Source organism: Euleptes europaea, chromosome 4 (genome assembly GCF_029931775.1).
Source record: "Euleptes europaea isolate rEulEur1 chromosome 4, rEulEur1.hap1, whole genome shotgun sequence".
Taxonomy (NCBI): Eukaryota; Metazoa; Chordata; class Lepidosauria; order Squamata; family Sphaerodactylidae; genus Euleptes; species Euleptes europaea.
The window spans coordinates 12,061,538-12,132,974 of NC_079315.1; the positions used below are offsets into that span (position 1 = coordinate 12,061,538).

General features: G+C 45.2%; 5 protein-coding genes across 5 annotated transcripts; all 5 read right to left on the reverse strand.

The window, feature by feature from the left end:
* Positions 1–5,962: 5,962 nt before the first annotated feature.
* On the reverse strand, positions 5,963–6,907 carry LOC130476495 (taste receptor type 2 member 39-like). Its single transcript, XM_056848440.1, has one exon. The coding sequence runs from the start codon at positions 6,905–6,907 to the stop codon at positions 5,963–5,965; it is 945 nt and encodes a 314-aa protein (XP_056704418.1).
* A 7,721-nt stretch (positions 6,908–14,628) lies between these two features.
* On the reverse strand, positions 14,629–15,465 carry LOC130476496 (taste receptor type 2 member 39-like). The gene has a single exon (XM_056848441.1). It carries the CDS (start codon positions 15,463–15,465, stop codon positions 14,629–14,631), a length of 837 nt encoding a protein of 278 aa, XP_056704419.1.
* A 6,017-nt stretch (positions 15,466–21,482) lies between these two features.
* LOC130476499 (taste receptor type 2 member 7-like) lies at positions 21,483–24,579 on the reverse strand. Its single transcript, XM_056848442.1, has 3 exons — positions 24,374–24,579; positions 23,045–23,694; positions 21,483–21,724 (listed from the first exon to the last, which is right to left on the reverse strand). The coding sequence occupies exons 1-3, from the start codon at positions 24,577–24,579 to the stop codon at positions 21,483–21,485; spliced, it is 1,098 nt and encodes a 365-aa protein (XP_056704420.1).
* Positions 24,580–30,390: 5,811 nt separating this feature from the next.
* Positions 30,391–31,162, reverse strand: LOC130476500 (taste receptor type 2 member 7-like). Its single transcript, XM_056848443.1, has 3 exons — positions 30,982–31,162; positions 30,677–30,864; positions 30,391–30,471 (listed from the first exon to the last, which is right to left on the reverse strand). The coding sequence occupies exons 1-3, from the start codon at positions 31,160–31,162 to the stop codon at positions 30,391–30,393; spliced, it is 450 nt and encodes a 149-aa protein (XP_056704421.1).
* A 6,617-nt stretch (positions 31,163–37,779) lies between these two features.
* LOC130476501 (taste receptor type 2 member 39-like) lies at positions 37,780–38,727 on the reverse strand. Its single transcript, XM_056848444.1, has one exon. It carries the CDS (start codon positions 38,725–38,727, stop codon positions 37,780–37,782), a length of 948 nt encoding a protein of 315 aa, XP_056704422.1.
* Positions 38,728–71,437: the final 32,710 nt, after the last annotated feature.

Genomic DNA, 71,437 nt, shown 5'->3' on the forward strand with positions numbered 1-71,437 from the left:
TGCATCTCAACCGAATCAACACTAGAAAATAGTTCCTGACTCTCCAGATTATTTTCAGCTCCTAAACTGAAGGCCCCAGGGTTATGCTCTGACAAGGTAATATCAGTGAAAGGACAGCACGGGAAAATGTGTCAACATCAAAGCAGAGGAATTATGGTTCTTTTGTGCTCAGAAAGATGACAGCTATCTTATCCACGGTTATCAGCTTCACGCTTGTTATAGAAATCCTTGTTGGAATGGTAGCAGATGGGTTTAGGTTCTTCATCGATTCCTTTGACTGGTACAGAGGGGAAAAACTTTCCTCAACTGACCGGATCCTGATCTGTCTTGGGTTATCTCAACATATCTGGCAGGCAATTGGGATTCTCAATGCAGTTATATTTTTCTTTTTTCTGGGTCCCTATCAATTGAAGTGTCTTGGTCTGTACGACCCACGATAGCCCAACCTTGTCAGATATCAGAAGCTAAGCAAGGTTGGCCCTGATTAGTATTTGGATGGGAGACCACCAAGGAATACCAGGGTCACTATGCGGAGGCAGGCAATAGCCAACCATCTGTGAAATCTCTTGCCTTGAACACCTTATGGGATCACCATAATTCAGCTGCGACTTGATGGCACAATAAAATAAAAATCCATTGATTCCGAACCCATTGACCTGGGGTACTCTAGTGCCTGCCAGTGTGTTTTATAGCTCCCACCTGGGTGAAATACCTCTACTATGAGGTGCCCCCTTTGCCTGCCCGGGCTCCCTACCATCTGTCGTGATCCTGGGAAGTTTCGCCTGGCCTCAGAATGGGGGATGGCCTCACCAGCAAGAGGTCCTGGCTCCCCTGGCTCTCAGGTTTAGCCTTGCCTGGCTGACCCTTCTGCCTTCTTCTTCCCCTGCCATCTGGTGTTTCCTCCTTTTTATGCTTTCCCCCCACCCTACCTTGTCCAATTTCCACTCCACTGCTGATCCATCTCAACTGGCAGGAGCCCTGTCCTCTCCCTCCAAACAGCCCTCTCTCCCGGTCCCGGGATCTCCCAGGCCTGTCGTGGGCCAGCTCCCACCTCCCCTCTTCCCTCTCTTCTGGCCTCGCTGAAAAAGAGGACACCTGTGCAACAGCCTCCTCAGGTTGAGCCAGGTGGCAAACCAAACATTGGCGGTGTTCGTAAATATTCAGGTGATGGGAATCATATAGGCAATTCCAAACATGAGTGCTCAGAGAAAAAAAAGACATAGTTTGATCCAGAAACACGACTGCCTGAAATGCAAGTCTGGACAAGCCAAGGCAGGTCAGGATCAGATCAGCTGGGGATAGTTTCCTGTTTTTGAACCAGTCAATGTAATTCATGAAGACAATAAATCCATTTGCTACTATTCCAACAAGTGTTTCAATAACCAGCAGTGTAAAACTGATGATCATGACTAAGGAAGCCACTATCTTTCTGAACACAAAAGGAAAGTGTTTCTTCTGCTGTGATGTTCAAACTTTCCCCAGTGCTGTCTTTTTAGTGTTTAGTCCCAACAGAGCACAACACTCAGGCCTTCAATTTATAGCACTGAAGAACATCTGGAGAGGCAGGAATTATTTTCTAGTGTCTTTAGTGTGTTTCTAGTTGCACTTCTTGAACCGCGCCTCCTGGCACTTTGCCCCAGGTGCCTCCCAGGTTGCGGCTGGATATTTCCCATCTGTAGGGTTGCCAACCTCCAGGTGCGGAATCAAAATAATGCACTTGTACAGCTAAAAATAAAAGCACAGACTCAAACTGAAATGCAATTAGGTCTATTCAAAAGAACAACCTCAATAATAAGAATAAATACGTGCTCAAGGAGCAAAAGACAAAAACCAATCAAAATTCACAGTTACAGTATCCCAAAGGTAAGTGTAAGTATACAATTTCTCTAAAAGGTAAATAGAGGTATAAGAGGCAAAAAGTCCAAGCATCCAACTGGTAAGTATGCACAGGCAACGGAGTAGTTATAAACCGCAATGGGCTTCCGGTAAAGTCCCCATTTCATATATATTTTTCAAGCTTCAAATGTATCCGTGTGCCAATAACCTAAAAGCCAAAAGAGAAAATGCAAAACCACCAATAATATATACTAAAATTACTGTTAAAGTCAATTGATTCATATTGTATACATACCCTTATGGGAAAAGAAGCTTATAAGCTTGCAATTAAATATGGACAGCTTTGGTAAAGCGTCTAAAGTGACTTATGCTGAGTTACATTAATATAACATTCTCTTAATTCCACAGGTGTCATCAGTTTGCAGTCAAGCTGGAGGTTACCGTATATACAGAAAAATAAGCACCATAACATTTTACAGAAAGCTAGAAAGGTCCATAAAGGAGTTTAAACCATTTGGAATAATAGTATCAAATAAAAAGATAAAGCGAGACTCTTGTTGTGACAATATTCTATCCATATCCTGGTTCTGAAAAGGTCTACCATGGTACTGCCATATCACAAAAAACTGCATTTCTGAGTCAGAATGTTTGAGATCCCTATAGTGCTCCGTGAGTGGAGCCTCTAAATTTAAATTTCTAATTCTAGACCTATGCTCCCCGATACGGAGTTTAATAGCCCTCTTCATTTTCCCCATGTACAAAAGACCACATGGGCAACGGATCAAATAAATAACACACTTACTATTGCAATTACTAAAATGTCTTAATGTAAAAGTAAAGCCTGTCCTGATATCCCTGAATTCCTTTACTGGTAGCGCCTGCGCACAAGCGCTGCAGTTGCCACATTTAAAATGGCCGACGGGCTGTGTGTGCTGTGGAGGGGGGGGGAAGACAATCAGATTTAACTAGTCTGTCTCTAAGGGAAGCTGTTCTTCTTAAACCAAATCTGGGTGGCTCATTACAGCCAGGAATGTCAGCTACTAAGTGCCAGTGTCGTTTTATTATATTTTGTATTTCTCTAGTTTTGCAGTTAAATTGTAATGCAGAGGTAATGGCGGAAGTGGTGTTCTTTTTTCTAGCTGCCAGAAGTTCAGATCTCGGGCGCCTGTCTGCGCGAGATTTAGAAGTACAAATGACATCAGGAGGGAAACCTCGATCTACCAAAGTATCGGTAAGAGAGAGAGGCTATTTCATAGTCATTGGCATCTGAAGCATTCCGTTTTAAACGTAAAAACTGACCGTATGGCAGATTCTTTTTGAGATGGTGAGGGTGAAATGAAGAGTAATGTAATAATGCACCCCGATCAGTACTTTTCTTAAAAGGTCTTACTGCTAAAGTCTGGGTTTCCTGTTGCAAAAAAACGGAAACATCCAAAAAGTTCACCATGAAGGGGCTATGTGAAGCAGTGAATTGTAAATGAGGATCCCTACTATTTAACCAAAATAAAAAGTCAGGAAACAAGTCAGCAGGTTGAAAAATACAAAAAATATCATCAATAAAACGGGTAAATGCAATGATAGTTTCGAAGAGGGCTATTAAACTCCGTATCGGGGAGCATAGGTCTAGAATTAGAAATTTAAATTTAGAGGCTCCACTCATGGAGCACTATAGGGATCTCAAACATTCTGACTCAGAAATGCAGTTTTTTGTGATATGGCAGTACCATGGTAGACCTTTTCAGAACCAGGATATGGATAGAATATTGTCACAACAAGAGTCCCGCTTTATCTTTTTATTTGATACTATTATTCCAAATGGTTTAAACTCCTTTATGGACCTTTCTAACTTTCTGTAAAATGTTATGGTGCTTATTTTTCTGTATATACGGTAACCTCCAGCTTGACTGCAAACTGATGACACCTGTGGAATTAAGAGAATGTTATATTAATGTAACTCAGCATAAGTCACTTTAGACGCTTTACCAAAGCTGTCCATATTTAATTGCAAGCTTATAAGCTTCTTTTCCCATAAGGGTATGTATATAATATGAATCAATTGACTTTAACAGTAATTTTAGTATATATTATTGGTGGTTTTGCATTTTCTCTTTTGGCTTTTAGGTTATTGGCACACAGATACATTTGAAGCTTGAAAAAAGAATATGAAATGGGGACTTTACCGGAAGCCCATTGCGGTTTATAACTACTCCGTTGCCTGTGCATACTTAACAGTTGGATGTTTGGACTTTTTGCCTCTTATACCTCTATTTACCTTTTAGAGAAATTGTATACTTACACTTACCTTTGGGATACTGTAACTGTGAATTTTGATTGGTTTTTGTCTTTTGCTCCTTGAGCACGTATTTATTCTTATTATTGAGGTTGTTCTTTTGAATAGACCTAATTGCATTTCAGTTTGAGTCTGTGCTTTTATTGTTAGCTGTACAAGTGCATTATTTTGATTCCTTGCCTTCCTTGTGCACTTGGAGCCAGTTTTTGATTACTCAACCTCCAGATACTAGCTGGAGAGCTCCTGCTTTTACAACTGATCTCCAGCCGATAGAGATCAGTTACCCTGGAGAAAATGGCCACTTTGGCAATTGGATACCATGGCATTGGAGTCCCTCCCCTCCCCAAACCCTGCCCTTCTCAGGCCCCGCCTCCAAATCTCCCGCTGGTGGCAAAGAGCAACCTGGCAACACTACCCCCATCTGGGTGGTGGTGAGGCAGCTCCTGGAGAGGCTGGTGGCAGCTGTGTGGTCACATGAGCACATGAAGCTGCCTTATACTGAATCAGACCCTTGGTCCATCAGAGTCAGTACTTTGCCACTGTGGCTTTGCAGCTCCCCTCCATCAGCATACTCCTGGAAAGCCCCACACAGTGCAGCCCTGCTGTTTGGTAAGTGTCGGGGCGCCACAAAACTGCCCTAGTACCATGACTTCCCTGCTTTGGGCCTCAGCCCAGGGGATGGGCGGCGCATGCAGCAGCAGGAAGGGCAGCTGCGCTTACAGCCTCTGACCAGGGCAGCTGCCTCTTCCCCCTAGATCTGCCCCCCTAACCGAACCAAAAATCCAAAGGAGTTTAAAGGCCTTTTAAAAACAATTTATTAGCTTTACAATTAAATACATTTACAAGTATCATCAGTTACAAGTACAATATTGATCGCCCCCCTCTGTCCGCTGCCCAGGGCAGCGATCCCCTCCCCCCTAGTTCCAGCCCTGCAATCTCTGAGCCATAGATACGCCCTCACGGATAGGCTAGTTCCCATATCTTCTCTGCTCACTCTTTTGTGACTGGAATTATCCACAATATCTCATATGCAAAAACTATGCCAATTAATATCATATAAACATCTTCCATAATTTCCTAGAACCGACAACTTGATTCTTTTAAATGGAGACACTGGGGATTGAACCAGGGACTTTCTACACACAAAGCAAATACTCAACCACTAAGTTACAGACCCTCTCGAAATTAAGGTTTCGCGTTATGCTGAGTCAGAAACAAACTCAAAGATCAGGTCCTCAGTAACCCCAACTAAACCAAAAATCTAATAGAACTAAATGGACTTTTAAAGAGAATTTAGTAACCTTAAAATTAAATATAGTTACAACTATCACTAGTTGCAACACAACTACAATATCGATTGCATATGTAGGTGTAATATAATTGACAATATGATGTATTGATAAGAACCCAGATAGATACTTATTTTGTGTATTATTATTAGAACATTATAAAATATAATGTAAGTAATAAAGACTACAATGTACATGTTTTCTTCAAACCTTTGTACTAAAACTTGCAGATGATAACAACCTCAGTATATTAAATGTGGGAAACTTTTGCATTTCCAAAGAAATGTATAATATTACATATCTATCATTATTTATATATTACCCTCTGCCCTTGTATCAAAATCAAAAGGAACATATCTAACCAAAGTGGATACATTTCTTTGACTGAAATAGTTAGTGGAAGAGAAAATTCACCATTAGCAAAATACATACATTCGTGCGAAAGGGGAAGCATAGCGCATATACTAATGAAGAACTTCCTGTATGGTTGTGTCCCGAGAGTTTTTCAGGAAGAGAACATCCTCTTCTTAGAGTCTTTTGGTTAGTTTTAAGATGACATTTCATTCAAAGAGCATTGCAAGTGATGTAGCATCCTGACCCATGTCTGTTTTAGTTTGGGATTAATTAATATCAGAATAATAGCATGTCCAGAGGGATAAGCCGCAATAACACTATTAGTCAGCATCCCTTGCCAAGTGTGATTCATGTTATTCAAGATCAGTATTGCCTGTGCAGTGAATCCTAGGAAACTGGACAGGTACAGAGCAGAGAAGGAAGCCAGAGCTTTCATGGCCGTCAAGTGAGCTTGAGTGTTGAGATCCCTGACTCCGACTCCATTGCGTTGTAAATGTCTTGTGTGCTTCCACAGAGAGGTTATTAACAAGATGGATGATGACAAAAATATCAGAAGGGGAATAACCTTTGGGACAGTGGCTAGAATAACAAAATACCTACTTGAGTCAAATGTTTTCATTTCTGAACCATTAATGCTCAAATGCCATGAGTAGCAATTGAGTGTGGAGAAACCATCGATCCAGGTTTTGACTACAGAAATAGTCGTAATAGCAGAGAGACCAACAGAGCCCAGAAGCAACCACGGCACCAGTCCAGAGATTCTTTGCTTCACTTGGAGGAAAATGGGGTGGGAGAAGATGGCGATCTTTGCAAAGTAGAAAACACTGAGCCAGGTGGCAAACCAAACATTGGCAGTGTTAGCAAAAATCCAGGTGATGGGAATCATTAGATATAGGCAATTCCAAACATGAGTGCTCAGAGAAAAGAAAGACATAGTTTGATCCAGAAACACTACTGCCTGAAATGCAAGTCTGGACAAGCCAAGGCAGGTCAGGATCAGGTCAGCTGGGGATAGTTTCCTGTTTTTGAACCAGTCAATGTAATTCATGAAGACAATAAATCCATTTGCTACTGTTCCAACAAGTGTTTCAATAACCAGCAGTGTAAAACCGATTGTCATGATTAAGGAAGCCACCATCTTTCTGAACACAAAAGGAAAGTGTTTCTTCTGCTGTGATGTTCACACTTTCCCCAGTGCTGTCTTTTTAGTGTTTAGTCCCAATAGAGCCTTCAATTTATAGCACTGAAGAACATCTGGAGAGGCAGGAGCTGTTTTTTAGTGTTGACTCTGTCGAGATGCAAATCCTACCGGAAAGGATTGGGTTACCATCAGTATCCTATTCTAATATTTCATATTTGCACATTCTGGAGAGATGTTAAATACGATCTTTGCACCTGTCTTCTCAAAGGACAATATGATACTCTTTTGGGAGCTGTTCACTTAAAACTAATATTTTCCATCCCCACTTATTATTAATAATACACTAATTTGTTTACATTATGCACCAATAGCCATCCAGGATACAAAACCATGGATTATTGTGGCAAAGTCAAGGAAAGGATGAAATTGGTGATCCAAATGCATCTGATAGAAACAAACAGCAAAATTGGGTTGATGAGCACTTCAGCTCTTAACCTGTTCTGCGTTTGCCACCAGAAGGTGATCCAGACACTAGACCAGTGGAATAGTTTTTATCGCCACCAAATAGTAACAGAGCTGGGAAAGAATGATGCTGTAGTTGTCTCCCATTCACCTTCATATCTCTCAGCTCTCAGGAAAAACTGGGTGAGTCATGCAAGTTGAATGGTAGAAAGTTTCCCAGTGGTTGCTTCCAGGCCTGGTCCCAATGAGTCCTCCCTCAAAAGCCAAAGCCACCCTGGAAAGGGCCTTGCAGCTCTCCCCTGCCTATTCTTGACAGAAGGATGGCAATATTGATGTGGTTGCTTGGCAATGGCCACATTGGGTATTAGATATATTGTTAATGTGTGCGATGATAACAGGAGCCCCGTGGCGCAGAGTGTTAAGCTGCAGTACTGCAGTCAAAAGCTCTGCTCACGACCTGAGTTCGATCCTGATGGAAGTCGGTTTCAGGTAGCCGGCTCAAGGTTGACTCCGCCTTCCATCCTTCCGAGTACCCAGCTTGCTGGGGGTAAAGGGAAGATGACTGGGGAAGGCACTGGCAAACTACCCCACAAACAAAGTCTGCCTTGGAAACGTCAGGATGTGACGTCACCCCATGGGTCAGGAATGACCCAGTGCTTGCTCAGGGGACCTTTACCTTTTTTTTACGATGATAATACGCCATTGAAGAATGCAGTGTTTCCAAACTGAATGATTTAACTCATTGTGAGTATTGTCCGTTGTGACTCTCCGGGAGTGTTTCAGTCCAAATACCAAATGTGAAGGAGAAATGGGCCAGCGGGTGATCTGGGTGAATGAGCCACTGTGGTGCGGTGGTTAGAGCAATAGACTAGGATCCAGGAGCCTCAGGTTCCAGTCCCCCACTTGTGCCATGGAAGTTAGCTGTGTGGCCTTGGGACAGTCACTGAGAGGGTTGGTGTGAGGATGAAATGGAGAAGAGGAGAACGATGTATGCCACTTCGTATCCCCATTGGGGAGAAAGGTGGGATATGAATACAGGAAACAAATGAAGTAAATAAAGATGCACCTACTATAGGAAGGAGGGGAGCTGTAAAACCCAGAGGAGGAGGAAGAAGAAGAAGAGTAGTAGTAGTAGTAGTAGTAGTAGTTGGTTTTTATATGCCAGCTTTCTCTACCACTTAAGAAAGAATCAAATCAGCTTACAATCTGCTTCCCTTCCTCTCCCCACAATGGACGCTTGTGAGATACTGTAAAGAAACTGGGTTCCCCAATTTCTTTCTGTTACAATTCTTTGGTTCAGGCAAACGCCTGCTATGATTTGATATTAAACTCAGGAGGCCTAAAAGAGGCAAATAGTTCACTCAGCAATTTACAACCATGAGAACACTTTCGTTTTAAGGAATGTGCTTTGAAGGAAGGGGGCAGAGTAAACCAGATGTAGGCTATCTCGCCTCCCTTCCTCCCTAAACTGAAGGTCATCACCATGGTTACAAATCTGCCAAGCTGTGTCTTATTTTCGGGTTGAGTATCTCCAGGTGCAGGGAGTTCTGCAGGCTCCAAGTACCTGTGACATATTCTGATGCAATTGAGGGTCAAATGATTTGACACGTCTATCAATTATTGGTTTATGGACCTCTTCGCAATCTATGTGGGCCCAGGCCGTTGGGATTGTGACGATAAAAGTAGACCAGCTTTATTCCAAAAGCTATGAACGTTAGGTTATGGCTGATCCATGCCTGACTTCATCACCAACTTGTTTTTGATTTGCCCTTTCGCAGGGAGAACTCTTGTCTGACTGAACTGTTGGAACTTGCATGCTGAAACCAAGACGCATGAACCTTTGGAGAACTGGTAACTTGTAACCAAACCTCTTGAAACATCTATTCCAGAAATGAAATCAGAAGGGCCATTAAACCAAACAAAATCAGAAAACTTAGGAAAAACAGTCTCCCATAGGAAAGGTATTCTTGCCATTTATTAAAGGAGTCACTGATACTTGGAGAAACTTTTGAAAAAACAACCTACAAACAGTGTTTAAACCCACCAAGAAAATACAACAGATGTTACAATCAGGCCCGTGAACACACCAGCAACTTACCTCGCTATTTACACGCGTCCAGCACGAAAGTATCCAAAACGAGTTTAAATTTCTGTTCCCACCGCACTGCCTTTGTCCGCTACTTTTGATAAGCCCAGACCGGCACGCATGCCCAGTCGGCTTCTCCAAGCAAGGACGGCAATTGGTCCAGCGTGAGTAAGGGAGGCAGGGGGAGTGCGGGGGTTGGCTGCCAGCAGGAAGTGGGCTGGCAGCAGGAAATGGATCGAACCCAGTTTGCATGTTCCCACTGTAAGGAACTGGGTGTGGAGGACGTTTTATTTTTTTAATGCGCCGTATAAGCGGATGCCCTTAACACGGCGAAATTGTGCTCCGGAGACGTCCTCAGAATCCTTTGGGTGAGTTGCAGTGGGAACATGCAAGGAAAGCCCGCGGAAGCCGGCACCGCAAATGGTAAGTGCGGACATGGATCAGCAAAAGACAAAAGAGACCCCCTCATCTCTGCAGGAGTATATCGTATACCTTGCAGTTGTGGACAAGTTTACATTGGGACCACACAACGCAGCATACAAACAAGGATAAAAGAACATGAAAGATACTGCAGACTTGGCCAACCTGAGAAATCAGCAGTGGCTGAACATGGACTGACACAAACAGGGCACAGGGTCTTATTCCAAGACACTGAAAGACTGGACAATCCTACCAACTATTTTGTCAGATTGCACAGAGAAGCCATTGAAATTCATAAACATCAGCACAACTTTAACAAAAAAGAAGAGAGTTTAAGAATGAATAAGGCTTGGCTTCCTGTCCTGAAAACCTCCAGACTAACTATAGTCCACAATAGCCATGCGGATTACCTTTGGATTCCACATGTTAACAGATAACTTCAGGATACAATGGTTCCATATTAACATACCACACCCTCATTAGCACATTATCTTGATACTTACAGGACAATGACTCAGCTCAAACCCAACCCCTTTCTGACTATATATTATTCTTCCTTCACACTTGACACTGAGAGACACTGTCCTTCAGTGTTACTCCTCTGAACATGCCTGCCACAGCTGCTGGCGAAACGTCAGGAAAGAAAATACCAAGACCACGGTCACACAGCCCGGATAACCTACAAGAACCAAACCTCTTGAAACTTGCCTTAAACTTTGCCAAACTTTTGAACCTAAGAACCTGACTGTGTAGCTAGATATATTAAGCTTTGTTATTTTGTGCTTTAATCCTTCATGACTTTTCCTTTCTGTAACGAGCACAAATCTTGATAATAAATCTTTAACCTATATTTGGCTGTGTTTCTTGACTCTGTGGGTCCCAAGGCTAAATCTGAAGTGCCTTTTTGTTTGTGTGACCACCTACTAAGGCTTAAAACCTTTTGTTAGCATAACCCTCGCCTGCTGGGCATCCTACCTTGCAGGAGAGGCACTGTGCTTTAATTTGGAAACAGCCAGCAGAGGCTGCCCCTATCCTCTGCCGGGGCTGACTGATTGCATAGGGGTTGGTGGCAGCTACCCGCTGAGTGCAGGGAGGCTCCTTGGCTCAGTGCTTTGTTTTGGGAATTCTTTGGACCACCCTTAACAGAGGAAGTTGTCCTGTGGAGGCAGGGCATCCCCTTTTCCTCCACAGATACATGGGGCTGAGAGAACTCGAAGAGAACTGTGGCTAGCCCAAGGTCACCCAGCTGGCTTCACATGTAGGAGTGGCGAAACCAACCTGGTTCACCAGATTGGCCTCCGCCGCTCATGTGTAGGAGTGGGGAATCAAACCCAGTTCTCCAGATTAGAGTCCACCGAACTTAACCACTACACCACGCTGGTAACATCCAAGCTAGATTACTGTAACACACTCCCCCTGGGGCTGCCCCTGAAACAGTACAGAAACGCCATTTGGTACAAAACACGGTAGCAAGGGTATTGACAGATATGCACCGTGATGTGTACATCTTGTCAGTTCTGTACCAGAAGTATCAGCTGCTAATTTGTTTCTGGGCTGAATTCAGGCTGCCGGTTTTGGAGAGAACCGTGACTAGCCCAAAGTCACCCACAGGCTGCATGTGGAGGAGTGTGGAAACCAACCTGGCTCACCAAATTAGAGTCCCCCACTCCAAACCCACGTTCTTAACCACCACACCACGCTGGAAGACATATGGGGAGTCAACGGCTATGAGAGAGGCAAGCAGTGGGCAGACTTGGGTCAATTATTCACTCAAAAAATTGCTGCTCTCTTGAGGTGGAGCAACCCCCCCCCCGAACTTAAAAGGTTATTCATGGATGCGAATCTAATTCATAAAGCCCGATGTAGCTAGGATTACTCATGAGAAAAAGGTCGCAGCATTTGACAGCGGTTGTGTCTGCCCCTGGCATTTCAGCCCTCCCCCTGCCAACAAGCTCACTGTTGAGGCCTGCCCCCACCTCCGTCACAACTCCGCCCATCACAGTTCCGTAGAGGGGAGGCATCCGAAGGAGAGGGAGAAGGAGAAGTCCTATCGGGCTACAAACTGCTCGACTCCACTTTCAGGCAACCGAATGCATGGGGAGTTCTGCCTTGGATTTGCCGCTCACTCTAGATGTACATTTTCCCCATCCGAATTCTCAAAACTCAACAATAAGCCCCCAATACAGAGTTTTGAGAGTTTTGAGAATTTGGATGGGGGAAATGTGCATCTAGAGAGAGCAGCAAATCCAAGGCAAAACCTCCCCTGTGTAAACAGCCCTTGTCTCCCTTTCTGCTTTGACTCGGCATGGTATTCCCCCCACTTCCCTTTCAGCTTTGGATTCATTTTCCCATTGACTTCTGTTTTCTGCTTCTGTCCACTTTCCTTGTTTCTCTTTTAGTCCCCCCCCCCCACTTTTTGATGGTGTGTCCTGACTTGTTGCTTCGTCCCCCTTTGGAATAGTTCTCTTTTCACTACTTCCCTCATGATTTACACTTGCGCACCCTTTTTTTCTTCACCCTCCCTATTCGTTTCCCCCTTATTTTTGCTTTCTTCATTAGGGCAGAAGCCAAAGCGCCCAGGGCCATTTATGCATGGGAGGTTTTGCCTTGGGTTTGCAACTCTTTTGATGCACATTTACCCCCTCCAAATGAGCCACACATCTCTTGTAATCTTGCCGTAGAGATTTGGATTTGGTATGGCACTCAAGCACGGATCTTGTGTGACCCCTCCGCGCCATCTCTGTAGCAATCCTCTCAAAGAGATCGATATTCCGGTGAGTTGGCCAATAGCCGCCCCTGTGGTGGGGAGATGTAGGAGAGGGAGGAGACATTTGCCAGGATGGGCAGGGAGAAGAAATCAGACTCCAGGGAGTTTGGGGCAAAGTGAAAGATCATGGCTACACAGGTTTGAGTTGCTGCGGGGATGCTGCGAATTTTGTGTGCCAATCCGCGGCAGCTGTGAAAAATCAAAAATTAGCTGTGGAGCAACAAAGCATGGAAACCGCAGCAAACAGCCATGAATAAATGACCTTGATGTCATTGGAGGGGGCGGGCAATGGTAGGGAAGGTAGGTAGCTGACTCAGGTCCTGGATGCTGTAGCAAAGGACTCAGAGCCCTTGCTGGGGCTCTGGGTGGTAACTGAGCGGGAGTGGCTGGAGAGCTGCCATGGGGGAGGGATGCCTTCTCCTGGGGCGTGGAGGGGTTGGCTGGGTAAGTGGCAGCAACTGCCAGGCACCTGGAGGATCCGCTACAAGTCTCAAGGGACATCTGGGACAGCCAGTTGGGCACTGAGAGGGGTGTCCTAAAACTGTAGTATCGTGAACACAGGACACATCAGCTTTGCTTAACTTAAGAAGAGTTTTATTAAGGTCTCTGACTGTTACTGTTGGTAGTGGTTTCAGGGATTGGTCCCAACTTACTTGGGCCAAATTTTACAATTTGCACAGACCACAAACCTCAAAGTTCATCATTTAATGAAATGAAAGCAGTACCACAGATGGGAGGGGGTGTGTCTCAGTGGCAGAGCATCTGCTTGGCATGCAGAAGGTCCCAGGTTCAATCCCCAGCATCTCCAGTTAAAGGGACTAGGCAGGTAGGTGATGTAAAAGACCCCTGCCTGAGACCCTGGGGAGCTGCTGCCGGTCTGAGTAGACCTTGATGGACCTTGATGGTCTGATTCAGTATAAGGCAGCTTCATGTGTTCATGTGGCTTTACCAAGGATCCAGAGATGGGCTGTCACCTTGCGAGCTATGAGTATAATATTTTGTATAGAGCTGGAAAAGAACTGGGGAATCAAACCCAGTCCTCCAGATTAGAGTCCACCGCTCTTAACCACTACACCACACAGGTAAAATCCAAACTAGGTTACTGTAACACACTCCCCCGGGGGCTGCCCCTGTTACTGTAATTGGTTGACAGATTTCACCCAAAGAGTGCTTGTTAATGGTTCCTCATCCACTTGGAGAGGAGTGACTATGGAGGGCCTCAGGGATCTGTCCTGGGCCCTGTGTTGTTCAATATCTTTATGAATGATTTGGATGAAGGAATAGAGGGGATACTTATTAAATGTGCAAATGATATTAAATTGGGAGGGGTAGCAAATGTGGTAGAAGACAGAGCCAGGATACAGGATGATCTTGACAGGCTGGAGAATTGGGCTAAAACCAATAAAATGCATTTCATCAGAGATAAGTGTAAAGTTCTGCATTTAGGTAGGAAAAATCAAATGCATAATTATAGGATGGGGGAGACTTGTCTTAGCAGTAGTGTGTGCGAAAAGGATCTTGGGGTCTTAGTAGACCAAACACTGAACATGAGTCAGCAGTGTGATGCAGTAGCTTAAAAGGCAAATGCGATCTTGGGCTGTATCAACAGAAGCATAGTGTCCAGATCACTTGAAGTGATGGTATTGCTTTATTCTGCTCTGGTTAGACCTCACCTAGAGTATTGTTTTCAGTTTTGGGCACCTCAATTTAAGAAAGATGTAGACAAGCTGGAACATGTCCAGAGGAGGGCAACAAAAATGGTGAGGGGTCTGGAGACCAAGTCATATGAGGAAAGGTTGAAGGAGCTGGGTATATTTAGCCTGAAGAGGAGAAGACTGAGAGGGGATATGATAACTATCTTCAAGTACTTGAAGGGCTGTAACATAGAGGGCTGTAACAGCATTGTAAGTGATGTAGCATCCTGACCCATGTCTGTTTTAGTTTGGGATTAATTAATATCAGGATAATAGCATGACCACAGGGTTAAGCAGCAATAATATTACTAATCAGCATCACTGACCAAGGGCGATCCACATTATTCAAGATCAGTATTGCCCGTGCAATGAATGCTAGAAAACTGGACAGGTACAGAACAGAGAAGGAAGCCAGAGCTTTAATGGCGGTCAAGTGAGCCTGGGTGTTGAGATCCCTTACTCCGATTCCATTGAGTTGTAAACGTCTTGTGTGCTTCCTCAGAGAGGTTATTAACAAAATGGCTGATGACAAAAATATTAGAATGGGAATAACATTTGGGGCGGTCACTAGAATCTCAAAGTACCTACAGGAGTCAGCAATTTTAATTTCTGAACCATTGGTGCTCAAACGTGATGAGTAGAAATTGCACATGGACAAATCACTGCTTAAGCTCGTGACTATAGTAATAGTCATAGTAACAGAGAGAACAACGGAGGCCAGAAGCAACCACGGCACCAGTCCAGAGATTCTTTGCTTCACTTGGAGGAAAATGGGGTGGGAGAAGATGGCGATCTTTGCAAAGTAGAAAACACTGAGCCAGGTGGCAAACCAAACATTGGCGGTGTTCATAAATGTCCATGTGATGGGCATCATCAGATATAGGTAATTCCAAATATGAGTGCCCAAAGAAAAGAAATACATAGTTTGATCCACAATCACTACCGCCTGAAATGCAAGTCTGGACAAGCCAAGGCAGGTCAGGATCAGGTCAGCTGAGGGTAGTTTCCTGTTTTTCAACCAGTTGATGTAATTCATGAAGACAATAAATCCATTTGCTACTATTCCAATGATGGTTTCAATAACCACCAGCATAAAACTGATTGTCAGGATTAAGAAAATTGCCATCTTTCTGAGCACAAAAGGAAAGTGTATCTTCTGCTTTGATGTTTATGCTTTCCCCAATGCTGTCCTTTCAGTGATGTTAACCCAAGCGAGCACAATTCTCGGGCCTTCAATTGAGGCACTGAAAAAGATCTGGAGAGGCAGGAGCTATTTTCTCTTGTTGACTCTGTCGAGATGCAAATCTTACCAGAAAGGTTACCATTTATATCCTATTCTAATATTTCATATTTGCACATCCTGCAGAGATGTTAAATATGATCTTTGTGTCAGATAGGCTCTCCGCCGGCCCCGGATAGAAACAAGATGGTTTCCCCCATGGACAAAATGGAGTCCTTTTGCACTCCGTCCCTCCCCGTTTGCACCTGGTCTGCTGCCCAAGATCTGCAGCTCAATGGAGACCCGCCCCAGTAATGGCTGATCTGATACCGGGTCCCGCAGAACAATACTGGGAGCTTGGGAAGATCAGCCACTTAACGCAGGCATTTAACTCTGAATACTTTTGCTCAAGTCTTTACCAGTAGTTAGCTTCGGTATTGTGTCTTTGTTTCCAATATTCCAATCAACCCCATTGTATCCACCCTATATATGTTTTAATATTCCCCCATTCCTGTATGCTAGCCTTAAGTCTTTTGACCTGCTGAAATCGCTGCTCTTCTGAAATAAACTTTTAACTCGCTGCATCGTCTGGAGGAAAGTTATTGCCAGGAACGCATCGACTTGCTGAGGCCTGACACTTTGCACCTGTCTTCACAAAGGACAATATCATACTCTTTTGAAATCTGTTCAAAAGATCTGTTTTGAGATCTGTTTTCCATACCCACTTATTATCAATAATGACTAATTTCACTGCATTCTGCACCCGTAGCCATTTCCTAAGGGTCTTCTAGGGCAGCCCAACATAGAGTGCATTATAGAAAACTAACCAGGATACAAAACCATGGATTATTTTGGCAAAGTCTAGGAAAGGATCAAATTGGTGGTCCAAATTTAGTTGACGGAAGCAAACAGCAAAACTGGGTTTGATGAGCACCCCCAAGCTCTTAACCTGTTCTGTATTTGCCTCCTGAAGATGATCCAGACAGGGATTGGTCCCAACTTACTTGAGCCAAATTTTACAATTTGCACAGACCACAAAACTCAAAGTTCATCATTTAATGAAATGAAAGCAGTACCACAGATGGGAGGGGATGTGTCTCAGTGGCAGAGCATCTGCTTGGCATGCAGAAGGTCCCAGGTTCAATCCCCAGCATCTCCAGTTAAAGGGACTAGGCAGGTAGGTGATGTAAAAGACCCCTGCCTGAGACCCTGGGGAGCTGCTGCCGGTCTGAGTAGACAATACTTTGATGGACCTTGATGGTCTGATTCAGTATAAGGCAGCTTCATGTGTTCATGTGGCTTTACCAAGGATCCAGAGATGGGCTGTCACCTTGCGAGCTATGAGTATAATATTTTGTATAGAGCTAGAAAAGAACTGGGGAATCAAACCCAGTCCTCCAGATTAGAGTCCACCCTCTTAACCACTACACCACACAGGTAAAATCCAAACTAGGTTACTGTAACACACTCCCCCGGGGGCTGCCCCTGTTACTGTAATTGGTTGACAGATTTCACCCAAAGAGTGCTTGTTAATGGTTCCTCATCCACTTGGAGAGGAGTGACTAGTGGAGGGCCTCAGGGATCTGTCCTGGGCCCTGTGTTGTTCAATATCTTTATGAATGATTTGGATGAAGGAACAGAGGGGATACTTATTAAATGTGCAAATGATATTAAATTGGGAGGGGTAGCAAATGTGGTAGAAGACAGAGCCAGGATACAGGATGATCTTGACAGGCTGGAGAATTGGGCTAAAACCAATAAAATGCATTTCATCAGAGATAAGTGTAAAGTTCTGTATTTAGGTAGGAAAAATCAAATGCATAATTATAGGATGGGGGAGATTTGTCTTAGCAGTAGTGTGTGCGAAAAGGATCTTGGGGTCTTAGTAGACCAAACACTGAACATGAGTCAGCAGTGTGATGCAGTAGCTTAAAAGGCAAATGCGATCTTGGGCTGTATCAACAGAAGCATAGTGTCCAGATCACTTGAAGTGATGGTATTGCTTTATTCTGCTCTGGTTAGACCTCACCTAGAGTATTGTTTTCAGTTTTTGGGCACCTCAATGTAGACAAGCTGGAACATGTCCAGAGGAGGGCAACAAAAATGGTGAGGGGTCTGGAGACCAAGTCATATGAGGAAAGGTTGAAGGAGCTGGGTATATTTAGCCTGAAGAGGAGAAGACTGAGAGGGGATATGATAACTATCTTCAAGTACTTGAAGGGCTGTCACATAGAGGAGGGTGCCGAGTTGTTTTCTGTTGCCCCAGAAGGTCGGACCAGAGCCAACAGGTTAAAATTAAATCAAAAGGGTTGCTATCCAAACATTAGGAAGACTTTTCTAACAGAGCGGTTCCTCAGTGGAGCAGGCTTCCTTGGGAGGTGGTAAGTGCTCCCTGGTTTTTAAGCCGAGGCTAGATGTCAGCAATGTTGACTCTATGACCTTAGACAGTTCATGAGAGGGAGGGCATCTTGGCCATCTTCTGGGCTTGGAGTAGGGGTCACTATGTGTGTATGTAGGAAATAGTTGTGAAATTCCTGCATTGTGCAGGGGGTTGGACTAGATGACCCTGGTGGTCCCTTCCAACTTTTTGATTCTATGGACCATGCAGGTGCCTTGCGCTGTCTACCATTACCCAAAACTGGGTTTGATGAGCACCCCCAAGCTCTTAACCTGTTCTGTATTTGCCTCCTGAAGATGATCCAGACACTAGACAAGTGAGAAAGCTTTTATCAGCACTAGATAATAACAACTCACGAAGTTGGATGATTAGCACAGGACTCTGTCGGATAGTTCCCTGCCAGGTGGACTTAGAACGAATGGGGGAGGAACATAGGTGGTGGGAAAACCACAGAAAGGGCACTTAGCTCTACCCGGCAAGCACTTTGAACTAACACCCAAAGGGGGGGGGCAAAGTCCACACTCTGTGGCTGACGTCTCTCATTTTAGAACCCTAACAGATACCCCTGGGAAGCCCCGTGGCACAGAGTGGTAAGCTGCAGTACTGGAGTCAAAATCTCTGCTCACGATCTGAGTTCGATCTCGACGGAAGTTGGTTTCAGGTAGCTGGCTCAAGGTTGACTCCGCCTTCCATCCTTCCGAGGTCGGTAAAATGAGTACCCAGCTTACTGGGGGTAAAGTGTAGACAACTGGGGAAGGCACTGGCAAACCACCCTGTGAACATTGTCTGCCTAGTAACCATTGGGATGTGATGTCACCCCATGAGTCAGTAATGACCCAGTGCTTGCACAGGGGACTACCTTTACCTTTTTTTTAACAGAAAACCCATTTCTGGAGGCTTGATCCAAAGGGGCGGCCGCACACTAACAGTTAAGCAGGGCCCTGTATCCCAAACCTCCTTCTCCCTTGCTTGTGGCTAGGGAGCCACCCTGGTGATGCTGCCTCCCACTCCCCAGTCCAGCAACGTTGCAGCTGAGCGGGGGCAGCTGGAGCCGTGGCCTTCTGGCACCATGACCCCTCGTACACAATTATTTTATTTTATTCAATTTATACCCCGCCCTCCCCAGGCAAAAAACCCTGGCTTCCAACAATAAATACCATCATAAGCATAACTTGCAGACTTCAATTTCAACATTACTCTACATATTAGAAGAAGAAAAAGAACAGTTGGTTTTTACATGCCGACTTTCTCTACCACTTAAGGGAGACTTAAACCGGCTTACGATCACCTTTCTCTTCCCCTCCCCACAACAGACACCCTGTGAGGTAGGTCGGTCTGAGAGAGCTCTGAGAGAACTGTCACTGGCCCAAGGTCACCCAAGACTTCATGTGTTGCAGTGGGGAAACCAACCCAGTTCACCAGGTTAGAGTCCGCTGCCCATGTGGAGGATCAGGGAATCAAACCCGGTTCTCCAGATCAGACTTCACTGCTCCAAACCACTGCTGTTAACCACTACACCACGCTGGCTATTAGAATGATAAAATCACTTCTAATTAAGTGTAAAATGGCCCCAGGTAAGCAGCCACTCGAGTCATCAGACCATGCCACGCTTTGCAGTTCAATAAAGTCTAGCTTGTGTCACACCCGTGTCTCTGTTTGACTGCCTGGCAGGAGCTCTATGCCCAATTCTACCCCACTCCCTCCCAACACCATCTGTGACTCCCCCGAGGGCTGCCTGATGACACATCCAAGAGGGAGGGTTTGTGGGTGGCTGAGGATGGTTGTGCGGGGGCCCCTGGTGCTCTGTTGTGGTCATCTGCCCAACATCGGGGGGCCCCCGGCAGTGGCTCCAAGGCTGGCCTCACACCTGGTTCCCCTCCACTCACCACTCTGGTGGCTATGTGAACAAGGAATGGGCCAGGAGGTGGTCTGGGTGAAAGAGCCACTGCGGTATGGCTCTTAGATCATCAGACTAGGATCTGGGGGCTTTAGGTTTAAATCCCCACTCGTGCCATGGAAGCTAGCTGTGCTGCCTTTTTAAAAAAATATATTTTTTATTTTTTTCATTTAACATATCAACATAAAAACAATATCCAATACTAAAAATAATAGTAATAATAAAAAAACAACTAATATCACTAATTTAACAATAAAATGACTTCCCCCTCTCCCTCTTCCATCTAAAAATAAATTGTATAAACTTTTGCTAACTGAGCTAATCCCAATATTACTTTAATTAACCTGTTCTTATCCTATCTAACATTATTGAATCAGTACCTAATATAAGATTAATACAAAGTATATTTTAATTAATATATTCTTGTCCTATCTAACATTATTAGATCATTACCTAATATAAAATTAATAAAAAGTGTAGATATGGAATTAGATCAAAGAGTATTCTTTAAATGGTCCCATTAAGAATTAATTTTTTCCAAAAATATTAAACGCATAGTTTAACAATTGACATAAACAGTAAAAAATAAAAACAGATAGGAACCATTATTGAAGATATTTATGTATAATCAAAGATATATTAACTTCCCCTACACCTCCCTCCATTTCCATTAAAGATTAATTATTTTGTAAGTCTTCCATTTCTCCCTAAATTCATTTAAAACATATGGTTGTAGTAAATTAATATCATATATGGTTCTATTTCCATTAAAGCCAATCCTTTTAACCAGTTCCTTTTAATCTTTTCCACAAGAGGAACTAAACTCTTTTAAATTAGTCCCTTAGCTCAGAATTTCCAACATTTCCTTCTTTTCCCCATTAACAGTAAGCATCGAAGAGAGTCCTTGGAGGTTGTTGGTATAGTCTCTTCTGCAGATAGATGATCTTCATAGTATATCCACGTTGCAATATCTTCCATCCCAAAATCAAAGAAAAGGATCCTGACATCTCCAGTTTCTCTACTAATTAAGTCCTCCAAGCAGGTATTGAAAAGTTCATCAGGCAGATTGAAGAGACAGAGGTCTAAGTCACTCACTTTCAGATCCATTGTTGCCAGCTGGGTTATTGCAATTTGTTTGTTGTAGATCTCCATTTCCTCTGCAAAATTCTTCTGTTCTTCATCTCTCTTGTCAGCTAGAGGGACATCTTTAAGGTCTTCTATTATCTCATTCATTTTTTGTAACTGACTGAGTAAAAGTGTTCAGCATGGCAGTCATTTGTTCCATCTGTTTTGACATCTGCTCTTGTTGTTTTGACAGCTGTTCATGTTGTTTTGCAGTTGTCTCATTTTGTTTGGCAAACATATCTTGGATTTTCTTTTCCATATTTACTTCTTGCGAGAGTCTTTAAATTTAAACAATTTTGGCAGGTCTTAAAAAGTGTGTGGGTAGTTTAAAATCTTATGCTGAACAAAATTGCTTGGATATTTAAGCACAACTCCTCCAAATCAGCATAAAAAAAGACTTATAAAATTTGAAGTACCATCGGGTTTTCTGGACACTCTAGGTCGACAAGCAGACAGGAAGTAGGAAGTCGATCAATAGAGTCGCGGACCTTCCGTTGTCCCCTTTCAGTAGTTCTTAGTGTCAAACCTTTTAGTTGGTACACCGAGGGGAATCTCTTCCGGTCCTGCGCACCTCAGTCCTTCCCGTCTCTCTGTTATGTCTTGCAATGCAATGGTGCTGGTTCTAGAGATCTTCCGGTACTTCAAAATGAATCTTGAAGCTGGAGGACCTTCCCGATCCAGAAAAGGCAGCATGACCAAGGGGTAGGAGGGTTTTGTTTCTTTTCCCCCCTCAAACTTCACGGAATCTGATTGGTAATTGCCCCGTCTTTCAGAAAACTCAGTTGTTTAGTCTACCCACAGATCTACTTGAGAAAGTCCTTGCCATTTTATCTGATATCTTATCCAAATAAGAAAGTTATTGTACGATGGGTGTGGGGGGGGGAGAATGCGGAGTCCCAGTTAATTCTATCAATCGATTCAGCTTTCCTTTCCCGGTAAGATCAAAAGAGTTCTTGTTACGCACTTAGATTTCAGAGGGTGAGGTTTTTCTTCTTTAAACAGTTCATAAGTTGGTTATAGGTAATGGAGGTCTGAGCCTAAAGCCAAAGAGACGCTTGTGGCGATGCTTTCTCCCCTCGATGCCAGCGGGACAAACATCCACACCTGCTGGGGGACTTAAAAAAGCTCCCTCGGAGAGTATGGGAGTCACACCGCTTTCTTTGGGCTGCAGAGGAATTCCTGCGTCCCGGTCCACTATTTAGAACCGGGTTGGTGTGCTAAAAGCACTCCAAATCAAAGTGTTTCTTGGATTCCCTTGGGAGCTCTCCCAAGGGATGTGTGCTGGGACCAGCTCAGTTACCGGAAGTCCTAGCTGTGCGGCCTTGAGGCAGTCTCACTGACTCCGCCTAACCTCCCTCAAGGAGTTGGTGTGAGGATAAAATGGAGGAGAGGAGGACAATGTAAGCCACTTTGTATCCCCATTGTAATATAATTGACAATATGATATATTGATGAGAGCCCTGGTAGATGTTTATTTTATATATTATCATTCGAATGTTATAAAATAAATTGTAAGTAATAAAGACTTCAATGTACATGTTTTCTTCACACTTCTATACTAAAATTTGTAGATGACCTCAGTATATAAAAAAGTGGGAAATATTTGCAATTCCATAGAAATTTATAATATTAAATATATCTCATTATTTATATGTTACCCTCTACCCCTGTATCCAAATCGAAAGGAATATATCTAATCTGAACAGTTCTGAAGCAAAGAATGATTCCATTGGTATATCATCATTGTGGATACATTTCTTCTACTGAAATAGTTAATGGAAGAGAAAGTCCACCATTAGTAAAATACATACATTTGTGTGCAGGGGGAAGCATAGCGCATGCACTAAGGAAGAACTTCCTGTAGGTTGTGCCCTGAGCAATTTTCAGGGACCTCCTTGCAGAAGAGAAAGTCCTCTCCTTAACGTCTGTTGGTCAGTTTTAAGGTGACATTTATCTCGAACAACATTGTAAGTGATGTAGCATCCTGACCCATGTCTGTTTTAGTTTCGGATTAATTAATATCAGGATAATAGCATGACAAGGGGAATAAGCGGCAATAATGTTACCGATCAGCATCATTGACCGAGGGCGATCCATCTTACTCCAGAGCAGTATTCCCAGTGCAGTGTATGCGAGAAAACTGGACAGGTACAGAACAGAGAAGGAGGTCAGAGCTTTAATGGCAGTCAAGTGAGCTTGGGTGTTGAGATCCCTGACTCCGATTCCATTGTGCCGTAAATGTCTTGTGTGCTTCCACAGAGAGGTTATTAACAAGATGGATGATGACAAAAATATCTGAAGGGGAATAAAATTTGGGGCGGTCGCTACAATAATAAAGTACCTACATGAGCCAGGAATTTTAATTTCTGAACCATTGATGTTCAAAAACGATGAGTAAAAATCGCACATGGACAAATTGTCCCTCAAGCTTGTGACTACAGTAAGAGTCGTAATAGCAGAGACAACAATGGAGCCCAGAAGCAACCATGGCACCAGTCCAGAGATTCTTTGCTTCACTTGGAGGAAAACAGGGTGGGAGAAGTTGGCGATCTTTGCAAAGTAGAAAACACTGAGCCAGGTGGCAAACCATACATTGGCGGTGTTTGTAAATGTCCAGGTGATGGGAATCATCAGATATAGGTAACGCCAAATATGAGTACCCAAAGAAAAGAAATACATAGTTTGAGCCAGAAGCCCTACTGCCTGAAATGCAAGTCTGGACAAGCCAAGGCAGGTCAGGATCAGGTCAGCTGAGGGTAGTTTCCTGTTTTTCAACCAGTTGATGTAATTCATGAAGACAATAAATCCATTTGCTATTGTTCCAACGAGGGTTTCAATAATCAGCAGTGTATAACTGATTATCATGATTAAGGAAGCTGCCATCTTTCTGAGCACAAAAGGAAAGTGTTTCTTCTGTCGTGATGTTCACGCTTTCCCCAATGCTGTCCTTTCAGTGATGTTAACCCAACCAAGCACAACCCTCGGGCCTTCAGTTGAGGCACTGAAAAACATCTGGAGAGGCAGGAGCTATTTTCTCTTGTTGACTATGTTGAGATGCAAATCTTACCAGAAAGGACTGGGTTACCATCTATATCCTATTCTAATATTTCACATTTGCACATCCTGCAGGGATGTTAAATATGATCTTTGCACCTGTCTTCGTAAAGGACAGTATCATACTCTTTTGAGATCTGTTCACTTAAAACTACTGTAATATTTTCCATGCCCACTTATTATAAATAATGACTAATTTCACTGCATTCTGCACCAGGGATCTTTGCAAAGTAGAAAACACTGATCCAGGTGGTAAACCAAACATATTCGAAAATATCCAAGTGATGGGAGTCATTAGATATACGTAATTCCAAGTACAAGTGCTCAGAGAAAAGAAATACATGGTTTCATCCAGAATCACCACTGCCTGCCATGCAAGTCTGGACAAGCCAAGGCAGGTCAGGATCAAGTCAGCTGGGGATAGTTTCCTGTTTTTGAACCAGTCAATGTAATTCATGAGGACAATAAATCCATTTGCTACTATTCCGATGAGGCTTTCAATAACCAGCAATGTAAAACCGATGATCTTGATTAAGGAAGCCGCCATCTTTCTGAGCACAAAAGGAAAGTGTTTCTTCTGTTGCGATGTCCACGCTTTCCCCGATGCTGCCTTTTCAGTGATATTAACCCAACAAAGCACAACACTCCGGCCTTCAGTCGAGGCACTGAAAAACCTCTGGAGATGCAGGAGCTATTTTCTTGTGTTGACTCTGTCGAGATGCAAATCCTCCCAGAAAGGACTGGGTTACTGTCTATATCCTATTCTAATATTTCATATTTGCACATCCTGCAGGGAGGTTAAATATGATCTTTGCACCTGTCTTCACAAAGGGCGATGCCATACTCTTTTGAGATTTGATCACTTAAAACTAATTTTTTCCATGCCCACTTATTATTAATAATCACTAATTTGACTGCATTGTGCCCCAGTAGCTGTCCAGGATACAAAATCATGAATTATTGTGGCAAAGTCAAGGAAAGGATGAAATTGGTGATCCAAATGCAGCTGATAGAAACAAACAGCAAAATTGGGTTGATGAGCACCTTAGCTCTTAACCTGTTCTGCATTTGCCACCAGAAGGTGAACCAGATACTAGACAAGTAAAAACATTTCACTGCATTCTGCACCAGTAGCTATTTCCCAAGGATCTTCTAGGGCAGCCCAACATAGAGCGCATTGTATCCAACCAGGATACAAAACCATGGATTATTGTGGTAAAGTCAAGGAAACTATGAAATTGGTGATCCAAATGTAGCTGATAGAAGCAAACAGCGAAACTGGGTTGATGAGCACCCCGAGCTCTTAACTTGTTCTGCGTTTGTCATCAGAAGTCAATCCATACACTAGACAATTGAAAAAGGTTTTAGTGGCACCAGATAATAACAAAGCTAGGAAAGAAAGTAACAACATTCACAGGGTTCAAATGAGATGTTATCAAGTCTCAAACCACTTTGAACATCTGTGGTGGGAAGGGGCTGTGGCTCATCTGCTTGGCATGCAGAGGGTCCCAGGTTCAATCCCCGACATCTCCAGTTAAAGGGACCAGGCAAGTAGATGATGTGAAAGATCTCAGCCTGAGACCCTGGAGAGCCACTGCCAGTCTGAGTAGACAATACTGAGTTTGATGGACCAAGGGTCTGATTCAATAGAAGGCAGCTTCATGTGAGATTCAGATTATAATAATGCTAGTAGTGGGAAAAAATTATTTCACTGGCATGTAAATGGACTTTGTGGTGTCCTTTGTTTGATTTGTCCTGAGTCTCCCATTCCTCTTCAAATTCCTCAGCTGGGTGAGTCATGCAAGTCGTGTGGTAGAAGTTCCCAGTGGTTGCTGCCAGGCCTGGCCCCAATGAGTCCTCCCTCAAAGGCCAAGACCACCCTGGAAGGAGCTTCATGCTGAATTGGTATGCTGAGCTTCATGCATGTCATGTGGTAGCAAGTCTCCCTGTGGTTGATGCTGGCCCTGGCCCAATGTGTCTTCCCTTAAAGGCCAAAACCACCCTGGAAAGGGCTTTGCCCCTCCCACTGCCTATTCCTGACAGAAACCAAGAATTGAAGGGTGGTAATTAAGGCTGCACACCATTTTTTTGGTATTTGGGGTTCAATAAACCCAGAAATTTTTGAAAAAAATCTGAAAAATCTAAATATGATTCGGCTTTTTCAAATAATTGAAAGTTTTCGGGTTTATTAAATGCGAACCCGAAAAATATGCCGCACAGAGCTGATTGCTGAATTTGGCGGAGCCAAGCGTTCAGTTCTGCGCTGTCTGCGGCCTTGGGAGTCCACGTGAACTTCGGAGGTGGCGGGCTGTGGTGATCTGCCTGCCAAGCATTCTGATCACTGCCACCTGCTGCCTCTAAAGGCCGTGTGGACTTCGGAGGTGGCAGACGGCAATGATCTGAATCCTGGGCCACCTCCGAAGTCCATGTGGTCTATGGATGCAGGGGGTATTCAGCCAGCAGGTAAGTATGGGTGGAGGGAGGGGAAGGGAGGGACAGAGGGGGGAATGGCAAGGCCAAAGCAGCCCCAAATAATGCCAAAAAATTGGCATTGCTCAGGATCCGCTTTTTTTTGGGTCCTTTTAATTGCCACCATTTTTTTAAAAAAAACTGATATCACCCCCATCTGAAAAATACTGAAAAGGTATTTTCCAAGTTTTTTTCAGTTAGGCTTTAGCCGATTGCACTCCCTAGTGTTAATACTGATGCGGTTCTCACTTCTCCCTCCCACATGTCTGTCCCCCTCATCCGACCCCTCACCTCAAAGCTATCTGTGAGTGCACTAGCAAGATAATAATGCTGGGTTACCCTGAGGCTGCTTATTTGGTCAATTTCACACCAAGTGTGGTCAGTTTCAGACCTCAGCCTGATCTAACAGTTTTGTTGTTGTTTGCGACTTGTGAGAATGCTAAAATAATCTTGTATGCAGCTGCTTATTTGGTCAGTTTCACAGTGAGTGTCGGTCAGTTTCAGTTCTCAGAAGGATGGAACAGTCCCAGGCTGATTTGCTGCCTTCCCCTTATACGCGTCCTCTTATAGGCATAAAAGCTTGTGTGTGTGTGTGTGTGAGTGCAAGACTATTGATTGAGATAGCCAGAAACCAATTGGTTGTGTGTGTGTGTGTCTGGATCCTTCTCTGCTTTGGCTGTAAAATGGCCACTTGGTTCAGATCAAATGAAAGAATCCCTCTGCAGGGCTGGCGGAGGACTGGTGACATATTTTTAAAAATACACCACAGCCAAGTACAAAGCAGCATTTTCACGGGAGAGGGACTCACGTGGCTCAGAAGCACCACAATTTCATTGGGGATGCATAATTGATCACAATTTCTTGGGGGGGTGTGTGAGACCCTGTGCATAGTGTTTTGAGAATTCGATTGCAAATACTGTGCATTTAGAGAGTAGCAGATCCAGCAGAAATAGACCGTGCATAAAAGGTCCAGGTCTCTGGCAGCAGTCTTGTGTGAATAGATGTTATAAATAGGGATACTTCTAGAATTTCCTCATTCAATATTCACCTGAATCCTGGTGAACTGAATATCTAGTTCTTTTTTCTTAAGTGGAACCAATGAACCAGGAATGCAAGGAGCTGATCGATGCCAGTATTGGTGGGATTTTTGAAAATCTGCTCCATTCCATCATTATGGCATGCAAAGCTGCAGGGCTGTGTTCTTGAAAGATCACAGAAGCACAGGTAATAGAAAGCTGAAGCTGGGGGAAACCTGGAACGTGGATGGTTAGAGAACAGTGTTATATAGATGCTCTGAAAAACAGCATTTCAGCTTGGCAGCAAAGAAAGTGAAAAAGGTCCACATGACAGGGGCCAAAAGCTTGACCAGCAGTCAAAGACTGTGATCCCAAGAACACTTGACTGGGGTAAGCCCCATTGAATACACTGAGATTCACTTCTAAGTAGACCTCCTTAAGAATGTTTCCTAATTCTCGATATCTTTTGGGTATATGTGTGTATATAATAATATACAATATAGTTACTATCCCATAATGTTTTACAATACTATATAATATACTGTACTATTATGTTATACACACACACACACACACATACATACATACATACATCTATATCTATACATACATACACACATACTCACACACATGCACATATATATACATATAATAAACAGAATTGGTGATCTAATTTTTGGATGTTATAACCAAGAACTCATTCCACTATTTATTTATTTATTTATTTATTTATTTATTTGTTTGTTTGTTTGTTTGTTTGTTTATAACCCGCCCTCCCCGGCCAAAGCCAGGCTCAGGGCAGAGAACAACAGTAAAATCACAAGTACATATAAATATATGTTACACATCATACAGGTTACATATCACAAGTACATATAAATATCCGTTAAACGCATCTAAAACCACAACCCAGTACATAATTCACAGGAAATAGAAACAGATGGCACGCTAATCTCTACAGCTCCCACTGAGATGTTATAGACAGACAGGCAGGTCTCCCCCTATATAACCAGTTATACCAAGGAAGTGGGGGGGGGGAGGTAGAGAGGCCAGCGTTAATAGAGTCACCTGTGGCTACCGTCAATTGTAGGCCTGGTGGAAAAGTGTTGTGTAATTTTTGAGGTTATAGATCATTTGATTGTGGCTACATGAAAGTCAATTAAGGCACACACACACAATAATCAGACCAAGCCCTTTTGTCTTAATAAAACAAACTTTACTCACTATAAAGGGTGGGGAAACTTGGAATGAAAAACAATTAATCCTTGCTACATATCTAGTTTCCTAAACTTGCCAGGCATGAGCTGGCAGGTATCTAACCTTAATCATAGTGCATTTCTAAGAGACAGAAATGCTCCATCCTTTCTGTTTGAATCCCAAAAAGTAACTGCTTCTGCACTCTCTTCTTAGACAAAGAAAGAGCAATAAAATGCAAATTCTAGTACGTGACCAAAAACATGTTGACAACAGATTCTTACTGACCAATAGCTAATTGACACATTGGAGATTACATCACCTTCTTGAACTGGTTAACATCAATACAAATAAGTTAACCCTTGACTGCCTAACAGAAACGAAGCTCGCTATCTATACCCAACAAAAAACTCTGTTTTACAGGCCCTGAGGAACTCTTTTAGGTCCCGCAGGGCCCTGATGTCACTAGGCAGAGCGTTCCACCAGGCTGGGGCCAGGGACGAAAAAGGCCTGGGTCTTGTCGAGGACAGACACACACTCCTGGGGCTGGGGACCACCAATAAGTTCACAAGCTCACAAGGTTGGAAGAGACCACAAGGGCCATCCAATCCAACCCCCTGCCATGCAGGATCCCACAATCAAAGCACTCCTGACAGATGTCCATCCAGCCTCTGCTTAAAGACCTCCAAAGATGGGGACTCCACCACCCTCTGAGGCAGCACATCCCACCGTCGAACAGTCCTCACCGTCAGAAAGTCCTTCCTAATGTTTAGGTGGAATTGCTTTTCTCTTAGTTTAAATCCATTACTCCGTGTCCTAGTGTCTGGAGCAACAGAGAACAAGCTAGTCCCCTCATCAACATGGCATCCCTTCAAATATTTGAACATAGCTATCATGTCACCCCTCAACCTTCTCTTCTCCAGCCTTAACAAACCCAGCTCCTTAAATCTCTCCTCATAGGGCATGGATTCCAGACATTTGACCATTCTGGTCGCCCTCCTCTGGACATGCTCCAACTCGTCAACATCCTTCTTAAATTGTTGAGCCCAAAACTGGACACAGTATTCCAAGTTATTATTTGAAGAACCGTAATGATCTTCGTGGGGTATACTATGATTTCTATTTTCTTCCAATACTGTTTTGCTAGTGGACATGATGACTATCCAAACACTTGGGACTTTTCTTCTTATTTATTTTGTTTTAGAATGTATCACAGAAACCACCACAGCCAGAAGAGACATTATCATTCTTTTTGCTCTAGCCTCCCCCTGTCATCATTCAAAGTGTACTAGCCACAGCAGTACACGAAACAACGATGAAGTAAAGAAGGATATTTGAAAGCGAGAAGGATGCTCAGGCTTCAATACACTGCAATCTTTGAACTTCAATTGCAAAATAATAGTAAACTTAGGTAAGCCATATATAGGATTTTAAGTTACAATTTTTATAAAGATATTGTATACTTCTGTGAATTTATAATTTTAAAATGTTTCTTTTCTCAAAAGTTATTTGATACTGGAAGTCTGAATTATGATATGGATTTTATTTTATTGGTCTTGGACTGTATTAAATAAATGTATTTATTTATAATAGTGAATTAGAACAGTGATTTAAAAATGCAGGATCCAAAAGCTCAATCCATTTGGAAGTTGTCTTCACAGAAACCATTTAAATGTGGCTTAAACACCAAGAGAACTTGTCAACGGATTGTGCCTGAAGGGTTTTTCAGGTTTCTTCCTCCTCAAGAGAATGTCCTCTTCCTAGGTTTTAAGAAGGGGTTTCCCTCAACTGACATTTTAAGTATTGTATCATCCTGACCCATGCCTGTTTCAATTTTGGATTAATTAATATCAAGATAACAGCATGCACAGAGGGATACAGAGCACTCACATTGTGAAGAAACACAGATGTCCAATAGAGATCATTGCTTCTCCAAACCAGCATTGAATCTAAAGTGACTGCTACAAAACTGGACAGGTACAAAATAGCAAAGGAAGCCAGAGCTTTGATGGCAGTCAAGTGAACTTGCGTGTTGAGATCCCTGACTCCAATTCCATTGCGTTGCAAATGTCTTATGTGCTTCCACAGAGAGATTATTAACAAGATCATGGATGACAGACATATCACAGAAGGCACTAAATGTATAGGAATAACTGCACCAGCAAGGAGCCAAGAAAAGTGAGGCCTTTCCATTTCCGAATCGCGGCTATTGTTTAAAAGTAAATTGTAGGTATCACCAACAGCTAAGTCACTTCTCGATTTTGTAATACCAATAGTAGTCATAAAAGCTGAGAAAACCACTGAGCTGAGAAGGAGCCAAGGGACCAGCCCAGAGAATCGTAGCTTCACTCGGCGGAAAATGGGGTGGGAGAAGGTGGCAATCTTTACCAAATACAAAACGCTGAGCCAGGCGGCAAACCAAAGGCTGACGTGGTTTGTAAAGATCCACATGATGACAAGCATTAAACGTCCATGTCCATAATTCAATATATAGATGTGTTGTGAAAAGGAAGCCCTAGTCACATGCAGCATTATTATTGTCTGCCAGATGAGTCTGGACAAGCCAAGACAGGTCAGGACCAGGTCCACCGGGGACACTTTCCTGCTTCAGAACCAGTTGACACCGTTGATGAGGACAATAAATCCATTTGCTACCATTCCAGCAAAGATTTCCATCATGAAAAAGGCAAAGCCAATTATCCACAACAAGGCGACCATCTTTGTCAGCACAAAATGAAAGAGTTTCTTCTGCTGGGAAACTCACACTTTCCTTCTACAGCCCTCAGCACAACAGTGGGGCCCTCCATTTAAGGACACCGAAACATCTGGGAGGCAGGAGCTATTTTCCAGTGTTTACCCTATGAAGATGCAAATCTTCCTAGAAAGGATGGTGGTACTAAAGCTATATCCTGTTCTAAGATGTCGTATTTGCACATTTTACATAGATGCTAAAAATTATGTTTGCATCTGTTTTCACAAATGAGGGCATATTATGCTTGTGGGATTTGTTGACTTTAAAGTATCTAGTTTTAGTCAATTATTAGTTATATTTAAGGAAAGCATTGACTTCTTCAGTAAATGTGTGCAAGCCCCCAACATCACTCCTCCACTCTAGGGCCCCACAGCTGCTGCCCATCTGTACAACTGAGGCATAGGCCTCTGAGCCAGTAGTGTTTCCAGGTCACTCTTCGCCACTGGCGGGAGATTTTTGGGGCGGAGCCAGAGGAGAGCGGGGTTTGGGGAGGGGAGTGACTTCAATGCCATAGAGTTCAATTGCCAAAGCAGCCATTTTTCTCCAGGTGATCTGATCTCTATCGGCTGGAGATCAGTTGAATTAGCAGGAGATCTCCTGCTACTACCTGGCAGTTGGCAACCCTATGCGCCAGAGTGGTTGTGGGAAGTTCTGGGGGCATGGCTCAGGTTAGTTGTCTCCCTGAGCCCTCTCAGCCTGGGAATTCCCCCTGTCGGAGGCAGAAAGTTAGCCAACAAAAAAATATGGCACCTATTGTACTAAAAAATCAAGTGCCCCATGAGGCTGGCCCAAAGCAGCTCAGGATGCCAACTACGGGCATGACTCTATTGGACAGCCCTGCCCTCAGTGATCCCAGAAGGCAGATTTAAGAGATTACCAAGATCAGAATGGATCTGTAAGTCAGGTGAAGCCGAATCTCCTGCACATGTCTTTTTCAGGTGCTCTTTCTACCAGGAAGTCCGATGCAGGGTAATTTCCCCTCTCCTTGATCTAATAAAGGATACCTCCGAGGAAGGGAGACTGAGGAGTCTGCTATGGGATGGATCAGACCAGAGGGCGAAACAAGTAGCGAAATTCTGCGCTGCAATATATAAGATCAGTCAGTCAAAGCTGGGGCTTGGCAATTCAACTTAAAATGGAGAATGTTTTACTCATTCGAGGCCTTTTTATTTTTTTTTAAACTGTCTATGAATTGTATATCCTACAGTTTTAGTTACTGTATACTCTCCAGTTTTAATTCTGTAACCGATACAAATGTTTTTTTAATGGCATTTGCCGTATTAATAAATGATCTCCAGCCGATAGAGATGAGTTCACCTGGAGAAAATGGCCTTTTCAGTCATGGTATGCTGTGCTTCTGACCTCCCCGCTTTCCATAATGTCAAAGCATTCTCTTATTTGTTTGCATAATTTTGTATTAAGTATCCAATTAATAAGAAGACGTTCCCTCACGAACTCAAAAACTGTAATAACGGAATAATTGTAAATCATGTACAATTATTAGGGCTGTCAGGTCCCCTCTCTCCTCTGGCGGGAGGCTATGGGGCTGCGATCAAGATTGGGCATGTGTGCATCACTTCCGGTTTACAGCTGGAAGTGCCGCCTCTCGAGGGGCCTTTTCCTCTTCGTTTGAGTGGTAAAGCGGCCCTTTGTAAACCGGAAGTGCCGTGCATGCGGTGTGTATGTGCGCATGCACATTTGCCCGCCAACCCTCAGGTGGTCGGTGGGCAGAGTGGCCAATTGCCGGGGGTTTGCCCACCACCACCGGACACCTGGAAACCCTAACAATTACAATGAACAGAAACAGAAGTATTGGCAATAGCGCTCAAAACCGCAACAGTGATGGTTTGTCAGCTAATGTCCCGTTCCGATCTGTCTTCAGATTTCGAGCGATAACTTTTGACATAAACACCTTGCAACCTCTGGTGCTGTGCACCTTTTTTTCTTCTTCACCCTTTGTGAGGACAGATGCAAACATATTTAGCATCTCTGTAGAATCTGCAAATATGAAAGATTAAAACAGAATATCAATCTAGTAACCTTTCCGGTTAAGTTTGCATCTCAATAGAGTCAACACTAGAAAATAGTTCCTGCCTCTCTAGATTATTTTTAGTTCCTAATATCGAAGGCCCTAATGTTATGCTCTGAGATGTTAATATCACTGATGATATTAAAAGGAAAGCACGGAAAAGGTATGGACATCACAGCAGAAGAATCATGGTTCTTTTGTGCTCAGAAAGATGACAGCCATCTTATTCATGGTAATCAGCTTCACACTTGTCATGGAAACCCTTGTTGGAATGGTAGTGAATGGGTTTATGTTCCTCATTGATCACTTGGGCTGGTTCAGAAACTTTCCCTAGCTGACTGGATCTGTCTTGGGTTATCTCAATATATCTGGCAGCCACTGGTGATTCTCAATGCAGTTATATTTTTCTTTTTTATGGATACCTATCAATGGAAGTGTCCAGACCTGGATAGCCCACGCTTGCCCTATCTCATCAGATCTCAGAAACCAAGCAGAGTTGGCCCTGATTATATTTGGATTGGAGACCACCAAGGAATACCAGGATTGCGATGCAGAAGTTGTGCTGGTTTTGCTCACCAATACACACACATACCTGTCCCTATTTTCATTTTTGTAACGTTGGGAGGGTGTGATGTCATTTGTTAATTTTGCCAGGTAGTTTAATTCCCATATCTTATCTGCACACCTTATTTCCCATCACCTACAACTTGATTCTTTTAAATGGCGATGTTGGGGACTGGATTTACAGACACACAAAGCAGATGCTCAGCCTCTGAGCCATAGACCCGTCTTTTCAGGTAGGCTAATCATAAGAACATAAGAAAAGCCATGCTGGATCAGACCAAGGCCCATCAAATCCAGCAGTCTCTTCATACAGTGGCCAACCAGGTGCCTCTAGGAAGCCCACAAACAAGACGACTGCAGCACCTTCTTGTCTATCTTTCACAGCACCTAATATAATAGGCCTGCTCTTCTGATACTGTAGAGAATACGTATGCATTATGACTAGTATCCATTTTGACTAATAGCCATGGATGGCCCTCTCCTCCATGAACATGTCCTCTCCCCTGTTAAAGACTTCCAGGTTGGCAGCCATCACCACATCCTGGGGCAGGGAGTTTCAGAATTTAACTATGTGTTGTGTGAAGAAATACTTCCTTTTATCTGTTTTGAACCTCTGGCGCTCCAGCTTCAGCAGATGATCACACATTCTAGTATTCTGAGAGAGGGAGAAAAGCTTCTCCCTGTCCACTCTCTCCATACCATGCATAATTTTATAGACCTCTATCATGTCTTCCCTTAACTGCCGTCTTTCCAAGCTAAAAAGCCCAAGGCTAATCCCCATACCTTCTCCACCCACTCTTTTGTGACTGGAATTGTCTATCTCACATACAAAAACGATAGCAATAGATATCATATAAGCATCTTGCATAGAGATCTTTCGTAGAACTGACAGCTTGATTCTTTTAAGTGGAGACACAGGGGATTGAACTAGGGACCTTCTACACAAAAAGCACATACTCAGCCACTGAGCCACGGATCCTCTCGAAATTAAGGTGTCGGGCTATGTGTGTGTGTGTGAAGTGCCATCAAGTCACAGCCAACTTATGGCGACCCCTTTTGGGGTTTTCATGGCAAGAGACTAACAGAGGTGGTTTGCCAGTGCCTTCCTCTGCACAGCAACCCTGGTTTTCCTTGGTGGTCTCCCATCCAAATACTAACCAGGGCTGACCCTGCTTAGCTTCCAAGATCGGACAAGATCAGGCTAGCCTGGGCCATCCAGGTCAGGGCTATACTGAGTCAGAAACAAACTCAAAGATTAGGTCCTCAGTAACCCTAACCGAACTAAAAATCCAAAGGCACCAAAAGGACTTTAAAAAACAATTTATTAACCGTACAATAAATACAGTTACAATTATCACACAACTACAATATCGATTGCATACATGGGCATAATATAATGGACAATATAATATATTGATGAGAGCCCAGGTAGATGTTTATTTTATGTATTATCACTAGAACATTTTAAAATAAGTTTTAAGTAATAAAGACTTCAATGTACATGTTTTCTTCAAACTTTTGTACTTAAACTTGTAGATAAGTTTTATGCTGACTTTCTCTACCTTTTAAGGAGACTCAAACTGTCTTACAATCACCTTCCCTTCCCCTCCCCACAACAGACAACTTGTGATGTAGGTGGGGCTGAGAGAGCTGTGACTAGCCCAAGGTCACCCAGCTGGCTTCATGTAGAAGAGCGGGGAAACCAACCCGATTCGCCAGATTAGAGTCCACCGCTCTTAATCACTACACCATGAGGGCTAAACAACCTCAGTATATATAAAAAAGTGGGAAACATTTGCATTTCCATAGAAATGTATAATATTAAATATATATCCTTACTTATACGTTATCCTCTACTCCTGTATAATGGAACATATCTAACTGACCAGTTCTGAAGCAGAGAAAAGAATGATTCCATCGGCATATCATCAGCGTGTATGCATTTCTTCTACTGAAAAAGTTGGTGGAAGAGAAAATCCACCATTAGCAAAATACACACATTCGTGTGAAAGGGGAAGCATAGTGTGTGTATTAATGAAGAACTTCCTGTAGAGTTGGGCCCTGAGAGTTTTTCAGGGTCCTGCTTGCAGAAGAGAATATTCTCCACTTAAAGTCTTTTGGTCAGTTTGAGATGACATTTCACTTAAACAGCATTGGAAGAAGAAGAAGAGTTGGTTTTTATATGCTGACTTTCTCTACTACTTAAGGGAGACCCAAACCGGCTTACAATCATCTTCCCTTCTCCTCCCCACAAAAGACAGAGAGAGTGTGACTTGCCCGAGGTCACCCAGCTGGCTTCGGGTTTAGGAGTGGGGAAACAAACCACCAGATTTGCCTCCACGGCTCATTTGGACGAGTGGGGAATCAAACCCAGTTCTCCAGATCAGACTCCTGCGCTTCAAACCACCGCTCTTAACCACTACACCACACTGGTTCTCGTAAGTGATGTAGCATCCTGACCCATGTCTGTTTTAGTTTGGGATTAATTAAGATCAGGATAACAGCATGTCCCGAGGGATAAGCAGCAATAACGTTATCGATCAGCATCATTGGCCAAGGGAGATCCATCTGAGCCCAGAGCAATATTCCCAGTGCAGTGAATGCGAGAAAACTGGACAGGTACAGAACAGAGAAGGAGGCCAGAGCTTTAATGGCAGTCATGTGAACTTGAGTGTTGAGATCCTTGATGCCAATCCCATTGCATTTTAAATTTCTTGTGTGCTTCCACAGAGAGGTTATTAACAAGACGGAGGATGACAGAAAGATCAGAAGGGGAATAAAATTTGGGGTGGTCGCTGCAATATCAAAGTACCTACAGGAGTCAGACTTTTTCATTTCTGAACGATTGGAGCTCAAAAGTGATGAGTTGAAACTGCACATGGACAAACCATTGCCCAAGCTTGTGACTACAGAAATAGTTGTAATAGCAGAGAGACCAACGGAGCCCAGAAGCAACCATGGCACCAGTCCATAGATTCTTTGCTTCACTTGGAGGAAAACATGGTGGGAGAAGATGGCGATCTTTGCACAGTAGAAAACACTGAGCCAGGTGGCAAACCAGACATTGGCGGTGTTCGTAAATATCCATACAACGGCAATCATTAAATGATTCCAAATATGAGTACTCAGAGAAAAGAAATGTATAGTTTCATCCAGAATCAGTACTGCCTGAAATGCAAGTCTGGACAAGCCAAGGCGGGTGAGGATTAGGTCAGGTGAACCAGTCAACGTAATTCATGAGGACAATAAATCCATTTGCAATTACTCCAACGAGGCTTTCAATAACCAGCAGTGTATAAGTGACTATCATGATTAAGGAAGCCTCCATCTTTCTGAACACAAAAGGAAAGAGTTTCTTCTGCTGTAATGTTCAGACTTTCCCCAATGCTGTCCTTTCGGTGATATTAACCCAAAAGAGCACAAGACTTGGGTCTTCAATTGAGGCACTGAAAAACATCTGGAGAGGCAGGAGCTGCTTTCTATTGTTGACTCTGTCGAGATGCAAATCTTACCAGAAAGGACTGGGTTACCATCTATACCCTGTTCTAATATTTCATATTTGCACATTCTACAGAGATGTTAAATACAATCTTTACACCTGTCTTCGCAAAGGACGATATCACACGCTTTTGGGATCTGTTCACTTAAAACTAATATTTTCCATGCCCACTTATTATTAATAATGACTAATTTGACTGCATTCTGCACCAGTAGCCAAATATTCTAGGGCAAATCTTTTGGGATCAAACAGCATTGCAAGTGATGTAGCATCCTGACCCATGTCTGTTTTAGTTTGGGATTAATTAAGATCAGGATAACAGCATGTCCGGAGGGATAAGCAGCAATAACATTATCAGTCAGCATCATTGGCCAAGTGTGATCCATGTTATTCAAGATCAGTATTGCCTGTGCAACGAATGCTAGATAACTGGACAGGTACAGAACAGAGAAGGAAGCCAGAGCTTTAATGGCAGTCAAGTGAACTTGGGTGTTGAGATCCCTGACTCCAGTTCCATTGCGTTGTAAACGTCTTGTGTGCTTCCACAGAGAGGTTATTAACAAGATGGATGATGACAAAAATATCAGAAGGGGAATAACATTTGAGGCATTTGCCACAATATCAAGGTACCTACAAAAGTCAAACCTTTTAATTTCTGAACCATTGGTGCTCAAATGTGATGAGTTGAAATTGAATGTGGACAAACCATCGCTCCAGGCTGTGACTAGAGTAATAGTCTTAATAGCAGAGAAAAAAACGGAGCCCAGGAGCAGCCGCGGCACCAGTCCAGAGATTCTTTGCTTCACTTGGAGGAACACGGGATGGGAGAAGATGGAGATCTTTGCAAAGTAGAAGACACTGAGCCAGGTGGCAAACCAAACATTGGCGGTGTTTGTAAATACCCACACAACACTATTCACTCGATTTAGGTAATTCAAAATATGAGTGCTCAGAGAAAAGGAATAGAGAGTTACATCCAGAAGCACTACTGCCTGAAACGCAAGTCTGGACAAGCCAAGGCAGGTCTGGATCAGGTCAGCTGGGGAGAGTTTCCTGCTTTTGAACCAGTCAATATAATTCATAAGGACAATAAATCCATTTGCTACTATTCCAATGAGGCTTTCAATAACCAGCAATGTAAAACCGATGATCTTGATTAAGGAAGCCGCCATCTTTCTGAGCACAAAAGGAAAGTGTTTTTTCTGTCGTGATGTTCACGCTTTCCCCGATGCTGCCTTTTCAGTGATATTAACCCAACAAAGCACAACAGTCGGACCTTCAACTGAGGCAACTGAAAAACATCTGGAGAGGCAGGAGCTATTTTCTAGTGTTGACTCTGTCGAGATGCAAATCTTACCAGGAAGGACTGGGTTACCATCTATATCCACCTCTATGATATCCTCTTCTAATATTACATATTTGCACATTCTGCAGAGATGTTAAATATTATCTTTGCACCTGCCTTCACAAAAGATTATGTCATACACCTTTGGGATCTGTTCACTTAAAACTGATATTTTCCATGCCCACTTATTATTAATAATGACTAATTTGACTGCATTCTGCACCAGTAGCCAAATCTTCTAGGGCAGCCTAACATAGGTGTTTTATGCATGGTCACTTTACCCTCCTTTATTCCCTGTTTCAGCCAGGATCAAATTGTTCAGTATGCACGTTACCTCTTTCCTTGGAAGCTCAACGCTGTTTCAACGCAAAGTGAACCCGCCTTTTCCTATTCCTCTTCTGGCCCGAATTAAACCATTTATCCTGGCCCATTCTGGAGTCACAGAGCATGCATACTCTGTTCTCGGTTCAAGCTTTGCCCCACCCTTTTCCAAAGCCCTCTTCAAGGCAGCATGCAGATAGCCAAACAGGGGAAGCACAGAAGATTGGCTTCTCTCATAGCCAATCACTAAGCAGTGTGTAAAGAGGCGGGGATTCAAGTGCTTCCTGCTACCTCGGAGCTCTTTCTGAGCAAATCAAAGGCTTTTTTAAAGGCTTGGATTTCTCCTCCCCCCCTTCTTTCAGGTAGCTCCGTTTTGTCCCCCCCCCTTAAAATGCTTTTTTTATACGGCAGTTGGGTTTGGGGGGAAGGAAATCTCTCAGGGTGAGTAGTTCAAAGTGGCCAGCTGCAGTACTGCAGTCCAAGCTCTGCTCACGACCAGAGTTCTATCCCGACGGAAGTCTGTTTCAGGTAGCCGGCTCAAGGTTGACTCAGCCTTCCATCCTTCCGAGGTCAGCATGAGAACTCAGCTTGCTGGGGGTAAAGGGAAGATGACTGTGGAAGGTGATGGCAAACCACCCAGTAAACATAGTCTGCCTAGTAAACATCAGGATATGACATCACCCCATGAGTCAGGAAGAAGAAGAAGAAGAGTTGGTTTATACATGCCTACTTTCTCTACCACTTAAGGGAGAATCAAACCAGCTTACAATCACCTTCCCTTCCCTTCCCCTCCCCACAACACACCCTGGGAGGTAGGTGGGGCTGAGAGAGCTGTGACTAGTCAGAGGTCACCCAGCTGGCTTCGTGTGGAGGAGTGGGGAAACCAACCCGGTTCGCCAGATTAGCCTCCGCTGCTCCAAACCATTGCTCTTAACCACTACACCACGATGGCCGGTGCTTGCGAAGGGGAATACCTTTACCTTTACATTTATCCCAGGCTGGTGTGTCACAGCCATGCACCCCCAACTTGACCATATACAAAAACACATGATTAATCTATTTATTTCCTTTGTTTTAGTTCACTCCAGCATGTCTTAGAAGCCAGGACCGAATAGAACTCTGTCAGAAAAGGGCCTTCAACAATGTGTCACGAGGAGCTGGTCTGAGGTAGTTGTGCTGGTTTTGCTCACCAATACACACACACACACATACCTGTCCCTATTTTCAATTTTGAAATGCTGGGCGAGTGTGATGTCATTTGTTAATTTTGCCAGGTAGTTTAATTCCCATATCTTATCTGCACACCTTATTTCCCATCACCTACAACTTGATTCTTTTAAATGGCGATGTTGGGGACTGGATTTACAGACACACAAAGCAGATGCTCAGCCTCTGAGCCATAGACCCGTCTTTTCAGGTAGGCTAATCATAAGAACATAAGAAAAGCCATGCTGGATCAGACCAAGGCCCATCAAATCCAGCAGTCTCTTCATACAGTGGCCAACCAGGTGCCTCTAGGAAGCCCACAAACAAGACCACTGCAGCACCTTCCTGTCTATCTTTCACAGCACCTAATATAATAGGCCTGCTCTTCTGATACTGTAGAGAATACGTATGCATTATGACTAGTATCCATTTTGACTAGTAGCCATGGATGGCCCTCTCCTCCATGAACATGTCCTCTCCCCTGTTAAAGACTTCCAGGTTGGCAGCCATCACCACATCCTGGGGCAGGGAGTTTCAGAATTTAACTATGTGTTGTGTGAAGAAATATTTCCTTTTATCTGTTTTGAACCTCTGGCGCTCCAGCTTCAGCAGATGATCACGCATACTAGTATTCTGAGAGAGGGAGAAAAGCTTCTCCCTGTCCACTCTCTCCATACCATGCATAATTTTATAGACCTCTATCATGTCTTCCCTTAACTGCCGTCTTTCCAAGCTAAAAAGCCCAAGGCTAATCCCCATACCTTCTCCACCCACTCTTTTGTGACTGGAATTTTCTATCTCACATACAAAAACGATAGCAATAGATATCATATATCTTGCATAGAGATTTTTCCTAGAACTGACAGCTTGATTCTTTTAAGTGGAGACACGGGATTGAACCAGACACACAAAGCACATACTCAGCCACTGAGCCACGGATCCTCTCGAAATTAAGGTGTCGGGCTATACTGAGTCAAAAACAAAACTCAAAGATCAGGTCCTCAGTAACCCTAACCAAACCAAAAATCCAAAGGCGCCAAAAGGACATTAAAAAACAATTTATTAACTGTACAATTAAATACAGTTACAATTATCACCAGTTGCAACACAACTACAATATCGATAGCATATGTAGGCGTAATATAATTGAAAATATGATATATTGATGAGAGCTTAAGTAGAAGTTTATTTTATGTATTATCATTAGAACATTATAAAATAAATCGTAAGTAATAAAGACTTCAGTGTACATGTTTTCTTCAAACCTTTGCACTAAAACTTGTAGAGAAGGAGGAGAGGTGGTTTTTATATCCTGATTTTCTCTACATTTTAAGGAGAATCAAACTGGCTTAAAATCCCCTTCCCTTCCCCTCCCCACAACAGACAACTTGTGAGGTAGGTGGGGCTGAGCGAGTTCGGAGAGAGCTAAGACTAGCCCAAGGTCACCCAGCTGGCTTCATGTGGAAGAGCAGGGAAACCAACCCGGTTCCCCAAACTAGAGTCCACCACTCATGTGGAGGAGTGGGGAATCAAGCCCAGTTCTACAGATTAGAGTCCACTGCTCTTAACCACTACACCACACTGGCTAAACAAACTCAGTATATAAAAAAGTGGAAAACATTTGCATTTCCATAGAAATGTATATTACAGTGTTATTTCCTGTTGTTATTCTGTCTCTCACAGCTACAATAAACCTACCATTAAAATTATGGACTGGTCATTTCTTCGTCAGAGGGCAAATGGGCAAATTTAGCAGGGGATCAAATACTTTCCCCCCTCACTGTAAGTATATATCATTACTTATATGTTACTTACATGTTATCCTCTACTCCTGTATCCAAATCAAAAGGAACATATCTAACCTGAACAGTTCTGAAGCAGAGAAAAGAATGATTCCATTGGCATATCATCTGTATAGATGCATTTCTTCTACTGAAGTAGTAAAATACATACATTCATGTGAAAGGGGAAGCATAGCATGTGTACTAATGAAATACTTCCTGTACGGTTGTGCCGCGAGAGTTTTTCTGGGTCCTTCTTGCGGAAGAGAATGTCCTCTCCTTAAAGTCTTTTGGTCAGTTTTAAGGTGACATTTCACTCAAACAGCATTGCAAGTGATGTAGCATCCTGACCCATGTCTGTTTTAGTTTGGGATTAATTAAGATCAGGATAACAGCATGTCCGGAGGGATAAGCAGCAATAACATTATCAGTCAGCATCAACGGCCAAGTGTGATCCATGTTATTCAAGATCAGTATTGCCTGGGCAATGAATGCTAGGTAACTGGACAGGTACAGAACAGAGAAGGAAGCCAGAGCTTTAATGGCAGTCAAGTGAACTTGGGTGTTGAGATCCCTGACTCCAGTTCCATTGTGTTGTAAACGTCTTGTGTGCTTCCACAGAGAGGTTATTAACAAGATGGATGATGACAAAAATATCAGAAGGGGAATAACATTTGAGGCATTTGCCACAATATAAAAGTACCTACAAAAGTCAAACCTTTTAATTTCTGAACCATTGGTGCTCAAATGTGATGAGTTGAAATTGCATGTGGACAAACCATCGCTCCAGGTTGTGACTAGAGTAATAGTCTCAATAGCAGAGAGAACGACGGAGCCCAGGAGCAGCCATGGCACCAGTCCAGAGATTCTTTGCTTCACTTGGAGGAACACGGGATGGGAGAAGATGGAGATCTTTGCAAAGTAGAAGACACTGAGCCAGGTGGCAAACCAAACATTGGCGGTGTTTGTAAATACCCACACAACACTATTCACTCGATTTAGGTAATTCAAAATATGAGTGTTCAGAGAAAAGGAAGAGATAGTTACATCCAGAAGCACTACTGCCTGAAACGCAAGTCTGGACAAGCCAAGGCAGGTCTGGATCAGGTCAGCTGGGGAGAGTTTCCTGCTTTTGAACCAGTCAATATAATTCATAAGGACAATAAATCCATTAGCTACTATTCCAATGAGGCTTTCAATAACCAGCAGGGTAAAACCGATGATCTTGATTAAGGAAGCCGCCATCTTTCTGAGCACAAAAGGAAAGTGTTTCTTCTGTCGTGATGTTCACGCTTTCTTCGATGCTGTCTTTTCAGTGATATTAAACCAACAAAGCACGACACTCAGGCCTTCAGTTGAGGCACTGAAAAACATCTGGAGAGGCAGGAGCTATTTTCTAGTGTTGACTCTGTTGAGATGCAAATCTTACCAGGAAGGACTGGGTTACCATCTATATCTACCTCTATGATATCCTCTTCTAATATTACATATTTGCACACTCTGCAGAGATGTTAAATATGATCTTTGCACCTGCCTTCATAAAAGATGATGTCATACACCTTTGGGATCTGTTCACTTAAAACTAATATTTTCCATACCCACTTATTATTAATAATGACTAATATGCCTGCATTCCACACCAGTGGCCATTTCCCAAGAGTCTTCAAGGGCAGCCCAGCTTGGAGTTCATCTCAGAAAACCAACCAGGATACAAAACAATGGATAATTGCAGCCAGCAGTATAATGTAGACGCAGGCAGGAATCTTTAGATCTTGGGCCATGGGCTGGGGATCCTAGTTATTGGTGTGTGTGTGTGCGGGAAGTATTGCGGTGGGACCAGGTGTTATAAGGGAAGGAAACAGAGATATGAGTATGCTCAGTGTCCTTCCAACCTGCAGCCCATCCCGAGAGATGATGGTAGGGGGGGTCTAGGAATTACCCAACTCCAACACTGCTGTTGTGTAACTCCGAGTCCATAAATAATATCGCCACCCTACACAATTACTTTGTCTTGCAGAGTGTGGACCTGACTTGGGTGTGAGAAGGTGAAGTTGTCTACCTGAAAGAACTAACTCCCTCAGGCTTCTCGGTCCTTCACCAGTCTCGGAAGTTTGGCCGGGGGTGTGTGACTTTGGTCGTCTGGGAGGTTTTTTCCTTCAGGGGCATTCCTAATCTGGTGGTTCATGGCACTGAATGTGTTGGCCTCATGGAAGCCAAGGAGAACATGACTATCTGCCTGGTGTACCAGCTGCCCAGCACACCAGCAGATACCCTGTTGAGCTTGCTAGAGATGGGCCTTGGAGTTCCCCAGGCTGATAGTTTGGGGGGATTTCAATGTCCATGCTGATGCTGGACCTTTCTCGCATGTCTCTGACCAGGTGTCATACATGTTAGCACTGGGGTTCTCACAATTTGCCTTGTGTCCCACTCATCAAGAAGGCCACACACTAGATCTAATCTTTGATTCTGGGATAGGGTTGGATCTGGTGCCCAGTGAGGAAGTACCATGGTCAGATCACTTTATCCTGAAGGCCTGAATTGGTCTTTTGCCTCCACCCTGGGCAGCGAGCTGATATATGTGAGCCCATGAAGACTCATGGATCTGCTTGGATTCCAGAGGTCTCTGCAGGATCTATTCACCCTGGTGAGGATTGGCATGGCCGTCTCTCCACAGTCATAGATGAAGTCTCTCCACAGTCATAGATGAAATTGCACCCCGATGCCCTCTTTGCCCTTGCTGAAACTGGGCCCCCTGGTATACTGAGGGGCTCCAAGGTATGAAGCGGCTGTTTAAACGGCTAGAGTGAGTTTGGTGGAGAGCTCATGATGAAGCTGCAAGAGTATATTATAGGACATTTATTAAAGTGTTACCAGCTTTAACATATGTATTTTATGTTAGTGTTGTACATAGACAGAATTTCCCTATTTTTGAATCATTGAGCTCCCATTGAAATCCATTTCAAGGTTTGTCTCTCCTTAGTAACGACTGGAGAGGCTGGTCATATAATGGCTGATCAGGCATGAGTATCTTTCCCTATAAACAAAGTGGGGAAGGCAAGGACTGCTTCTCTTCCATTCATTGTTAAAGCGTCTTTTGGCTGCCTTAATATTTAACATTGTGTCAGTGAAGAGACCTTGAGTACATTCCAAGTGTTATGTCCACATTCAGGAATGCCATCTCTAGCTAACATCCAGCTGTGATATTTTTCAACCTCAAAATCATGTCTCATTTACAGCCCAGTGCAAAGTGTCTAACAGTGCATTCCTGGGAGGGAACTCCTTAGGAGGAGGCACGACCTCGCCGCCAGCGTAAGTGTGTGTAATCACACACTATAGTCTGCTAGTAAATGTTGGGATGTGACATCACCCCATGAGTATGTAAGAAGTAGAAGTAGTAGTAGCAGCAGCAGTAGTAGTAGTAGTAGTAGTAGAAGAAGAAGAAGAAGAAGAGTTGGTTTTTATATGCGACTTTCTCCACCACTTAAGGAAGAATCTCCTTCCCGTCCCCTCCCCACGACAGACACCCTGGGAGGTAGGTGGGGCTGAGAGAGCTGTGACTAGCCCAAGACCAGCTGGCTTTATATGCAGCAGTGGGGAAACCAAACTGGTTCACCAGATTAGTGCCCAGCGCTCATGTGGAGGAGCGGGGAATCAAACCCAGTTCTCCAGATTAGAGTCCTCCGCTCCAAACCACCGCTCTTAACCACTACACCACAATGGCCGGTGCTTGTGCAAGGGAATATCTTTACCTATACATTCATCCCAGGCTGGTGGGTCACAGCCATGCACCCCCAACTTGGCCATCTACAAAAACACATTATACATTTATTTATTTTCTTTGTTTTAGTACTTTCCAGCATGTCTTAGAAGCCAGGACCGCATAGAGCTCTGTCAGAAAAGGGCCTTAGACAGTGTGTCACAAGGAGCTAGTCTGAGGTAGTTGTGCTGGTTTTGCTCACCAATACACACACACATACCTGTCCCTATTTTCAATTTTGAAATGTTGTGAGAGTGTGATGTCATTTGTTAATTCTGCCAGGTAGTTTAATTCCCATATCTTATCTGCACACCTTATTTCCTATCACCTACAACCTGATTCTTTTCATAGAAACATAGAATCATAGAGTTGGAAGGGACCACCAGGGAGATGTTGGAGATGTTGGGGACTGGAATTACAGACACACAAAGCAGATGCCCAGTCGCTGACCCATAGACCCACCCTCTCAGGTAGGCTAATCATAAGAATATAAGAAAAGCCATGCTGGCTCAGTCCAAGGCCCATCAAAACCAGAAGTCTGTTCACACAGTGGCCAACCAGGTGCCTCTAGGAAGCCCACAGACAAGATGACTGCAGCAGCATTGTCCTGCCTGTGTTCCATAGCACCTAATATAATAGGCATGTTCCTCTGATTCTGGAGAGAATAGATATGCATCATGACTAGTATCCATTTTGACTAGTAGCCATGGATGGCCCTCTTCTCCATGAACATGTCCACTTCCCTCTTAAAGCCTTCCAAGTTGGCAGCCATCACCACATCCTGGGGCAGGGAGTTCCACAATTTAACTATGCGTTATGTGAAGAAATACTTTTTATCTGTTCTGAATCTCTTGCCCTCAAGCTTCAGCAGATGACCACATGTTCTAGTATTCTGACAGAGGGAGTAAAGCTTCTCCCTGTCCACTCTCCATACCATGCATAATTTTATAGGCCTCTACGATGTCTTCCGTTAACTGCCTTCTTTCCAAGCTAATCAGCCCAAGGCTAATCCCCATACCTTCTCTGCCCGCTCTTTTGTGTGTCTGCAATATCTCACATAAAAAACTGTAGGAATTTTAAAAACAATTTATTAGCCGTATAATTAAATACAGTTACAATTATCACCAGCTGCAGAACAGCTACAATATCGATAGCATATGTAGGCATAATATAATTGACAATATATTGATGATAGCCCAAGTTGAAATTTATTTTATGTATTACCTTTAGAACATTATAAAATAAATTTTAAGTAATAAAGACTTCAATGTACCTGTTTTCTTCAAACTTTTGTACTTAAACTTGTAGATAAGAAGAAGAGTTGGTTTTTATATGCTGACTTTCTCTAACTTTTAAGGAGAATCAAACTGGCTTACAATCTCCTTCCCTTCCCCTCCCCACAACAGACACCCTGTGAGGTAGGTGGGGCTGAGAGAACTCCAACAGAGTTGTAACTTGCCCAAGGTCACCCAGCTGGTTTCATGTGGAGGAGTGGGGAAGCCAACTCGGTTCACCAGATTAGAGTCCGCTGCTCATGTGTAGGAGTGAGGAATCAAACCTGGTTCTCCAGATTTTAGTCCATTGCTCTTAACCGCAACACCACACTGGCTACAGAACCTCAGTATACAAAAAAGTGGGAAACATTTTCATAGAAATGTATAATATTAAATATATATCATTATTTATATGTTACCCTCAACTCCTGTATCCAAATCAAAAGGTACATATCTAACGTAACAAGTTCTGAAGCAGAGAAAAGAATGATTCCATCGGCATATCATCAGCGTGTATGCATTTCTTCTACTGAAATAGTTAGTGGAAGAGAATACCCACCATTAGTAAAATACATACATTCGTGTGAAAGGGGAAGCATAGTGTGTGTACTAATGAAGAACTTCCTGTAGGGTTGTGCACCTCAAGGTCCTGCTTGCGGAAGAGACTATCCTCTGCTTAAAGTCTTTTGGTCAATTTGAGATGACATTTCACTCAAACAGCATTGCAAGTGATGTAGCATCCTGACCCATGTCTGTTTTAGTTTGGGATTAATTAAGATCAGGATAACAGCATGTCCGGAGGGATAAGCAGCAATAACATTATTAGTCAGCATCAACGGCCAAGTGTGATCCATGTAATTCCAGATCAGTATTGCCTGGGCAATGAATGCTAGATAACTGGACAGGTACAGCACAGAGAAGGAGACCAGAGCTTTAATGGCAGTCAAGTGAACTTGGGTGTTGAGATCCCTGACTCCAGTTCCATTGCGTTGTAAACGTCTTGTGTGCTTCCACAGAGAAGTTATTAACAAGATGGATGATGACAAAAATATCAGAAGGGGAATAACATTTGGGGCAGTTGCTACAATATCAAAGTACCTACAAGAGTCAAACCTTTTAATTTCTGAACCATTGGTGCTCAAATGTGATGAGTTGAAATTGCATGCGGACAAACCATCGCTCCAGGTTGTGACTAGAGTAATACTCTTAATAGCAGAGAGAACGACGGAGCCCAGAAGCAGCCATGGCACCAGTCCAGAGATTCTTTGCTTCACTTGGAGGAACACGGGATGGGAGAAGATGGAGATCTTTGCAAAGTAGAAGACACTGAGCCAGGTGGCAAACCAAACATTGACGGTGTTTGTAAATACCCACACAACACCAGTCATTAGATATAGGTAATTCCAAACACGAGTGCTCAGAGAAAAGAAATGTATAGTTTCAACCAGAATCACTACTGCCTGAAACGCAAGTCTGGTCAAGCCAAGGCAGGTCAGGATCAGGTCAGCTGAGGGTAGTTTCCTGTTTTTGAACCAGTCAATGTAATTCATGAGGACTATAAATCCATTTGCTACTAATCCGACGAGGCTTTCAATAACCAGCAATGTAAAACCTATGATCATGACTAAGGTATCCGCCATCTTTCTGAGCACAAAAGGAAAATGTTTCTTCTGTCGTGATGTTCACGCTTTCCCCGATGCTGCCTTTTCAGTGATATTAACCCAACAAAGCACAACACTCGGACCTTCAACTGAGGCAACTGAAAAACATCTGGAGAGGCAGGAGCTATTTTCTAGTGTTGACTCTGTCGAGATGCAAATCTTACCAGGAAGGACTGGGTTACCATCTATATCCACCTCTATGATATCCTCTTCTAATATTACATATTTGCACATTCTGCAGAGATGTGAAATATGATCTTTGCACCTGCCTTCACAAAAGATGATGTCATACACTTTTGGGATCTGTTCACTTAAAACTAATATTTTCTGTACCCACTTATTATTAATAATGACTAATTTGACTGAATTCCACACCAGTGGCCATTTCCCAAGAGTCTTCTAGGGCAGCCCGATGTAAAGTGCATCACAGAAAACCAACCAGGATGCAAAACCATGGATTATTGCAGCCAGCAGTATAATTTTATTTTATTTCTGCTGCCTTAGGGTGTTGCTGCCCTGACCTGGATGGCCCAGGCTAGCCTGATCTCGTCAGATCTCAGAAGCTAAGCAGGGTCAGCCCTGGTTAGTATTTGGATGGGAGACCACCAAGGAATACCAGGATTGCTGTGCAGAGGAAGGCACTGGCAAACCACCTCTGTTAGTCTCTTGCCATGAAAACCCCAAAAGGGGTCACCATAAGTCAGCTGTGACTTGAAGGCACTTCACACACACACACACAGGGTGTTGCTAGCATCAACTTTAGGGATTTAAATTTAAATAACAGCTACCTACCAGCAATGTGTTTTAACTTTGCTCTGGGGTCTCCTCTGCTTTGTTTCCGAGTCCGCAGCCCCATTGCTGTGACCATCTGTCAAGACAGAAACCTTATTTTGCAGGCTTGACCAAAGTTTAATTTCCATAGTTGAATGCTGAGATGTGAACTGTAATAATTTTCCAGATCTCAGTTCACAGAGGCTCTCAGGTAGTGTCAGGTCCGTGCTACCTACTGGAATACTTCTGAAGAGGAGGGAGCTTGGAGTCGCCAAGCAAAAAATGAACCGGGTCTGCTGTAATTGGAGCTCCGCAGCAGACCGCTTCAGCCGAGAAGCCGAGAGCTCCACAGATGGTGAGCGAAATGGGGGGGACTGTGTTTCTGGACGTTGTGTTACAAAGTTGTAAAGGAGGTCCCTAAATGAAAGTGGAGGCTTTAGTAGACTCGGGGTGTGCACGAACCTTGATCAGTGAAGAGACTTTCAAGGCCTTAAAAGTGAAAGCCGTGCACTTGCCCCAAGCCATCCACTTTGCACAAATGGATGGCAGTGAGTTTCGGGGAGGACCTGTTGACCGCCGTACGGGCTGAGTGGCCATGGGGGTGGGGTCGCACTGGGAACAAATCTATTTTACCATTGCTCCAGGCATCAGGTATCCAGTGGTACTAGGAGCAAATTGGCTGCAAGGGCACAGCCCCGCCATTGATTGGGCAGCCAGAACTATTATCTTCGCCCAGCCACAGTGTGACCGCCACCTTAAGGAGGTGGCTGTCAAAACCAATGCCATGTCAGTAGGGGTTAGGAGTCCCAGTACTCCCCAGTTGCCAAAGGAATACGCCGCCTTCGCCGATGTTTTCGATGAAAGGGAATGTGATATTCTGCCCCCCCCCATCATAAGACAGACTGTGCTATTGAACTGGTGGGGGAAGGCAAACTGCCGAAGGGGAAGATTTACCCCATGAGTCCAAAAGAGAAGGCGGTACTGCAGGAATTTCTAGACAAGAATTTAGCCTGTGGGTTTATTCGACCCTCCAGTGCTCCGTGTTCAGCTCCCACCTTTTTCTTGCGAAAGAAGACAGGGGACATGTGGTTGTGTATAGACTTCCGCAGGCTCAACGCGGTCACCCAGACTAATGCCTACCCCATTCCATTGATTCCAGATCTACTCAGCCAGCTGAAGGAAGAACACATATTTACAAAACTGGATTTGGTCGAAGCTTATTACCGTGTTCGAATCCGAAAAGGAGATGAGGGGCTGACAGCTTTCGCAAGTTGCTTTGGGATGTTTGAGTTTCTGGTGATGCCCTTCGGGTTATCTGGCACCCCAGTGTCTTCATGCAAATGATTAATGAGGTGTAACACGACTTAAGGGGGTGATTGTGTATCTTGATGACATTTTTATTTACTCCAAGATGTATGAAGAGCATGTAAAACTGGTTAAAGAGGTCTTGCAGTGCCTCCGTGATAACCAACTATTTGCTAAGGTGTCCAAGTGTGAGTTTCACCAAAACAAACTGACTTTCTTGGGATATGTGATCTCCCATAAAGCTTTAGCAATGGACCCTGAGAAAGTGCTAGCTGTGGTGGAATGGGAGACACCCACTACTCACAAACAACTACAACAGTTCATCGGTTTCGCAAATTTTTACCGGGGTTTTCGCAACAATTTTGCGCAGATTGAGTTGCCCATAACTGACTTATTAAAAACAAAAGGGAAGGGGAGTTTGCCTACCCTGCCTTCTTACCGATTGGCCTGGATGCCAGACTGCCAACGAGCCTTTGAGACTCTGAAAGAATTGTTCACTTCTGAGCCTGTGCTCAAGCATCCTGACTGTGAAAGACCTTTTGTTGTTCAGGTTGACGCTTCAGATGTAGCAATGGGGGGGGGGGGCTCTGCTACAATTGGGAGATGCAGGGCTGCTTCAACCTTGTGCGTATTTCTCTAAGACTTTTTCTCAGTCGGAACTGAATTGGCCCATTTGGGGAAAGGAAGCAGCTTCAGTCAAGCATGCCTTAACAGTGTGGAAACATTTCCTAGAGGGGCCGAGGTTCCTTTTGAGGTGTGGACGGATCACAAGAACTTGGAGGCTTTGAAAGGGACACATAAGCTCACAGCCAAACAAGTGTGTTGGGCTGAATTCTTCTCGAAGTTAAGTTTTGTGTTAAAACATGTTCCTGGCAAGCAAAATCTCTTGGCAGATGCTCTATCCCGACTCCCGCAATACCAGTGTAAGATGGAGTGCCCAACTGACTCTCTCTTTACCCCAGAACAGAGGGGGGTTGTGCCTAGTTTGGCCGTGCAGACTTGCTCTCAAGTACGGCAGTCCCCTAACGTGGATGGGGCACCGGACTTGGCTAAAGAGCCCCCTCCCATGGATCAGCCACTTGGCTTCAACCATGAGGGGTTGCCTGTTTCCCCCAAAGTTGCACAAGAAGGGTTGCCCCTGGAGGGGCTGCCAGACCCTTTCAAAGCGGCCTTAATCCAAGCCTACCAAGCAGAGGGCACAGCAAATACTCTCCCAGATAAGTTGACTCTGAAGAGGGGGGGTTCTGGTTCAAAGACAATATGTATGTTCCTGCATCTCTGCGGAGGGAGGTGATGGATCGGGGCCATGGTTCCAAAGTAGCGGGACACTTTGGTTTTGTCAAAACTCTGCATTTGCTTCGCAGGCAGTTTTGGTGGCCGGGGATGAGAATGGATCTGGACTCTTTTATTCGCAGTTGTCCCACATGTGCCACAGTGAAACGGCTGATGGGGAAACCACCCGGACTTTTAAAGCCTTTAGAAACACCTTCGGGGCCTTGGGAGGTTATTGCCATGGACTTCATTACCGATCTTCCCCCCAGCCGGGGGAAGACAGTACTTTGGGAGGTTACGGATCTGTTTTCTAAACAAGTGCACTTAGTTCCTTGTACGGGACTACCTACAGCCCAGAAATTGGCTAAAATGTTTATGTCACATGTCTTCAAATATCACTCATTTCCATGCAAAGTGATTTCGGACCGTGGTAGTCAATTTGTGGCTAAGTTTTGGAAAGAGTTTCTTAAGCTGGTGAGGGTGGAACAAGGACTATCTAGTGCGTACCACCCCCAAACCGATGGACACACTGAACATGTCAATTCTGTTTTAGAATGCTATTTACGTTGCTATGTAAATTACCATCAAGACGATTGGGTAGATTACCTGCCTTTTGCAGAATATGCCTACAATAATGCAGTTCATCAATCCACAGGTTTCAGCCCGTTCCAAGTGGTCTATGGCAAGGACTTCGGGCCCTTTGGTAATGTGGATTTCTCCGGGGAGGGGGGCTTCCCTGAAGTGGCTGACTGGGTCAATGTGATACGAAACACCTGGCCCTGGTTGCAAAAGAATCTTGAACGGGTCAAAAGCCAGTATAAAACACAAGCAGACAAACACCGTTCCCCAAGTATACCTGTCCACAAAGGACCTGCGCTCCTTACACCCATGTAAGAAGCTGAGTGAAAAATTTGTAGGACCTTTCCAAGTCTCCCAACGTATAAATGAAGTCACAGTAGAACTCATTCTGCCAAAGTCCCTGAGAGGGATCCATCCAGTGTTTCATATCAGTCTCTTAAAGAAACATGTCCCTGCTCCAGAATGGCATCCTGAATCGCCACCGGAAGTCCCGGTGTTGGTGGAGGGGGAACAACATTTTGAAGTGTCAAAAATATTAGATTCTCGCATTCGCAGGGGAGTGCTCTACTACTTGGTGCGCTGGAAACATTTGAGCCCAGGTCATGATGAGTGGGTGGCCGAGCACCATGTAGCGCCCCCCTGGTTGATTCGCCAATTCCACGTAGCCTATCGTGATAAACCTCAATCAGCTATGAGTAGCGGGGGGGGGGGCGGCTTAGGGGGGAAGAACGTCAGGTCCGTGCTACCTACTGGGATACAGGCTCAAGACATATGCAGGCCAGGGGCTGGCTTCTGTTCAAGGCCAGAGCCGGGTTGCTTCTCAAGGTCTGATTCTCATGCTCATAAAGCCTGTGTACAGTTTCGGTTCCTCTGATTATCTCAGATGTTTGATGTTATGGCGTCTCTCCCTGGGAATCACTATCACGAAGTAACTTCATGTTTTGCTTTCCCTGCCTAGAAATGCTTTTAACCTATACCTCGCATACCGAAAATCATTAGCAGCCTTACCTGCGTGTAAGGCAGTCAGCTTCTTTAATCTGTCTTTTTTACTCTTAATAAAGTAGCATTGCTTATGATCACCTGCCTGGGCATGTGTGCTTCTTGGGATACTAGGGACAGACGCCTGAGTCTGACAGGTAGTTGTTCAAGAGGACACCTATATTCCAGCTTAATTGAATGGTACCGTGCATCTGTGAGAAGATGGGAAGGGGGATGAGATCACTCCTCTGTGCTTGGGAACTAGGCCAGTCAGAACTGGTTGGGTCCATCTAGAATGTTCTCCCAGGGTTACATTCTGATTGAGAGAAAGTGGGACATCTGACCTGGGTCCAAAATTCCATAAGGGCTGTTAGACCTTATTAGGGTTGCCAGGTCCCTCTTCTCCTCCGGCAGGAGGATTTTGCATTTAAGTGCCGATGCACACCCAGCACTTCCGGTTAAGAACCGGAAGTGCCACCTTGCAAAGGGCCTTTACCTCTTAGTTTGAGTGGTAAAGTGGCCCTTTACCACTCAAACTAAGAGGTTTAAGGCCCCTTGTGAGGCAGAACTTCTGGTTCTAAACTGGAAGTGCTGCGCTTGTGCATGTTTGCCCACCAACCCTCAGGTGGTCGGCGGGCAGAGGGGTCAATTGCCGGGGGTTTGCCCTCCACCAGCGGACACCTGGCAACCCTAGGCCTTATGGTTGGCGGGCAAACATACACAAGCGCAGCACTTCCAGTTAAGAACCAGAAGTTCTGCCTCACAAGGGGCCTTAAACCTCTTAGTTTGAGTGGTAAAGTGGCCCTTTACCACTCAAACTAAGAGGTTTAAGGCCCCTTGTGAGGCAGAACTTCTGGTTCTAAACTGGAAGTGCTGCGCTTGTGCATGTTTGCCCGCCAACCCTCAGGTGGTTGGCGGGCAGAGGGGTCAATTGCCGGGGGGTTGCCCTCCACCAGCGGACACCTGGCAACCCTAGGCCTTATGGTAAAAAACTCTTTTCCGTACCCCCATACTTATGCTCGCTTTGCTTCTCAAGAAACTGCACCTCAAGTAACGCAAAGTTCGTGCCCAACCAGCTTGGCTGAGACCAGAGCCAGCTTACAGCAGTGAGTTAGACCACCTTCTAAGTAATAGGTAGCAAATATTCTGATTAGCGGAAGACTTTGTTATTTTCTTGCCAGTGTGCCTTAAACTGTAACCTGTGTTTTAATCTGCATTTGAACTTTCTTAATAAAGCCTTTTCAGCTTTTTAAAAGCTGTCATTTATTTTGTTTTTGTTTTTTTTACTTTTTTTATTGTAGGTATAGGGTACAGAAGGGAAAAAGGGGAGGGGGAAAATATCATCCGTCTACACTTAATATAGATCCTTATTGGTCATTACGATACATATTGAAAACATTTCATATCAAAATATTGGTTGCTACAACAATTTTTATTGTAGGTATAGGGTACAGAAGGGGAAAAGGGGAGGGGGAAAATATCATCCATCTACACAATATATATCCTTATTGGTCATTACGATACATATTGAAAACATTTCATATCAAAATATTGGTTGCTACAGTACTGGTTAGTATTTGAATGGGAGACCACCAAGGAATACCAGGGTTGCTGTGCAGAGGGAGGCACTGGCAAACCACCTCTGTTAGTCTCTTGCCATGAAAACCCCCCAAAAGGGGTCGCTATAAGTTGGCTGCGACTTGACGGCACTTTACACACACACACACACACACACACACACTACTTATTAAAGAAACATTTCATATTTAAGTGTGTCTAATTGTATTATTTGAAGTCTTACGTTGAATTCACTAGGATATTATTACAACTCAAAGAAACATCGGAAAATAAACTTACTCTAGATGGTGACTGATATGTATCTATAAAATGGTTGCCATTTTACAAAAGCTGTGGTTTATTTTGGATATGCTGGTCCACGCTCGGTCCCTGTATCAACAAGTCCTTGAGCTCCCGGAGAGACCTCAGGCTTGACACCATCACATTGGAGACCGGCATTCGTCTTTGCGCTGTTATCAGGAGCAGGCTGGAAGGTGGGGTACAGGGATCCGCTGCGGGCATGTGGACTGGCTTGGATTCTACCTTCCTGGTGAGAGCGGGGAGCTGGCAGCTATGGAGCCATTCTCGGTCAGGAGGACCTGGGGACCGACCGTCTTTTGTCCGCTCTCTAGTAGCTAAGTGAGGCTGAGGCTGGGTCAGGTCAACTGCTGTCGGAGTAGTCCAGCAGGGAGAGGGCTCACCTCAGTCGACCTGTATGCTTTAGCGAGCCGCTGAACATCGCTCTGTGTCCAGCTATCTCTGTGGCAATGTGACCTGCTGCGGGGAGCCTTCAGAGGCTGTCAGAGTGACTCTGCTGAGAGCTTTGGGGTTTTTGTTGACCTGGGAATCCTCGCGCCGGCAAATTCAGGCTTCAGTCTCAGGACTATCCTGGCTATACCTGGACTCTAGGTGCCTATGAAGGCACGGAAGATCTTTGTTTGGTTTTTTTCCCTCACTTCCTCTTTAATGCTTCACTTTTCCAAGTCATTGGAATTGCGATCTACCAACCGGGCAATTTCAAACTGGGATATCAAGAAGTGGCACCCTTTGGTGTGCGGGGTGCCGCCGGGTGCAATCCTCTCCCCCATGTTGTTTAAAGGTACCCCCTTGCCCAGCTTGTTTGGAGTTTCGGGCTGGCATGTCATCAATATGCTGATGACACCCAGCTTTATCTGTTGATGGATGGCCATCAGGATTCCGCCCTGGACACACTGACCAGGTGCTTGGATGCCTTGACTGAGTGGTTGAGGAAAAGCCACCTGAAGCTGAATCCAGCAAAGACAGAGGTATCGTGGCTTGGGGAGGGTGGCTCGGGGGGAGGGGGAGGTGCTGGCTCCCGAATCTTGATGGCATGCAACTAACATCTGCACCTGCCATAAAGAGTCAGGATGTGATCCTTGATGTCTCCTTGACTATGGAGGCTCAGGTTGCAGCCGTGGTCAAGAGGGCGTTTTTCCCATCTTCGCCAGGCTTGGCAGCTGGTGCCTTACCTCTCTTGCCTGGAGCTACCCACAGTTATCCACGAGACAGTCCCCTCTAAACTGGATTACTGTAATTCGCTCTACATAGGGCTGCCCTTGAAACTGATCTGGAGGCTACAGCTGGTACAGAATGCAGTGGCAAGGACCTCGCCCCAAGAACACATACAGCCAATACTCGGTTAGCCGCACTGGCTCCACCTGGAATACCAGATGAAGCTTAAGGTGCCGTTTTTAATGTTTAAAGCCTTACATGGTCTGGGACCCTTGTATCTGTGGACCGCCTTTCCTGATACACCTCCTGAAGGACATTAAGATCTCTGGATGATAATTTGTTGGTGGTCCCCGGCACTATGAGTGAGCGGCTGTCCTCGATGAGAGTTTTCCTCCAGGTCTATAACTGAGGACAGCTGCAGGTGTTATCAATACTGGCCTCCCTACCTTCCCCTGGAGGGGTTGGCATGTCTGACCGTTTGACACAACAGGTGCTGCAAGAACTGCGCTCCATCTTGTCATGTGATGGGATTTTATTGTTGTTACCCATGCCGAGAGTGGCCTTGGCAGGGGGAGACGGGTAAGAAATATAACAAATAAATAAATAAAAGTTGAGGAAAGGTGATCCAAATGTATCTGATAGAAGCAAACAGCAAAACTGGATTGATGAGCACCCTCAGCTCTTAACCTGTTCTGCATTTGCCAGCAGAAGGGGATCCAAACTGGACACTAGACAAGTGAGAAAGTTTTTGTCATCACCAGATAATAGAGCTTGGTAAGAAAGTAACATCATTCACAGGGTTCACCTGAGGTTTTATCAAGTATCAAACTGGTTTGCTCACCAATACACACACATGTGTGACCCTATTTTCAATTTTGAAATGTTGGGAGAGTGTGATGTAATTTGTTAATTGCCAGGTAGTTTAATTCCTATATCTTACCTGCATACCTTATTTCCTATCACCTACAACTTGATTCTTTTAAATGGCGAGGTTGGAGATGTTGGGGACTGGAATTACAGACACACAAAGCAGATGCTCAACCTCTGAGCCATAGACCTGCCCTCTCAGGTAGGCAAATCATAAGAATATAAGAAAAGCCATGCTGGATCAGACCAAGGCCCATCAAATCCAGCAGTCTCTTCATACAGTGACCAACCAGGTGCCTCTAGGAAGCCCACCGGCGGCAAAGAGGGACCTGGCCACCCTGTCTCCAGCTAGTACCTGGAAATCCTACCCCATCTGGCGGTAAGCAACCCTGCTAACTGCTCTTCCACCTTGTTCCTCCTGTCGCCTCCCACTGCCATGCGTGCAAGCAGGGCTGTGCGCATCTGTTCATGCTGACCTGACGCGCACCAAAGATCCCCTGGGTCATCCTGGCAGGTGGGAGGGGGTGTGGTAGCATTGCAAGCCATGAAGGCCCATACCGGGGAAGTCACCCTGCAGGTTCTCTTCTAGGGCATTTGAGCGGGGCTCTTGGGGAACTGGGTATCTCCTACTGCATCAGGTCCTCTCATGTCAAAGAGAACAATTAGAAGCCCCAAGCATCAGATTTCCCCTGGGAGGGCTAGATTCCGCAGGTACGCCCTCTCCACCCTGTTTAAGGCCTTGGCTCATCTTTTGGTGATGCTCCATTGTGACCAAGGAACTGCACAGAGGGTGGAGCTCCGCGTTCAAAGGGAAGAGCCAAAAGAGATAAGGACCACTCCCAGGGACAGATATACCTCAATGGGCCCCCTCCACCAGACTCTGCCTCTCACCTTTGGGAGGGGGGTTCAGTGTACCCAAACAACGACTGTGTTGTTGGAGCGGGCATCCCCTTGGCCTTTGGGGCAAATGCGCTTCCTTGCCTATGGTGCTGGCTGTGTTCTGAGGAGCCCCAGGCAGGTATGGCGAGACATTGGGCTGGCTGTGGGGAAGATGGCATCTAGTCCACCTCAACCAGGATGTTCTTATCTCCCTTGGGTGGGCCCCCAAAGGTGGTGGGAGCAAATCTGTCCAGCATCTCTCTTTGGTAGTGGGCCCTCTAGTAGATTGAGGGATACCGCGCCGTACGATCCGTTGAGAATAAACACAACTCCTTGTTCTTTTGAATAAAAAAGTTTTATTACTACTAATAATGAAACACTAAAAGTTAGAAGGCGGCTTAATAGAACTAACAGAATGCATATTAGTCAGAAGAAGCAATGCTGTCATAATAAGAAATTAATAACCTTCTGAGCAATATTAATGACAATAACAGTAATGAGCAGGCAGTTTTAGGAATAGAATCATTCACGAAAGCTCAAACACTTTGATTCTTTATTTACAGTCACAGACCATTTGGTCATCAGCAAATATGGCCGAAAACAGGATACATAATTGTAAATGATATAATTACATTATGATACGTCATTATTAATACTGAATGCTGGAGGCAGGAATTTCACCACCGCAGGAGTCACGTAAGGTTCAGCATCAGCAAACAATTCAGCTACAATCTCCACCTCTGGATCTGGGGTCCATTTGTGAATGGACATTGTGATCCCCTTTTCCCTTGGTCTCCCCAAAGAGTCGCCAGCCACAAGATGCTTGGAATTCCCCCAGGGTGACACGCCGGAGAGATCCCCTGCCCAAGCGCAAGGACAACGAAAAGGGGAAGGCCTATGAACGTTCACTGTGGCCCATCCTGGAGGAGGAAACTGGTGGCCCTCGGGAGATCCGGGATGGTGCCCCAAAAGCGGTGCCAGGATTCACACCATGGCACAACTGGGTCTGTGAGACGGGTCTCTCCAGCGCACCACAGTCTCTTTTCTCGGCCAGTCTGGTCTTCCCGTTACATCCAACGTAAAAAGGCTCTTGTTGTCTTGCTCCAGCCCAAATTTTGTCTTGTTGCCATTTTCTAAAACCTAACTCACTTCTGACCAAAATACGCTGGTGGTGGAGGCCGCTGAAAGACTGACTCGGGAGGTGCGCCACACTGACCAAACAGCGCCAACCGACCCATGGGCTCTGGCCAAGGTGAGAGGTGCTAGCATGACGGGGGAGGTCAAGAGACTGCAGTCCAGAGGGTCCAAGCATGCCAGCCCAAGGACCACGACTGGGAAGCAGTGTGTGCTCTATGGGGACCAGCACGACCACCAAACGTGAAGGTTTTGGGACACGAAGTGCCCAACATGTGGCAAGGTCAGCCACATGGCCAGAGTCTGTCACTCAAGGAACCCAGACAGAAAAGACCAGACAACCCACTCCAGCACTGCAGAGCATAGAAACACGCCGCAGCACCACATCCAGAGCATGGAGTGCTGTGCACCAAAAGAAGAGCACACCTGCCTACAATGGAGCAACCTCGTCCTGACTGACTTCCTGGGGAGAAGAGTTCCCATTAGAGGCATCAAGAGGGTCAACGACCGCTTCAAGCAGTCGTCAAGCAACCTGCGACTCGTGGTCATTGAGGGGCAATGCGCCAGCATCCTGGGGCTCAAATGGTTCCCGGCCTTGGAATCCAAGAGACGGGAGAGCACCACACTGACCAATCACAGCACAAGGCTGTCGGGACCAACTCTGAAAACGCCCAGAATGCGTCAATCTGGCACGATGCACATTGGGTCACCTTCACACCAGAAAGGGGAAGCAACGCAGCCAGAGCCACCGCTCCATGCTGCATGCACAGCAAAAGATCGCCTCCTCTGAATGGGGTGGTGGTGGTGGAAGTCAAGCCGGCCAACCGCCGCATCCGCACCGCTTGAGACCCACCAGCACGTGAGTCTGCCCTGGGGACACCGGGTAGTCACCCCAAGCGAGCTTCATCAAGCGACGACAACACCCGAGTCTCCCATTCCGATGAGCCAGGACCGCCTTTCGCAGCTGACTGGCCTGAAGGAGAAAGTTGAGGGCTCGAGGGACATCCGAGATGGAGCTCCTCACGCCTCTGCCTTCCATCGGCTTCACATGCCAATACAGACCACCACGCACCACACGCCACAGGAAGTCTCCCTACAAGTTGCTCCCCTTCCACCCGACCCTGCAGACCATCCCGGAAAACACAATGCTGGAGATTAGGGAGACTCGGCAGCGTGTGGAGGCAGTGGGGCGAAAGCTAGAGGTAAGTGCCAACCCCATGAAGGTAGAAAGGCATGCTCTAGAAGGTAGAAGAATGGGGGGACTGTGGGGCTCACGACACAGAGATCGCTCGGGGAGGAACATCACAGGCCTCCCATCACCTCAGATGGTACCGGTCCCATGTGCCAGTATTCGATCCAAGGCGATGTCTCCCGCCACATCTCTCAGGGAAGCGGAGGGAAGCCTAAGCCCTCCTTTGTGGCTTGAGCCCAACTGCTCTCAACTCAGAGATTAGTGTTGCCAACCTCCAGGTGGCGGCTGGAGATCCAGTGGCGATCTCCAACATTGTGTTTTCCGGGATGGTCTGCAGTATATCCAGTTCTAAGCCAGATGGCAGACTGAGAATGGTTGTGGAGTATAGAGAGGTGAATAAAGTAACTCCGGTTGTAGCAGCTCAAAACGGTCATTCTGCTGGAATATTGCATAACTTGGTGAGACGCAAGTTCAAGACAAAGCCGGACCTTTCTAATGGGTACTGGGCGTGTCCTATCTCACCTAAAATTATTGGATAACAGTTTTTAATTGGGAAGGAAAGCAGTACCAATTTACAAGAATTCCGCAGTGATTGGTCAATTCTGCAGCTCTATTTTGTGGTGATGTGATTGAAACTGTGTGTGGAATTCCTAATGTGTTTGTTTATGTGGATGACATCTATGTTTCAAATTCTACAGAAGAAGGATTCTGGAAACCTTGGTGGAAATGTTTAACAGGCTCCACAAGAGAGGGTATGTTATTTCTTTGAAAAAAAATCTGAAATTTGCTAAATCCACTGTTACTTTTCTAGGATTTGAAGTGACTGATACTAGCAAAGGTTTAACTCAAAGGTTTCTGGATAAAATTTTGTCTTTGCAACCTCCAAAAACTTTGAAACAACGACAGAGCATTCTGGGTTTATTACATTTTGCACGCAATTTTGTCCCAGACTTTGCTGAATGCATAGCACCTTTATAATTTCTAAATCTGAGAAGAATTCAGTTCCATGGACTCGGGAACATCAAAACATACTTGATGCTTTGATAGTGCATCTTGAAGCCAGAGACTCTAGTAAGACTTTATATGTGAAGTTTCATATCTCTCCTATAGCTGGGTCTATGAGTTTTCACAATACAAACTCAACTGTCCCAATAATGATTGGAAATTTGATTTTCCCACCTACAGAAAAGCTTCTTACCACAATGCACAAAGTACTTCTACGAGCTTTAGATCTGGCACAAGGACATCAAATACATGTTTACTCTCCTCTGCGTTCACCTCAAAGGTTACAAAAGACTCCTCCTCCAGAGCGTAAGGCAGAAATATCAGCTTTAGAATTTGCACTCAACACGGCATCATTACTCAAATGTTCTTATAGTGTTCTTATAGTGACTGACAGTAATTATTTAGCCAAAGGCTGCAATGAAGATTTGGAGACATGGGTTTCCAATGGTGTTTTTGAACAACACCTTTTGAGCATATAGGGAAATGGAAAATTGTTGCGCAAATGGCTAAAAATTGTTTGAAATTCATGTAATTTCCGAACCGGGACACATGTCGTGCACTTTCTCCTTACCCACACAGGGAAATATTTCAGCTGATGATTTAGCTCAGCAAGCTAGTCACACAATACATATCCTAAGTCATGCCATGCCTCGTGTCATGGCCCAGCCAGGTGCAGGGGACACCGATGACTCCTCTGAGGAAGAATCAGCCAGCAGCCTCTAGAGCACAGGCATTGCGTTATGTTTGGAAAGCGGTTGGTGTGAATGAAGAATTCTGAGACTTTCTTTTCGCTCTTGAAGGGGTGAAACTTAGGTTCTTAGAAGTTGAGGACATCATGTCGAAAGAATACACATCGGATTGCTTCCAGCTCAAGACTTCTCCAGAACAAAGCTAAACATCTCTGACCACTGAATGACATCTAAATGACCATGGATGATATTTGTGCTTCCATATTCAAGGACTACAGAATTGATTCCTGGAAAGCAACAGGGATGCCTATCAAAGATGTTCTAACTATTTTGTAAACATTACAGCATGAAATAGCTTTATCTGTAAGACTGCTCAATGAAAACCTGAATAGAAGAACTCAAGGACAAGAAGAACTCCGAGTACCAACAAGGATGATCAGATGTTTGTGTAAATAAATTTCATTCATCGCCGTTTTCTCAGACATGGTCTAATGAGAATATTTTGCTCAAAGTGTTAAAAGGACAGTCAAAATCTTCACTGAAGTTCACATAGGTCTCCAGCCATGAATAGGAAAGTATCTTGCCTGCAATGTAATATGGAAGTTCTGCTACCTGATGACATCGATCTGCCTGAATCTGACAGACTAACCTGAATAAAGATGAGATTTGCTTTTAGCAACTAACGTACGATTTCTTTGTAAAATGCTGAGACTTTGGGCAACGAGTCCTGCAAAGGCTCTGGGGTGTTAGCAGCCCGCGGGTTGTAAGGGCTCCCGGGGCTCCTGCCGGCTTCTCCGGGATTGGATTGTAAAGTCCCTCTTCATCACCGCGGGCTTCCAAGCTCCTTGGAGGCGGTGCGGAGTCTGCGGCCACTTCAGCCTGGGGGACGTGAAGCAAGCCAAGTGGGGCTGAATCCTCGAGGTAGAGTTCCTCCTCTGAGGAAGACTGATTCCCCCAAGACTGCCCCATGGCACGTACTAACAAAATACGAACAGATACTAATACTAACAATATAGTGAATACTAACAATAAAAAAAATCAATCCTATACTATATATATTAAATACCAACGAATGCTAACACAATAGTAAATACTATGAATAAAGGAACAGTAGTGAAAAAATGCCATAAAAATTCTAGTGTTAAATTACTATTATTAATAAAAATATTAAATAATTTGTGATACTAAATGAAAGATTGCAATATTAATTACTGAAATACTGTAGAAACACACTATAGGATTAGAATGAAAATAGCAATTACAATAACTCATTTTTTTTGCCCGTTGAACTAGGCTTGGTACTCCTCTGCAGGGTAGAGGCGCCCCCGGCGTTTAGCAATCCACCCTCTCAATCGACTGAGGATTCCCCGGCGGCCGGTCTCAGTCCTCGCAGGAGTGGTGGAGGGGTCCGGGACGACTCTGCGGGACCTCTTGAAGAGGCCCCGGAAGCAGAGGAGCACAGGATTAAGGCTCCCCCGGGTGGAGGACCGTCCAGAACCCGTTGGAGGGTCTTCCAAAGGTACCACCTCTGGCACTGCTGGGACCTGCAAGAAAAAGAGAGGCCGATGACCGAACTCAATCTGGCTGCAATGACTCCTGACCGAGGCATTCTGGGAACTGTAGTTCTGTGAAGGGCAGGTGGGGGCTTGCTGCAAGTGGCTTTGTGGTGCAGAGGAGGTGGCAGGAGGGAGGGAGGGAGGGAGGGGGCTTGGTGGCAGTGGCGACGGCCAGCCCATCCATCGCCTGCACAGCTGGGGGAGGGGAGGAAGGGAGGGGCTTGGGGATTGAAGCAGGTGCCGAACGGATGTGGACTTGTACCTGCGCTTCGACCAGCTAAGTCGTTCGAGGCACGTTCTCAAAGGTTTTGCTCCCCCGTAGGGTTGCCAGGTCCCTCTTCGCCACCGCCGGGATGTTTTGGGGGTGGAGCCGGAGGAGGACGGGATTTCAGGAGAGGAGGGACTTCAATGACATAGGGTCCAATGGCCAAAGCAGCCGTTTTCTCCAGGTGAACTAATCTCTAGCGGCTGGAGATCCGTTGTAATAGCAGGGGAACTCCAGCCGCCACCTGGAGGTTTGCAATACTAATCTCTGAGTTGAGAGCAGTTGGGCTCAAGCCACAAAGGAGGGCTTAGGCTTCCCTCCGCTTCCCTGAGAGATCTGGCGGGCGACATCGCCGTGGATCGAATACTGGCACATTGGACCGGTACCCTCTGATGTGATGGGAGGCCTGTGATGTTCTTCCCCGAGCGATCTCTGTGTCGTGAGCCCCACAGTCCCCGCCTTCTCAAACCTTCTGCAACATGCCTCTCTGCCTTCATGGGGTTGGCACTTACCTCTTCCTTCCGCCCCGCTGCCTCCACACGCTGCCGAGTCTCCCTAATCTCCAGGGTTGCATCCTCCGGGATGGTCTGCAGGGTCGGGTGGAAGGGGAGCAACTTATAGGGAGACTTCCTGCGCTGTGTGGTGCGTGGTGGTCTGAATTGGCAAGTGAAGCCGATGGAAGGCAGAGGCCTGCCTCGGGATGGAAACTGCTGAGGAACACCTGCCAGCATCTCCTCCGGGGCCCCTGTTCCCTGCTTAAGGATGGGCGGCAGGAAGTGCAGACGGGGCCGCTGCTCAGGGGGAGACTTGTGGTTGCAGAACCGGGCTGGTAGAGGCAGGGCCTGAGATGTGCGGTCCTGAAGATCCTCATGCCCACCGGTCTCCTCCTCCACAATGGAAAGGAGGGAGGGACGGTAGGGGTGTTTGGCCTTCGCCCAGGCATTCATCTTGTTGAGGGGACATCTACGGCGGGTCACCCTGGGGGAGTTCCTCATGTAGAAGAGGCACCTGGTGGTGGGTGACTCTTCGCCCAATCCAAGGTTGACTCTCCCCTGGAAGCAAAAGAGGGTATGAAAACCAATGAGACCTTCAGGCTATACAAGAATGCAGAGTGTCAGGAGATTAACAGCTGAAGCTTCCAAGTCCTCTGTCCCCACTAGTGTTGCCAACCTCCAGGTCCTAGCTGGAGATCTCCTGCTATGACAACTCATCTCCAGCCGATAGAGGTCAGTTCCCCTGGAGAAAATGGCCACTTTGGCAATTGGACTCTATGGCACTGAAGTCCCTCCCCTCCCCAAACCCCGCCTTCCTCAAGCTCCACCCATAAAACCTACTGTCGTTGGCGAAGAGGGACCTGGCAACCCTAAACGTGACATCAGTGATGTGTCAGAATATTTATACCACCCGAGGGTAGGCCATTTTGGATCCCCCCGCTTTGACTGGCCAGACCACTCTGCCTTCCCATCTATACCCATGGCATTTCCATCTATGCCTACCTGCCCGCCCTTCAACCTCCCAACGTGTAGAAGAGGATGAAGAAGAAAAGTGGTTTTTTATATGCCGACTTTCTCCACCACTTAAGGGAGAATCAAACCGGCTCACAATCGCCTTCCCTCCCCCTCCCCACAACAGACACCATGTGGTGTAGGTGGGGCTGAGAGAGTGTGACTGGCCCAAGGGCACCCAGTTGGCTTTGTGTGTAGCAGCAGGGAAAGAATTCCAGTTAACCACAATAGCCTCTGTCGCTTCTGTGGAGGACTGGGGTAATCAAACCCGGTTCTCCAGATCAGAGTCCCCAGCTCCAAACCACCGCTCTTGGTCTCTAATCCATCCTAACCACTACACCACAACACATCTTCCTTACCTTTTTTGGTTCCATTTTGAGGCCTTCTCAATATTTAATATTCTGTCTTTCTGTTTTAATATGGGTTTTTCAACGCCCTCCTTCTGCTGTCCGTTGATGCTGGACCGGACATTCAACGGACAAGGACGGCCAGGGCGTGAGCCGACATCACAATGGGTTCTGGGTTCCATGGCTGGCCTAGAATCCATCCCTGTCGGTGTTGCTTTGCTTACCCAGAGAACGGAAAGAAAACAGACCTGGACGCCTGATGCTTGCAGGGAAGAGAACTGGGGTTCAAAATGGCTTCATGTTGGTGGCAACTGATTAAATCAGTTTCATTCCCTCCTTGCTTCCCAGAGAGCCACATTGACTATCAACCGAAAGAGCCACATGGCAATCGAATGCTATGTACCAGCCCAGACCCATGCATATCCAGCTATAGGACTACCTCCCTAAAATATAGGATGATAACATTTTCAGTTCCCCCAACGTCCTCTGAGCATGCAGGGTTGCCTCTCCTCTGGTTGGGACCAGAGGTGACCTTTGTGTCTCTGGAGTGAGGAGAAAGGCTTCCTTCACTGCAGGACTGCTTGTTTTGGATTGGGAAATACCTGGAGATTTGGGGGTGGAGACTGGGGAGGGCAGGGTTTGGGGAGGAGAAGGAAGAAGAGGAAGAAGAAGAAGAGTTTGTTTTTATACCTTGATTTTCTCTAACTTTGAGTGTTTATGTGAAGTGCCGTCAAGTCGCTTCCGACTCATGGCGACCCTGTGAATCAGTGTCCTCCAAAACGTCCTGTCTTCATCAGCCTTGCTCAGGTCTTGCATATTGAAGGCTGCGGCTTCCTTTATAGAATCAATCAAACTGTCCGGCTATCACTTTCCTTTCCTGTCCCCATAACGGACAAATTGTGACGTAGGTGGGGCTGAGAGAGTTCGGAGAGAACTGTGACTAGCCCAAGGTTACCCAGCAGGCTTCATGTAGAGGAGTAGGGAATTGAACCCGGTTCTCCTGATTAGACTCCGCCACTCCTGTGGAGGAGTGGGAAACGAACCCGGTTCTCCAGATTAGAGTCCACCGCTCTTCACCACTACACCATGCTGACCAGTGGGGTCGAATGCCATTGACGCCCCCCTCTAAAGCAGTCGTGTTCTCCAGAGAAACTGATCTCTGGAGGTCAGTTGTAATTCCAGGAGATCTCCAGTCCCCTCCTGGAGGGTGGCAACCCCACTCCTCTGCCTCCTCAGAGCAGCTCATGAGAGAGAGCTGTGGACCAGGGATGGATGGCCAGGGTCTGTCTGCTCCCATGACCCCCAGCCATCTCCACACTCCCACCCCAGTACCCAGGAGGCTGTCGTGCAGAGAGGAAGCTGCCTGCAGAGCAGGCCCAGGGAAACCACCACTCCTCCCACAAGAGCTCCGCAAGATCGCCAGACACCTGGCAGGGCGCTGGCAGCTGCCCAAACTCCCTGGTGACGTTTTCAGCTTCTGGTTTGCAACCAGGCTTTCAATCTTTGGACGGAGCTCTTCTGGCCCGCAATATGTGGCTGCCTCTAATGTAGGGTTGCCAACCTCCAGGTGGTGGCTGGAGACCTCCTGCCATTACAACTGATCTCCAACTGATAGAGATCAGTTCCCCTGAAGAAAATGGCCGCTTTGACAATTGGACTCTATGCCATTGAAGTCCCTCCCCTCTCCATACCCCGCCCACCTCAGACTTTACCCCCAAAATCTCCAGGTATTTCCCAACCAGGTTCTGGCAACCCTAGTTATAGTCCACCAAACCCCAGCCTCCTCAGGCTCCGCCTATTGTGCAACCCGCAGCTGACAACCCTGTCCTAATCCTGCTTCAAAGGTACGTTTGGCATTCCACTTCTGACTCCACGCTTGGCGAGAGGCCGTGTCTCAGTGGCAGGGCATCTGCTTGGCAGGCAGAAGGTTCAATCCCCGGCATCTCCAGAGAAAGGGACCAGGCAAGCAGGTGACGTGAAAGACCCCTGCCTGAGGCCCTTTAGAGCCGCTGTCAGTCTGACTTGGATGGACCCAGGGTTTGATTCAGGATAAGTGTCTACATTTCTAAAGACGTTTAGAAAACCCACTTCGTCCGAGCCAAGCGAGACCAGGGGACAGTTTTGTTAAGGGTGCAGCAGGTGTCATGGGAATGAAGCTGGCCAGTCACTGAGTGAGCAATTGGGAGGGACATCAACCCATGTCACGTGACCCTTCACGCGAAGCTTTGTTGCAGGCGGAACAGATCCACCAGTCGGCTGGAGGATCCTCGAATGCCGCAATTGTATCCTGAGCGTTAGTCCTCCTTCCTCTGCCCCTTCTCCATATAATAATTTAGCAGGCAGCGCTGGGGCTGAGATCATCAACTGGAGCCATAGTAGCTCAGTCCCAGATGGTTTGCAAGTAGAGCATTCATGTCGCTTTAGGGAAAGGTGTCGGAGCAGCGGCAGAGGTTTTAGTGCAGAGGCATTTTCCCCATGTACTTGCTCCTCTGCACATTTTCCCCTACCCTTGCTCTGCACATTGCAGCCGCAGAATTTTCCTCTTTCTAGCAACCACGAGCTGTCTTTCGGCCGATTTCTTTGCAGATCCAGCAGAATAGCGGTGGAGATTTTAGAGTTTCCCACTCTGGCTCTCCTCTTGGTATTGCCGGGGTCCAGTTTGCTGTATGAAACCGTTTCTTTTCTTAGTTCTAGAGGCTGTTTCCCGCCTTTTTCCCCTTTGCTTCCTGAGTTGCTGAAAAGTTTCTTTTTGCAGCAACGGAAGCTATTTCCGCACCCTTTTTCCTGGCTGGCACAACAGAGCCGCTTCTGCTTCTCCTCCCTTCTCATGCTTGTGGTGAGACGATAGGGGGGAGAATAATGTTGTACTTGATAGGGAGTGATTTTTTCTCTGCAGTGATTTATTTCGTTTGCTTGCTTCTTTTAGCCGCCTCTTTGGAGGGCTAAAAAAGAGTTTTTTTTCAGTGAGGCCGGCTCTTCTCAGGTTCATTAAGGCCATTTATGCATGGGTTCTTGGTAGGGTTGCCAACCTCCAGGTAATACAGACGATCTCCTGCTATTACAAGCTATTACAACGGCTGCTTTGGCAATTGGACTCTATGGGATTGAAGTCCCTCCCCTCACTATAATCCTTAGCCCATGTGGGAAGTGATGTGGTCTCTTACCCTTCGTGGGAAATAATAATGATTTGGCATTTTTTGAAATCTTACCCGTTATGGGAGAATATTTGAATGAATGAATGTAGAAGAGGACGTTGAAGGACTGATGAAGATCTGTTCATTGTGAACTCGAAACGATCGTCTCCTCGTTGAGAACCTCGTTGAAAATCCTTTGGATACCATTTCTTCTACAATTGAGAGAGACTTGATGAACATTAGCTGTGTCATTTTGACACTTTTTTCCACCTTGTACAGTCACGTTGTTTGTCTTAGCTTGCATGTTTCTACTTAGTAGTGTCTATAGTGTGTATAGCTGTATTGTGATGTTATTTTGGTAGCTTATAAAGTTTTTTGCACTTTGTATACACTTCGCTCCTGTCCTGAGTTCCTCATCCTCCCGATATTAGTGCAGCGGTGTCTATTTCTCCCCCAACCTCCAGGTAATAGCAGACGATCTCCTGCTGTTACAACTGATCTCCTGCTGATAGAGATTAGTTCCCCTGGAGAGAATGGCCGCTTTGGCCATTGGACTCTATGGGATTGAAGTCCCTCCCCTGCCCAAACCCCACCCTGCCTAGGCTCCACCCCGAAAATGTCCTGCCGATTGCGAAGAGGGACCTGTGAACCCTGTTGCTTTTGTTTGCCTGCTTCTTTTAGCCGCCTCTTAGGAGAGCTAAAAAAGAGGGTTTTTTTCACTGAGGCGGGCTCCTGTCAAGTTCATTGAGGTCATTTGTGCATGGGTCCTTGGACTCACATTCGCCCCCGGACTGTCTCGGTTGTTCCTTGGAGTTATGCATCAGTCTTCTGTCCACTAGAGATGACCTCGTGGCTAACCCTTGGAAACCCCGGGTCTTCCCATTGGTGTGAAAGGTTTTCTCCCCCTCTGCTGCCTGTGCATTAGCCCTGTTTGCGGATTAATAACCCCAGGAGGCAGAATGAAGAGGCTGGTAGTTTTGTGACACTTGCAAGTGGTAGGGGCCACAGGATATCGAACACTTTTTATAAGGCTTTGCAATTAATTATATTCCATAGCACTGTTGTGGTGCTGACCTTAAAATGAATATATCGGTATAGATATAGATATGTATTTGTCCGTTACATTTTTCAAGAAACGAATCTGTTGGAAACTGTGCCCGTCGGGTCAGTTCTGTGGCCCTCTGAGCCCTAGGCGACCGCCCAGTTCGCCTGATGGTAGCACCGGCCCTGCATGAAGGACATACCAAAGGAAAAGCGAATGCCACCGTTTATTGCCAGACCAACGCAGGATTTTCTGGGCTTCCCTGGATGGTCTCTTGAGTCCGACATGCCTGTGTTTACTCCCTCCGAGCCAGACGGGATCGTCCGGAAATTCTGAAGATTAGTTGTAATAGCAGGAGACCTCCTGCAAGTACCTGGAGGTTGGCAACCCTACTGCTGGGTCCAGTGGAGGACGGCATGGCAGTTGGTCAAAGGCAATGCCTATTGCTGCCTGCCATTCGGCTACCTCGCAGAGGGGAAGACAATTTTAAGTAGGGTTGCCAGCCTCCAAGTACTAGCTGGAGATCTCCTGCAGAGCTGTGTGCATCTGTCCATGCTAACCTGATGCGCGCCAAAGATCCCCTGGGTTATCCTGGCAGGTGGGAGGGGGTGTGGTAGCATTGCAGGCCATGAAGGCACATCCCGGCGAAGTCTTCGCGGATATTTCAATGGGGCTCTTGGGGAACTGGGTATATCCTACTGCATTAGGTCCTCTCATGTCAAAGAGAACAATTAGAAGCCCCAAGCATCAGATTTCCCCTGGGAGGGCTAGATTCTACAGGTACGCCCTCTCCACCCTGTTTAAGGCCTTGGCTCATATTTTGGTGATGCTCCATTGACCAAGGAACTGCACAGAGGGTGGAGCTCCGCGTTCAAAGGGAAGAGCCAAAAGAGATAAGGACCACTCCCAGGGTCAGATATACCTCAATGGGCCCCCTCCACCAGAAGGACTCTTAGACTCTGCACCCCCACAAGAGTCAGATAAGGT

Coding starts and splice junctions, on each gene's coding strand:
- LOC130476495 (XM_056848440.1), bottom strand. CDS start 6,907: ATGGTGGCTTCCTTAATCATGACAATCGGTTTTACACTGCTGGTTATT.
- LOC130476496 (XM_056848441.1), bottom strand. CDS start 15,465: ATGGCAATTTTCTTAATCCTGACAATCAGTTTTATGCTGGTGGTTATT.
- LOC130476499 (XM_056848442.1), bottom strand. CDS start 24,579: ATGGCGGCTTCCTTAATCAAGATCATCGGTTTTACATTGCTGGTTATT. Junction 23,695..24,373: donor GTGATTCTGGATGAAACCAT/GTATTTCTTTTC, acceptor TGGCTTGTCCAG/ACTTGCATTTCAGGCAGTAG. Junction 21,725..23,044: donor TCGGTCAATGATGCTGATCG/GTAACATTATTG, acceptor ATTACCAATCAG/ATTCCGTGAAGTTTGAGGGG.
- LOC130476500 (XM_056848443.1), bottom strand. CDS start 31,162: ATGTGGATCTTTACAAACCACGTCAGCCTTTGGTTTGCCGCCTGGCTC. Junction 30,865..30,981: donor AGCTTTTATGACTACTATTG/GTATTACAAAAT, acceptor TTGCTGGTGCAG/TTATTCCTATACATTTAGTG. Junction 30,472..30,676: donor TTTTGTACCTGTCCAGTTTT/GTAGCAGTCACT, acceptor CTTAAAACCTAG/GAAGAGGACATTCTCTTGAG.
- LOC130476501 (XM_056848444.1), bottom strand. CDS start 38,727: ATGGCGGCTTCCTTAATCAAGATCATCGGTTTTACATTGCTGGTTATT.